The sequence below is a fragment of the Ornithorhynchus anatinus genome, chromosome 17 (genome assembly GCF_004115215.2).
Source record: "Ornithorhynchus anatinus isolate Pmale09 chromosome 17, mOrnAna1.pri.v4, whole genome shotgun sequence".
Lineage (NCBI taxonomy): Eukaryota > Metazoa > Chordata > Mammalia > Monotremata > Ornithorhynchidae > Ornithorhynchus > Ornithorhynchus anatinus.
In genome coordinates, this window is record NC_041744.1 from 40,928,265 (window position 1) to 41,000,353 (window position 72,089).

The window sequence follows — 72,089 nt, forward strand, 5'->3', positions numbered from 1 at the left end:
GAGGCACAGAGAAGTTAAGTGACTTGCCCACAGTCACACAGCTGAAATCTGGGCCCTGGGCTGGTTCATCTCATAGGAATTCCTAATACTATAAATTGTAGTATTTATTGAGCACTTACAATGCACCAGGCACTGTTCTAGGCACTAGGAGAGATAGAAAATAATCAAGTTAGATACAGTCCCTGTCCCACATGGGGCTGACAGTCTAATCCCCATTTTACAGATGAGGAAACTGAGGCCCAGAGTAATGAGTCACTTGACCAAGGTCACATAGCAGACAAGTGGTGGAGCCAGGATTAGAACCCATGTCCTCTGATTGCCAGCCCCTTACTCTTTCCACTAGGCTACGCTGTTTCCCCTTCTAAGTTACCTTTGATGATCTCATTTACAGGACCAAAAGCCAGAGTCAGAACAGACATGTAGGGGAACTTCAGCAACTCAGGCCAGGAGACCTTTTGTCTGAAGTGGAGGGGGCAGGGAGAGGGAGAAGGAAGAGGGGAGGGAATAGCAGTCAGAAGTGATGTTTTCTGCCTCTTGCTTTGACCTATTGCACTCTCTTCTGAAAGAGAAATTAGTGGGGGTTAGGGGGTGGGGGATGGGGGATGAGGGAGGATTAGAAGTGGCAGGAGTCCTCCCTCTTCCTCCCAGCCATAGTGACACCCTGCAGCGGGGAGGCACCCCATGAGTAAAGACACAACCACAAGCATGGCTCACCTCTGCTACCAGGAACTTCTGACTCATCTGATTCACAGCCTCTTAAACACCATAGCCACTTTCCCCTTCTCTATTCCCTCTCTATCAGTGACCTCCCCAACCTTAGAATTAACAACATTTTTACTGGAGGCACTGAGAAGAACTAGGAATGGAAACACTGGAGATTCACACCTATTTGTGTTAACCCCTCCCCACCACTGTGGGCTAACTGAGAAGAAGGCAGAGAAGGCTGAGGCAAGATTTTAAAGAAAAGCCCCAAGCTTGCTTGTTTTTTGTTTTTTTTATGTGTGTATGGGTGTTTTGTTTGGTTTTTAATATGGGATTTGTAAAACGCTTACTGTGAGACAGGCACTTCTCTAAGCACTGGGGTAGACACAAGTTAATCAGCTTGGACACAGTCCCTGTCCCATATAAGGCTCATGGTCTTAAGCCCTACTTTACAGACTTGAGGCATAGAAAAGTTAAGTGACTTGCCAAGGTCATACAGCAGCTAAATTATGGAGAAAGGATTAGAATCCAGGTCCTTCTGACTTCCAGGCCTATGCTCTCTCCACTAAGCCATGCTGCTTCTCCTGGGATGAAATCCAGGGCATATGGGCTCATCTTTCATGTTTCTCATTCTCTGTGATTTAAAGGGAAGAACCTTTAAGAACCAGATAGGGAAATATGGATTGCTTTGAGATAGCTTTTTAGGGAAGAATGCCATCTTCATAATGTGCTGAGAAGAGTCTATGTTGGTAAATTCAACAAGATGGGTTGGGATTTGGGCTATCAGTTGAGGACCTTCTTAAGCCAAGGGCCTGAGTTTAGGCCTGTGCATTGATAATAATAGTAATATTAATAATAATTATGGTATTTGTTAAGCCTTTACTATGTGCCTGGCACTGTTCTAAGTGCTGGGGTAGATACAGTGCGATCAGATTGGACACAGTCCCTGCCCCACATAGGGTTCACAGTCTTAATCCCTATATAAGGGAACTGAGGTACTGAGCAGTTAAGTGACCTGACAAAGGTCACACAGCAAAAAAGTGTCAAATCTGCGATTAGAACCCATGACCTTCTGATTCCCAGGCCCGTGCTCTATCTACTAGGCCAAGCTGCTTCTTTATGTTTATCCAGCTACAGCTCTTCTGGTTATTTAGATATTAATTTGAATAAATGCATTCCATTTTCCTTCCTCTAACCTCTTTCTGATGCACCCCCAACTGCAGCCCCATCTCTCACACTGCTTTGAATGTTGTTAAATTAGAAAAACATAAAATGCAGAGCTTCCTTTTCTTTCCCAGCACTTCACCAGACAAACAGCAAGGGGGGGCGGGGGGGCTCTCTTCCTCAAATAGAGAAATGTCACCTGGGCAAGAGCTTTCTTTAGTAATTTGCTATGTCCTGTCTTCCTTTTGTCTCCAGTAATTCCTCAATTTCTCAAGGTTATGGAAAAAAATGTCTAAAAGGGGGACACAACACAGTCAAGATTCAGATGAGTGATTTACAAAATTTCTGTCCAAGTTTCTCACCGCACTTAGTTCTTGGAAGCTCAAGTGAATAGGTATTAGTTTTTTTCCATTCTATGGCACACTCCAGAGTTATAACTTGTTGGATAATTATGTTGCTAACTTCCGTGGAAACAGATTTGCTTCTTCGCCATCCAATTCTCCATCCGTACCAGACTGTACCCCCCACTCCAACCATTTGTCTGCGGTTCCCTCAGGCTGAAGACTCCTGTCCCCACAATCCACCAGACCTCAGCCTCTCCACCTCCAAACATGTACTAAAAATCCCAGTTCTTCACACAGGCTTTCCTCAACTAATTATCAAGACCTCAATTCTGATCAACACTTCAGCTACCTTTGGCACTTATGTATGTATTTATTTATGTCCACCCTCAGCCCTTGTATATTTCTTTGTCTGCCTTTTTTGTTAAAATATATGCCCCTTATGGGATTTCTGTTCCACTTCTGAAGTGATTAATACTGTGTATTGTTCTCAGAAGACACTCAACAAATACCACTGTTATCACGGTATAGCCCCAAACTGTCATGGAGAAAGGCAGTAATGGTATTTATTAAGTCCTTGTTGTATGATCAATCAATTAATTAATCATATTTATTTTATGCAAGTGTCACCCACTGCCCAGAGATGGGTTCATTCTGGAATTGGTGCAGTGAGAGAGGGAGAGAGACCAGGGACCGAAAGGCTTGAGTTTTATACAGAATTTATTCCATAAGGCAAATTGAATAATTTAATTATTTTGGATGCGGAGAGTTGAACCTCCCTTTCGGGAGCAATGTGGTTATTTAATATTAGAGCTTCCCAGTCAGAGGAATATACTTATGTGTTACTTGCATATGACAAAACACACAGGTCCCCCCCAGGAGGAATTCTCTTATGCTTTGCTCACATGTGGTGAGGCAGCTAGCTCCCACCTATGAATGCTTCCCACTTGGGAGAAATCCATTTATGAATTATCCATCCATGGCAAAGTGCCCAATTTTCAGCTCCATGAGTGTTCAGCGGAACACTCTCCCATCCCACGGCTCATCCCATGCTCATCCCAGAGGTGACCAGCAGCCAGCTGCTGTGCGTCTTGATCTGCTGCACAGAAGTCAGAGGCCACAGGTATTTATTACTTGTGCACCTAGGCCATTCCAGCTTCTGGCCTCAGTTTATCCAATCTCTGCCCTTCCCCCTCCTCCATACCTAATTGGATAGGCACGGGGGTGAGGGACACCTTCTGTATTCCCGGCTTGGGCTGTCCATCTAGCGGTTTTGGTTGTGGGGGCGGTATCCCCACACTTCCCAGTTCTGTCTTGCTGGCTTGGGCAGTCATGAGATAGCATTTGACCTTGAGATGGCGGGTACCCAAGATTCACCTTGGGAAGCAGAGCTCTGCACTAACTGCTTGAGAGAGTACAATTTAACAGAAATGGTAGGCACGTTCCCCGTCCACAATGAGGTTACAGTCTACAGGGGGATACAGGCACTGATATAAATGATTAATTGCGACTATGCATTTAAGTGTTCTTGGGGCTGAGGGAGGGGTGAATAAAGGGTGTAAATTCAAGTGCAAGGGCAATACACAAGGGGTGGGAGAAGAGGAAATGACGGTTTATTCAGGAAAGATCTCTTGGGGATGTGGATGTGGTGTTAATGAGGTTTTGAAGGTGGGAAGAGTAATCATCTGGCAGTTATGGAAAGGGAGGATGTTCCAGGCAAGGGGGAGGACAAGTGTGAGATGTTAGCAATGAGCTAGATGAGACCGAGGTACAACAAATAGAATGGCACTTGAGGAGAGAAGTGTAGGGGGTTGAGTTGTAGAAGAAAATCAGGGAGGTAAGGCAGGAGGGGGTAATGGGATTGAGTGTTTTAAAATTTGTGCTAAGGAGTTTCTGTTTGAGACAGTCAGTCAATCATATTTATTGAGTGTTTACCATGTGCAAAGCACTGTACTAAGTGCTTGGGGGAGTACAATATAATGATAAGCAAAAACATTCCCTGCCCGCTATGAGCTTACAGTCTAGCAGGGAATGGACAACCACTGGAGGTTCTTGAGCAGTGGGGAAAGATGAACTGAATTTTTTTCGTAGAAAAATAAGGGCAGTAGAGTAAAGTAGGGACTCAGGTGGGGAGAGACAGAAAACTGATGCAGTAATCAAGGTGGGATGGCAGTGCTGGTGGGAATTGAAGTGAGCAGGAGAACTGGGGTAGGACCTAGGAGAGGGACTGGACACCAACCCCTTTGTAGTCCAGAAACATGTGGGAAGAAATGCCACAGTGAGAAGCCCCACGGTTTAGCACCCTGGTATATTAGTCAATCAATAGCATTTATTGAGCATCTGCTTTGTGCAAAGGCTCATGAGCCTGACAACCCAAACCCAAAGCCAAAGACTTCCACATCTGTCACTGGCTGTGAAAACCTTCATCATGTTATGAGTGTGAGTGTGGGTTGGTGTGAGCACGAGTGGGGAAGCAGTAGTAGTAGTAGTAGAGAAGCAGCGTGGCTTAGTGGAAAGAGTATGGGCTTGGGAGTCAGAGGTCATGGGTTCTAATCCCAGCTCAGCCACTTGGCAGCTGTGTGACTTTGGGTCAGTCACTTAATTTCTCTGTTCTTCAGTTACCTCATCTGTTAAATGGGATTTAAGACTGTGAGCCCCATGTGGGACAACCTGATTACCTTGTATCTACGCGCTTAGAACAGTGCGTGAAACATAGTAAGTGCTTAACAAATATCATCATCATCATCATCATCATCCTCATGAGTGGGGGGGTGGTTGTGAGTGAGTGTGAGTGTGTGTATGTGTGAATGGGTGTGTTCCTGTTCTGCAAGTTTAATGAGGTGGGTGGGTTCACCCATCTCTTTCCTGGGTAGATAAGAAGGCTGTCCACTGTGCTGTTTTGACATTTCCTCTCCAAAGGGCCAGGAGCGGTTGAAGATTCTACCTCTCAGTCTCACAACCTTCCTGAGGCCTGGGCTCAAAAAAAAGCCTTTCTCAATTCCTGAATGCTGAAGACCAGGCTGGCGTCTCCACCTCCGTTTTTTGTCCAAGGGGCCGCTTCTCTGAGCTGTCCATCCATCACCCTACCTGGTCTGGACAAGGAGAGAAGGGAAAGGCTTCACAGACACTGACACACACAGACCCTCAGCCACACATGAAATCAGTCACACATTATATACAAACATGCTTACCTGCAGATCCAGAGTGGGAAGTCTTGGTTGACATCCACTAGGACCAAGTCAGGGTGGCTCAGGTCCTAGCCCAGGTAAATTGAGGTGGTCTCAGAGAGTTCAGTCCCCTACCTCACTCTGGGCTGGCCTGGCTGACAAATGCTGGATGTGAAGAGAGATTCACATGAGTGCAGGTGTTTTGATCACTAATGGAAACTCAGTGCCCAGTACCCAAAACCCAGTTCTCAGCATCTAGCACCCAGCTCCCAGCTGTCCAGGCCTGCAGTACCAGCCAGCAATGCCACCCAGAAATGGAACCAGGATGAGTTCATTACATCCAGAAAAATTTCACACTTGAGTGAAATTCCTACCTTGATGTACGGCCTCATGCAAACCTGATGTGCAACTCTCTGACCTGGCTTTGGAACTAGAAACCCTTTCTTTCCTCATCCAACTCTGGCCTCCACCCAACCCCCACTTTCCCTCCCCTGCCCACCCCACAGATCTTTGAAACTGCAGTTTCCTGTGGCCTCTGGACACCCTCTGTGCCCCTTCAGGCTCGCACCCCTTTGCTGTTTCTGAGTAGGCCCTGCCCCATTAACTAGCCCCCATTAACGAGAAGCAGAGTGACTCAGGGAAAGAGCATGGTCTTGGGAGTCAGAGGACTTGGGTTCTAATCCCGGCTCTGCCACTTGTCTGCTGTGTGACCTTGGGCAAGCCACTTAACTTCTCTGTGCCTCAGTTACCTCATCTGTAAAATGGGAATTAAATTCTGAGCCTCACGTTGGACAAGCTGATTACCTTGTATCTACGCCATTGCTTAGAACAGTGCTTAGCACATAGTGAGCGCTTAACACATACCATAATAATAACTAGCCCCTCCTTGTCACAATCTTCTTTTTATTTACATGTTTCGTCGCCTCCACTTCCTGTAGCCCAATTCTCTTGGGACCTTGAAAGCACTCAGAGGAGACCAGGAGGGGATGGCTGCTATCCCACCCCTGCCTGGTCTGCTTCTGTCCTTGCAGGTTTGATCCCAGGAAATGCAGGCTGCAAGGTGGAGGAAGAGACCATGGTGAGTTGAGCAAAGAGCTGCTCTAGATAGGTTTGATTATTGACCTGAAACTGGCTCAACAGGGTTGGGGATGAGGTGAGAAAGCATATCAGGAGTAGGATAACAGTAGTAGTTAATACGAATGTTGGTATTTGTTAAGCGCTTACTATGTGCCAAGCACCTTTCCAAGTGCTGGGGTAGATACAAGGTCATCACGTTGTCCCATGTGGGGCTCACAATCTTCATCCCCATTTTACAGTTGAGAGAACTGAGGCACAGAGAAGTTAAATGACATTTCCAAGGTCACACAGCTGACAAGCAGAGGAGCCGGGCTTAGAACCCACGACCTCTGACTCCCAAACCCAGGCTCTTTCCATAGTAGTACTAGTAGTAGTAGTAATGATATATATTGAGCATCTACCGAATGCCACGTACTGTGCTAAGCACTTGGGCTGCACCACAAAAGAACAAAATGCATTCTCTGGCCTCAAGGAGCAAACAGAAGGTGGAGAAGGCAAGTGTGGAGATATTCACAAATAGTGGAATCAGAAGCCATTTGAGGATGGGTAGATACATTATTGCAAGAAATGTGGAAGATTTAATGACATTTGCTAGGTGGGCCCAGGAGCATCTTGATGGTGGAGGGGGACTCACATGGAGTGACTGGAAATGAAAGTTTAAAAAAACTCCCACACCCCAAATGCTTGCCAGCCCTGATCACTCCCCATAGCCCATCCAATTCCTCCTCTTCTGCACTTGTGCAGCTGAGTGCTCTTGGCAGAGATCCAAGCACTAGCCCCACTTCTGTTGCTTTGAATCCCCTCTGGTCTGATAAAGGTCTCCCCTCTGTTCTGCTCAGCAACACTTGCACTCTACCCTCAGAGAGCTCCGTGCCCAAAGTCCCCACCAACTATTCCAAACTTGACCAGTCTCTGGTAGCTCCAGTACCCTCTCATCTCCCTCCCAAACCTCTAATCACTCCCAAATTATTGTTTTGGTAAAATAGAAACCATCAGGCACCAACCTCCCAAAATCCCTCTATCACAGCCTCACTACTCTACAACCTTTCCTTATCTTTTTCCCCCCTTCCCAACCATCCCACTCTTGCTCTCAAATATACTCCTGCATGGGGCTTAAAATCATCCCCTCTCACTGCTAAAAACTTTCTTTCCCCTTCTTCTTTTCCCTTACTGCTGGCCTCAACCTCTCTCTCTCTGATGGCTCTCTCTGAGCTCCACTCAGCATTGGCCCAATTATTGTCCAAATTCCTCAAGTGGGTTGAGTTCACTCATGGCTTTCATTCCGCTCCACCAGCACTTTCCTTGGCCCACCTAAATTGTTTTTCACTTTCTTTATTCCCAGAGACAAAATTTCCCAAGGTGACTTGTGGCCTCATAGCTAGGTCCGATGGTCTCTTCTCCATCCTAATCTTCTTGGACCTCTCAGCTGATTTTGATATCAATGGCCACTTCCTTTCCCAGAAAATGATAGCACACCTTAATTTTGCTCTATCTCTCTGACTACTCTTCTCAGATTCTTTTAATGGTTTTGCTTCACTCAATAATTAATAATGACTGTGGTACTTGTTAATCTAATACAATGTGCCAAGCACATTGAAAGACCTCAGGTACATACAAGATTATCAGGTCAGACATAGTTCATTCATTCATTCAATAGTCTTTATTGAGCGCTTACTATGTGCAGAGCACTGTACTAAGCATTTGGAATGTACAAATCGGTAACAGATAGAGACAGTCCCTGCCCTTTGACAGGCTTACAGTCTAATCGGAGGAGACAGACAGACAAAAACAATAGCAATAAATAGAATCAAGGGGATGAACATCTCATTAAAACAATAGCAAATGAATAGAATCAAGATGATGTACATCTCATTAACAAAATAAATAAGGTAATGAAAATACATACAGTTGAGCTGATGAGTACAGTGCTGAGGGGAGGGGAAGGGAGAGGGGGAGGAGCAGAGGGAAAAGGGGGAGAAGAGGGCTTAGCTGAGGGAAGGTGAAGGGGGGAGTAGAGAGGGAGCAGAGGCAAAAGGGGGAGCTCAGTCTTGGAAGGCCTCTTGGAGGAGGTGAGCTCTAAGTAGGGTTTTGAAGAGGGGAAGAGAATTAGTTTGGCGGAGGTGAGGAGGGAGGGCATTCCAGGCCTGCTGGAGGATGTGGCCCAGGGGTCGACGGCGGGATAAGCGAGAATGAGGGACGGTGAGGAGGTGGGCAGCAGAGGAATGGAGCGTGCGGGGTGGGCAGTAGAAAGAGAGGAGGGAGGAGAGGTAGGAGGGGGCAAGGTGATGGAGAGCCTTGAAGTTCACATCCCACAGGGGTCTCCCAGTCTAAGTAAGAGGGACAACAGGTATTGAATCCCCATTTTACAGATGAGAAAACAGAGGCACAAAGTAGTTCAGTGACTTCCCCAATGTCACACAGCAGGCAAGTAGCAGAGCTGGTATTAGAACTCAGGTCCTCTGACTCCCAGGTCCATGCTCGATCCAGTAGTGCACACTCCTACTCTTGCAAGGTTTTTGAAAACAATATTTGTAATGACATACTTTGGAATATTCTGAATTTCATACATAAATATAATTAGCTGAGCTGGGACAGATTTTTAATTTAATTTTCCAGCTCAGCAAACGTGAAATTGTGTTTGATATTCAGAAATGTTGTTTCCTGTGTGATTTTGCTATATCCTGGTTATATAAACATGACTGCTCATGTCCCGTGAACTTTTAGTTTGTGACTTTTCGTTTGTGACTAGAGGCTAGTTTTTTCACTCCCTCTTTGCTCTTCAATAAAAAAAGTCAAACTGAGTTGTTTTTTCTTGTTCAGAATTGCAGAAGCTGTTTCTTCTTCCTTTTTTCTTTTTGTAATGATATTCTTTAAACACTAACTGTGTGTCAACCACTGTTCTAAGTGCTGGGGTAGATAGAAGTTAATCAGTTCGATCATAGTTCCTGTCCCACATGGGGCTCACAGCCTAAGTAGTGGGGGGAATGAGTATTAAATCCTCATTTTATGGTTGAAGAAACTGAGGCACAGAAAAGTTAAGTGACATAAGGGACTTGTAATTCTCCCACACTGAGGTTCCCCTCAGTGCACCAAATTAATATTGTTACTGCTGATCAATCCGTTCCCAGAATCTGGGAAATGAAGAGGTGCAGATACGGAAAGGAATGGAGAGAAAGGGAAGATGTGGGAGTTAGTCAAGAGGTGTCCAGAGGGGTGTTCAGAACTGGAGAGTTGTACCCTCCCCCTTGCTTGGGGATCTCTTCCCTCAGGCACAGACTCCCTGACTCTTCCTCTTGGGCTGCAAACCAGGTCTGCAGGCTGAAGTGATTGAAGAAGATGCTGGCTGTCCAGGTCCTCCAACTGACTGGTTTTCCAGCCCTTCATTGCTCTCCACAAGGAGTGGGGGGGGGTAACATTATGAAAGCAACCTTGGGAATAAGGGAGCCTGCTTTGGTGGAAGCAGGAAATTTCTGGGGAAATGAAGGCTCCAGGAAATGGTGGAAAAGAAGAAATTCTATGGTATTCACAAGTGTTTCAGAACTTATTAAAAGTGTAAGTTTTTGTTCCAAAATAGGAATGAAAGATGTAAATCTGCTCTTGAAAAAGTATATGAAGCACCAAAAAAAGTGCAAAAAATGATCAAAAGGCTACTTTTCCTCACAGCAAATCCTGCAGGAGCTAGGGTAGACACGATGAACAGAAATCTTTGTTCTATATTTGGGGCAAAGGTAAAGAGTTGGTGCCCAGTGAGGGGTGTAAACTGCCCAGGGGGACCTTGAATCCCAGCTCAGTGTGGGGAGCTCAGGAAAACTAGTCATTTGTCCAGATTACAGAGGCCTGGATGGAGCTCTTGGAGCTTACATTGGAGATCATTACTGTCTACAAGAAGTTTCCATTCGATAGGTATAATGAGGAGTGGGAAAGAAATAAATTCACAAACAACTGAAAATGGGAACTTTGCATCAAACAGAAATGCCTTACCATCATCTTTAAAGCACTCAATCTGCTTTTTTCCTTCTTCCTTACCTTGCTGTTTTCCTACTTACAACTTAGCTCACACACTTCACTCATTTAACATCAACTTACTCACTGTACCTCAACCTTGTCTATCTAGCCACTGACCTCTCATCCAAGTCCTCCCTCTTGCCTGGAACTTCCTCCCCCTTTATATATGACACACCACCACATTCCCCACTTTCATAGTTCTACTAAAACCACATTTCCTCCCAGATGCTTTCCCTAACCAAGTCCTCATTTCCCTAATTTGCCCTCCCTTTTGCACTCCTCTTGCACTTGGATCTGTAACCCTTAAGTACATGATATTCACCACACCACCAGTCCCAAGACCCTTATGTACATATCCTTATACTAACCCATTTCCCCTATCTTTAATCTATTGTAATGTCTGCCTCCCTATGTAGACAATAATTTCCTTGTGGACAGGGATCATGACTATCAACTCTATTATTTGATATTCTCCCAAATGCTTAGTACAGTGCTCTGCACACATTAAGTATAATTATGTTACTTTTTAAGTGCTATGTGCTAAGCACTGTACTAAGCTCTGAATTAGATAGAAGATTAATCAGCTGGGACAGTCTCCTCAGCCCACATGGAACTTCACAGTTTGAGTGGGTGGGGGGGCGGGGAGTGGCATGGTCACTGAGAGAAAAATTTCCAGTGTTTCACAGTGTATCACGATTCCAACCCTGCATCATCCAAAAAGACTAACAGAGTGTTGGGCATCATCAAGGAGGAGATAAAAAACAAAATCCAAGACCTACTTTTACCACAGTCTAAAATTATGACTTTCCACCCCTAGAATAGTGTATGTAGTTCTCATCAGGGCACCTGGAGAAGGCACCAGAGCAGGGCATTCCAGGCTGCAGGAAAACTTTCACATGACAGTTAACTGAATGAATCATTTTCTTAGGTGAGGCAAGGCCTGAGTGAGGGTTTGATTGAAACCATGAAGGTAGGTGGATAGGGTGAGCAGAGAATTGTCCTTCTCAAATCCTATAACATGAGAATAAGGGGCATCCAATGAAGACTTAAAATGGTTGAGTGGAAACAAATGAAAAAGAAACATGTTTTATCACTCAGTAAATAGGAAACATATTTAGTCCCATGGGAAATATTGCCAACTGAAAATGTGAATAGGCTTATTAGTTTTGGATTAATTTGTGGACAAAAGAGCAATAATTGGATTACTAGAAGGATGACCAGCTAAAAAGGTGAGTGACCAGAAGCCCCATCAGTGTGCTAAAGTCATCAGGAAACAATACTCCACAGATGGACTTTCTTCTGATTCCCCACTGACATCTTCCATCTCAGGGACACTACCTGAAATGAGGTACGGAAGTGATAATCAACTAGGTCTGAGCCTCTCTGAAAGGAACAGGCTCATAGTGGCTGGCCTTGACCCTGTTATAATTAGTCAAACTCAGTTACTTTATAAATAAATATTTTGGTAATAAATTGTGGTTTAGCTGATAATTAATCCTATCTAAGTTAGATGGTTCATGGTTCTGGCTCTAGACTGTTACTTCTCTAGTTGAATAGGTCCTCGTCAAAGAAACAACCAACAGTAGTTAGCAAGCATATATGAAATGGGCACAGGGGGCCCCTTTTCACCTTCATTGGAAACCACATGGAAGGGGCAGTGCAAATTTCTCATTATTTCTCAGCCACAAAGCCCTTCTGTGGGGAAGTGAGGAAATTCTCTTGCAAAGTACATACCCAAGTGACCAAATTTGGTAATGTGTTTTTAACCAAAGAGTCAAGTACCATGATTCTGAAATGGGTCTCCCAACACCTCGCACAGCACTGACTCTACCAAGAGAGGACAAAAGGTGAACTTCAAAGGAAATGGTGGAGCCAGCGGATGTCCTGTAGCTCATTTCAGCCTAAACAGGTGTCCCAGCCTTGATTAGTGAGCAGGCAGGACTGAGCAAGTGTGGGGGGGGTGAGGCGGTGAGAGTTAAAGAGAAGGTGGAGGAGCAACAGCCATGGAGAGAGAGGGCATTGCCATCATGGATAAAGAGATTTCATCTGAGGGAGCACAGAACCGGCCAACTCCAGGTAATGTCTCACTCTATTCATACTGCTCATTTTGTTCTGAACAGGACAAGATTTATTATGCTCCTATGGAAAAAAGCCTGGAAGATTTTTGTAAATTCAATCCTTGTGATTTTGAGGGATAAGTGTATATCTAGCTTCAAGCTTAGGTTGATTTTATTCAATATGAGAGGAGCGATGCCCTTCATATTGTTAAGATGCGTTTTGAAATATAACCTTAAAGTGTCATCACTTTTGTTCTTATTGACCAGTTTCAGGAGTGAGACAGGATTAATTTAATATCTAACACTTTGGAAAATATAGATTAGCTTAATTGTTCATAAGTAAGATGTAATGTTGGAAATTTCTGCAAACTATTGTGCATATTTCTTTCTAATATCTTCCTGTACATCTTCCATGATCAAAGTGAAGGTGAATGAAATGCGTCTTTTGGCTCACACCTAGAGTGTTTTACAGATTCATTTGAAAGACATGGAGTTACGTTTGATATATTTGTGAGAGATGTTCTTTTCCTCAAATCAGTGGTATTATTGAGCGCTTACTGTGTGCAAGAGCTTAGTAAAGTGCTTGGCACACAGTAAGTGCTCAATAAATAAGATTGAATGAATGAATGCAGAGCACTGTACTATGTCCTTGGAGAATAGGAGACAACAGAGTTAGTGGATACAGTTCCAGCCCACAGTGAACTCATAGTTTAAAGCTGTAGATAGACATTAATATAAGTAAATAATTTATAGCTATGTACATAAGTCCTATGGGACTGAGGGAGGGGTGAATAAAGAGTTCAGATATAAGTACAAGGGTGATGAGAAGTGAGAGGGAGCCAGGGAAAAGACGGTTAAATTGGGGAAGGCCTCTTGGGGAGATGTGACTTTGCTCAAGAATGGTATAATCAAAATAGCAATCTATGTGGGATACAATATTGGAAATTTTTAGTGGTTTGAAATTGCAGCTGAATGGGCTGGATTTGATAAAGGAAGGTAAATTCATCTTTAATAAGACAGGTATTCAAATTAAAATAATTAAGTGATTGGGCTTAGTAACTTGTAGCAGTGAGTAAAATGAGCTACATAAAATTGGTAAATACTTTAGCTAGTCTATGAACCTTCAGAAGGAGAACTGATCCTCGCCTGCTACAACTCTGCTTTCTCCTCTGCCCAGCAACAGTCCCAATTAATCAATGGTATTTTTTGAGCACTTACTAGGTGCAGGACACTGTACTAAGTGCTTGGGAAAGTACAATACAAAATAGTTGCTAGGCCCGATCCCTCCTCAAAATGAACTTACAGATTGACTCCCTTGTCATTGCTCACATTGGCTGTTTCAGACTTTTAACGCCCTCCTTAAACCCCTTGCCCCTGTCCCTCCTGTCCCTCACCCCTGGTGACCTTACTATCTATTTCATAAACAAAACTGGTACAGTGTGATCTCTGTAAAATCTCTCCTGCTTCGGCAACCATCTTTACATGCATGACTACCAAAGCTACCTCTCCTGTCCAAGCAGCGTGGCTCACTGGAAAGAGCCCGGGCTTGGGAGTCAGAGGTCGTGGGTTCTAATCCTGGCTCTGCCTCTTGCCAGCTGTGTGACTTTGGGCAAGTCACTTAACTTCTCTGTGCCTCAGTTACCTCATCTGTAAAATGGGGATTAAAGCTGTGAGCCCTACATGGGACAACCTGATCACCTTGTATCCCCCAGTGCTTAGAACAGTGCTTTGCACATAGTAAGTGCTTAACAAATACCATTTTTTTATTTCTCTCCTCTACAGTACTGTATTTTCCTCTGCCTTCAGAACATGTCTATTTGGATGTTCCGCTGACTCCTCAAACTTAATATGTCCTAAACAGAACTCAACTTCTCAGCTAAACCCTGGCTTTCCCATCACTGTTGACAACTCCACCATTCTCCCTGTCTCCCAAACCTGAAACTTTGGAATTATCTGCTACCAATCTATCTTCTTCAACCCAAACATTCCACCACCAAATCCTATTGTTCCTATCTTCAAAACATCTCTAGAATTCAACATTTCCCCTCCACCCAAACTTTTATTGTGCTGATCCAAGCACTTATCATATTCTACCTTGACTATTGACTCAGCCCTCCTCGCTGACCTCCCTACCTTCTGTCTCTCTCCATCCAATATGATTAGCTTTTATCTACTCCAGCACTTAGTACAGTGTTTGGCACATAGTGAGCTTCACTATGCTGCCTGGGTCATTTTTCCAAAACAAGTTCAGTGCAGATACCTCTTCTCTTCAATAACCTCTAAAGACTGCCCATCCACTACTCCAACAAACAGAAAATCCTTGCCTTCAGCTTCAAAGCATTGTCAGCTCACCCACTCCTACCTTACTTTGCTGATCTACTACAATCCAACCCACACATTATGCTCCTCTAACATTTTGCTCCTCAACTCTCTCATCATTTGCCCCTTGCTCATGACCTATAAACTCACATTTTTACCTCTTAAGTCCTTTTCATTCATTCATTCAGTCGTATTTATTGAGTGCTTACTGTGTGCACAGCACTGTTCTAAGCACTTGGAAAGTACAGTTCGGCAACAGATATAGACAATCCCTACCCAACTTGATATTCACCCTCAGGCTTACAGCATTTTTGTGCACATCCTCATGCTCTCCTATTTCCTGTTTCGATGTCCATACCACCCTCTAGACTGTAAGCTCCTTGTGGGCAGGGATTCTATTCTCCCAAACATTTAGCACAGTGCTCTACTTAGCAGCAATTGAGTGATTGATTCATTCAATCATATTTATATTGAACACTTACCTTGTGCAGAGCACAGTACTAAGTGCTTGGAAAAGTACAATACAATAATAAACAGTGACATTCCCTGCCCACAGTGAACTTAGAGAAGCAGCGTGGCTCAGTGGAATGAGCACGGGCTTGGGAGTCAGAGATCATGGGTTTGAATCCCGGCTCTGCTACTTGTCAGCTGTGTGACTGTGGGCAAGTCACTTAACTTCTCTGTGCCTCAGTTCCCTCATCTGTAAAATGGGGATTAAGACTGTGAGCCTCACATGGGACAATCTGATTACCCTGTAACTTCCCCAGCACTTAGAACAGTGCTCTGCACATAGTAAGTGCTTAACAAATACCAACATTATTAGTATTATTATTATTAGAGGATTGATTGTTTGAATCACTCTGCTTATCACCCAGATTATTTTTCTGAAGAATTGTTCCACACACATAACAGTCTTCCAAAACATCCAGTGGTTGTCAACCCATCTTTGCATCAAACAGAAACTCCTTTCCTTTGGTTTTTAAGGCAGTCAGATCTCTTCCCAATATTTCTCCTTGATCCTTTCCCACAATAACTCAACATTTTACTCCACTAACACATATTTACTTATTATTGTCTCTCATGCCATGGACTCTTGCTCATGCCTTCCTTCTCTCCTAGAACTTCTTCCCTCTTTGAATAAAACAGACGACCATTCTTCCCATCTTCAAAGCCCTACTAAAATCATATCTTGTCCAGAAAGCCTTCCTCTCACCTCCCCACTCCATTCAATCACCATTTTAGGTCATCTATACACTTAAGTCCGTACCTCCTAAATAAGCACTTTGGTATTTTTTATATGGTATCTAAGTGCTCACTGTGCTAGACAGTAGAAACAAGCTACTCAGGCTGGGCAAAGTCTGCATCCCCATATTACAGATGAGGGAACTGAGACACAGAGAAGTTAAGTGACTTGCCCAAGGTCACACAGCAAACAAGTGATGGATCTAGGATTAGAACCCAGGTCCTCTGACTCCCAGACCTGAGCTCTGTTCACTAGGCCACACTGTTTCTTGCTTCTCATTTACTCCTTCCCCCTCCCAGTGCTCATGTATATATCCTTATATTCTGTTGTTTCCCCAATCTGTAATTTATTTTAATGTCTGTCTTCCCCACTAGACTCTAAAGCCCTGGAGGGAAGGGATTGTGTCTATTAACTCTACTAGACTCTCTCAAACTCTGCACCCATTAAGCACTCGATTGATTGATTGATTGACATTACTCTGTCCATGACATCAAGGTGAAATGGCATTTTTAGGAGTAGGGAGTGATCAACAACATCCAAGGAGGCTCTTGAAACCAAGGAGGAGTAGGACAGGGTGGAGTTCATTTGATTTGGCTTTGAGGCGATCACTGGATTTTTTAGAGAGAACTGCCTTGGGGGAGTTAAGCGGGTGAAAGTGTGACTGCAGTGGGTCAAGAAGAAAGTTTGGGTGGAAATGGGAGCAGGGTAAGGGGGTGGAAAGCATTTGGGAATACAGATGGTTAAGTCTTCCTTCTCCCAAATCCTGCCCTGACATTATGTCACCAGCTGACCCCCTCCTGATTACTGGTCTGGACACACTGAAGCTTCTGGGACCTACTTTGTGCCTAGTCCTGTTAGTTGGCTGTGAGATTTCCATTTTTCTATCTTTCCATCCTCTCATGCCTGTCCTCTGGCATAAGAAAGGGTAAAGGAGAGGGGAGGAAGAACTGAGAAGAGAAAGGGAAAAACTTAACTTCTCAAGCCACTGAGAGAGAAGAACATTGTCAGGGAGGTTTTCAGTTCACCTCTCCCAGGGCATAATGAGTCTGGAGGGTTTTCTGCCCAGAAGAATTTGAAGAATTTCTGCCCCTGAACATGTTGCTTCTGTTCTTGGCTGGATCAGGACCTGTGACAGTCCCCTGGAACTTCTTGAGAAACAATGGACTAAGGATGAAGTGTGCAGCTGAGACTTTGTATTCCGAAGTGGAAAGGAGCAAGGAATCACTAAAAGTGTGTCAGCGACAAAAGGGGATTGAGAAATGCTATATCATTCCCAGTGCCGGTTAGTGATCAGGGTGAAGCTCTAGCATTTGCTCTGGTCAGACTGTCGATCAGCTGAATGTGGTTTTCTGGATATCTTCTGTCCGGATTGGTTCAGAAGATTTCTTGATTGACACTACCACTTTACTTCTCTGCCAGCCAGCCCCTGCCCTTTGGGACAAGATAGGTCCTTGTTGTGCTGATGTCTTTGCCCCATTTAGAGCCAGTTTCAGTTTTTGGGCTTATCATTTGATATCCCATTTTCTTGAAGCTTTTGCTAAAGAAGAGCAACCTTTCTTTTAATGGCAGCCCACTAGACTAGTTAGTTAGCTAATGAGTTATTGAATATCTCGCTCCTCAAAATCCTCCAATATTTGTTCATTCTTCAGCTCACCAAGCACCTGTAGTAAATCAGCTGTGGGCAGAGACAACTGCTACAATCTCTCTTTTGGGGTTGTTCAGAGCAATCACCCATGCCTCATTCTGACTTCCAGTCTCCCTGGTTCTACACAGTCCCATCCCCAGGCTCTACCATTGCACTCTATCACACAGGAAGAGGAGAGGATACTAAAGTAGGAATGAAAGATGGTTCCCGTGCAGGTGCAACATTTGAAACTGCTGGGGAAGGGGATGGTGGCACTCTGATTACAGATCAGGTCTAGCAACCCTCAGTATCCTCTGACCGTGTCCTTGTGGGCCAGGCACTTGATAAGGTATGTCAAGGGTGCCATCTTAGAATGTGCCAAGGGGTGGCCATCTTGGAAAGGTCAGGAGGTTCATGACCATCCCTGCTGCATGCCACCATGAGGTAATGGTAGAGTAGCAGCATGGCTCAGTGGAAAGAGCATGGGCTTGGGAGTCAGAGGTCATGGGTTCAAATCCCAGCTCAGCCACTTGTTAGCTGTGTGACTTTGGGCAAGTCACTTAACTTCTCTGTGCCTCAGTTACCTCATCTGGAAAATGGGAATTAAGACTGTGAGGCGCTTGTGGGACAACCTGATCACCTTGTAGCCTCCCCAGCACTTAGAACAGTGCTTTGCACATAGTAAGCCCTTAACAAATGCCATCATTATTATAATTATTATTATTATTAATGGGTTATCACAATACTGCCTGGGTCTCCCTTTTCTTTTCAGGTTATCCTGGCATAGACAGAACTCTACATACAAACTCCCAAAATATTTTGTCCTGACTAAACTTAAAATGGTGGTGGGGCTTTTCTCCAGTTAGCTTCACTCCCTCCTTTTTCCCAAGCCTCCCCTGGGGTTAGCTGTGCCCTAGATGTTGCTGACAGACCACTAGTTGGCACTTAGGCAATTTAGCCCACCTTTTAGGAGGATATACCTAAGAAGTAGGTAATTACCTATTCCAGAATCTCTGGAGATTTTTCCTCCCATTTCTATGTATGGGTTAACCCTAGTTTGGCCACCACTGCAGTGTTGAACAGACCTGGGTCCACCATTACACATCCCTGCTCTGCTCCTTTGGAGATGAGGAATGGACTGGACAGGGCAGCCCGGGCCATGACTCAAACAGCCTTACCTCCATGAGGCTTTCTCAGAATTTTAATAAATTTTTCAAGACACTCACCTTTGGTAAGTAATTTCCAGAGTCCAGAACTACTGAGGCTATCGAATTCTGTCATAAGGTCTAGGAAAACCAGAAAGAGGACTTGGTGCTGTCCCATGCACTTTTCATGCATCTGTCGTGCTGTAGAGATCATACCTTCTGAGTCATGCTGTGATCTGAAACTATGTTGTTATTTCATGAGGGATATTCTTCTGGTGACCTAGGAGGACTCTCACTAGGATTTTACCAGCAATGGAAAGCAATGAGTTGCCTTGGTAATTATTACCATCTGATCTTTCACCTTTCTTCTTGAGGATTAACATGATGATGACATCATTTCCTCAATGTTCCATTTGTTGCAAAAGAGCTTAAACTAGTGTTTAAACAGCGTGTTCCTTCCATTCTTGCAGAGTTCAGGAGGTACGTTATTGGATCCAGGTGCTTTTGACATTTTTTCCATGGCTCTTCTATGGCTTTCTCAGTAGTTGGAACAAGTGTCAGTTTTTCATATGCTGATATGATGATGAAAATAATAACAAAAATAATAATAACAATGTTAAGCACTTACCATATGCCAAACATTGTACTAAATGCAGAGGTAGTTACAGCTTAATCTGGTTGGACACTGGCCCTATCCCACATGGGCCTCACAGTTTAAGTAGAGGGAGAGTAGGATTTAATCCTCATGAGGAAACTGGGGCACAGAGTTGTTAAGTGACTTGCCCAGGTCCTCTGACTCTCAGGTCCATGGTCTTTCTACTAGGTCACATTGCTTCAGTGATAAATTTTGTATGTTGGATCAATCATAATTTACTGTCTCCTGTGAGTAGAGCACTGTGCTAAGGACTTAGGGGAGTATAGCAGAATCGAAAGACATGACCAGTCCAGTAGGGGAGACAGACACTAAAATAAATTACAAGTAGTTACATTGAGGAGGAAATTGAAATGGTCTTGCCATCTAAGCAAGACTGCTTTCTTGTTTGTGATGAGGCCCGAGTCACTTTCATTCTTCAGATGTACCATGATGGCATGTTGTGGTGGTTTGTTGGTCTCTGCAGCCTCGGTCCTAGCCACAGTAACCCACAGGAACACTTTTAAGACACCAGTCCCCAAGAAATGTCCCAGGATCCTAGTGCCAGCAAAAGTTCCCAGTTGAGGAAGGGGCTATTTTAAGTGTGGACATAAATGTACTCTCATTAATTCAACGTCTTCTCTTAAATTGCTGCCACCACTACATGCCTTTCAGGATTGTTCCCCAGACAGCTTGGGATGCATCTGAAGTCCAGCTAATCACACCTCTGTCTGTGAGATCTGGTTGCTGAGAATGGAAGAAGTTTCTCTCCCTCCCCGACTCCGCTCTGAGGGGACATTTTCCTAGCCGGCATGAGTCTCATCCATCTACCCCTGAAACAGGCACTAGGGGTTATGGATCAAAGCTGGCTTGTTGTTAGTTAGACTTAACAATAAATGGACAGGTGTGGCAGTTTAGTTTCTGTAAATTATCGATTGAGGGCTTAAACTGTCAATCAATCGATCATATTTATCAAGCACTTACTGTGTGCAGAGTACTGTATTAATCACTTGGGAGAGTACAATATAAACTGTCTTTACCATTCAGGGTAAAAGGCAGAAATTAGCAGGATATTTGGGCAATAGCTCTTTAATATAAATTCAGGTTCAAAAAACTCTTTCCTTAAAGTGAGACCCCCTTCCACAGACCCTTGACTTCCACTGCAAGTGGTCCCAGGGAGTCTTCTGGACCATACATACTCAGGCCCTGTCCCTGTTGGTGAAAACAGCTCTTCTCATTGTGCCTAGCCTACTCTGCCAGAGAGAACCCACCCCTGGGCACCTGGGTCTCTGGACCTAGAATGGAGGATATGAGAGTTCTCATGGCTCATGGAGTCTACCCAAGGCCAGTCCCTTCTCCTTTCCCCTAATCATTCCTTGTGATTGGCTGTGCTCACGGCAGTGCCATCAGATAGTGATTAACTCTTTAGGTAGATGAGCTTTCCCTTTGGGAGGGGCTATTTAAAGGTAAGCAATTCCCGTGTCCGAAATCTGAAAACCTCTCTCTCCTATCTGAGGCCTGAGATGCAGCAGGAGGCTGCTGGTGTAGTAAACGTTTCCCCGGTGGTAGGCCTTTTTTACCAACTGCCCAGAAACTGTCTTGGCGACTGATGGCCTGGACAAGGTGGTTCAGGCCAGACCTGACCTCACCCCTCCATAGTGGTTTGGAAGGTTTTGGGTGGGGACTGACTACGCTAGTGGAATGAAAAGCTCCACCGGCTCAGAGGCAGAGCTGAGCTCTATTGGAAAGCTGTACCGGGGAAGTTTTGGAGCTTGGAATTGGCTGAGACTGGGTTGCAAGCCTGACTCATATCTCTGAGATCCCTCCTGGGATAAAAAAGGGTTTGTGTGAGTTAATTTTGTCATGACCATAATTTGTCAATGATTAAAGCCAAAGCCAGATTTATCAGCATTTCCCAAGCAGCCAAACCAGGCTCAACTGCACGAACTGATAATCAAGCTGACCTCTAAGTGGACTGTTGATGATTATCTAGCAAATCTCTCCTTCAGGATTCTGTGTCACGATCTTTCCATTTGGGTGATTCACTAAATCCTGTTATTAATCTTGCCTAGTTTGGGGATGTGAGCTCATTGTGGATAGGGAATGAATCTGTTTACTGATGTACTATACTCTCCCAAGTACCTAGTATATTGCTTTGCACACTGTAAGAGCTCAATAAATAATAATGATGGCATTTGTAAAGTGCTTACTATGTGCTAGGCACTGTTCTAAGCATGATTGAATGAATGAATGAATGGATGTAGTTCACTCATGGCCTCTGGGGCCTATACAGCCTGATCCATTGGTGCTGGTGGGAATTCTTATTTCCACATCTGCCTTGGCTGAAGTTGAATTTAGAAAAGTTACTAACTTCAGCTCTAGTTCCGTGATATTAAGCAATGTGATTAAAAATTTTAATTCAGAGACAGAATTTCCCCTGGGTTCTAACAGTGACTTCACTTGGCCACCTTGCCTAAAGACTTGATGCCTAATGACTTGACAGGTACCTGGAAAAAGGATCAAAGAGAATTTCCCACTTACTGTTATATTTATATAAATGTTTACCTCCCTCTCTAGATTGTAAACTTGTTAGTGGCAGAAAACGTGTCCACTAATTCTGTTGTATTGTTCTCTCCTGAGCACTTAGTACGATGCTCTGCATATAGTAAGTGCTTAATTAATACTATAGATTGAACTGAGTTTTCTGAATTCAGCAGGGTTATTGTGATATTGGTCTGAGCTCCTAGCAGATGTCTTGGTTCTCCAGGAGCTTCATGTTCGATTAATTGGTTGGTTTGATGAAATGGTTCCATAGAGGTTGGCGCATATGAGATGGATGTCTGCCCCACATGGCTGCTGTAGAAATAAGAAATATGAACTGATTCAACATATTTTGATTTATTTCTGTTTTGACTCCTTTGTTTTCTACAATTGGCTTCTCTGTGACCTTATAATGCCCAAACTTTGGAGATCAGCAATGAGAACTGCACTCAGAAAAAACATAACAATCAGTTCCAGCCCACAAAAAAACAGTGAGCAAGGTGAGCTATTTCCTTTTTATTGGGTCCTTTGTGTTCTTCCATAAGCCTCCAATGGTTGCCTATTAACCTTCCTATGAAGCAAACACTCCTCACTATTGGCTTCAAAGCTCTCCATCACCTTGCCCCTTCCTACCTCTCCTCCCTTCTTTCTACAGCCCAGCCCGAACACTCCATTCCTCTGCTGCTAAGCACCTCATTGTGCCTCGTTCTCACCTGTCCCGCCGTCAACCCCTGGCCCACATCCTACCTAAGGAAAGCAGCGTGGCTCAGTGGAAAGAGCCTGGGCTTTGGAGTCAGAGGTCATGGGTTCGACTCCCAGCTCTGCCACTTGTCAGCTGTGTGACTGTGGGCAAGTCACTTCACTTCTCTGTGCCTCAGTTACCTCATCTGTAAAATGGAGTTGTCATATGGGACAACCTGATTACCCTGTATCTCCCCCAGCGCTTAGAACAGTGCTCGGCACATAGTAAGCTCTTAACAAATACCAACATTATTATTATTATTATTATTACCTCTGGCCTGGAATGCCCTCAATCCTCACATCTGCCAAACTAGCTCTCTTTCCCCCTTCAAAACCTTACTGAAAACTCACCTCCTCCAGGAGGTCTTCCCAGACTGAACCCCCCTTTTCCTCTGCTCCTCCTCCCCTCTCCATCGCCCCTATTCCCTCCTTCTGCTCTACCCCATCCATGCCCCACAACAATTGTACATATTTATTATTCTATTTATTTGATTAATGATGTGTATATATCTATAATTCTATTTATCTATTTTAATGCTACTGATGCCGGTCTACTTGTTCTGTTTTATTGTCTGTCTCCCCCTTCTAGACTGTGAGCCCATTTTTGGGTAGGGATTGTCTCTGTCTATTGCTGAATTGTACTTAGCACACAGTAAGCACTCAATAAATATGATTGAATGAATGAATAAGCCTGACCCTTATGGAAGCTCCTGGGAAAGAAGTGGTTCCTTTGCTCCTGGATTCCCTTTCTCCCTTGTCCTTCTGCCAATTCCATATAACCTGGCTCAAATCCATGGTGCACTTCCTCTGCTCTTGTGTGCTTGTTGTTGGGCATTGCTGGACCCCAACCATCTCGAAGTCATCCTCATTTGCTTTAATTCTTCCCTTTTCTCTGCTTGGCACAATATTTCCCTTTTCTTGTTGATTCCCATGACCATTGTCCATGGGAGCTGTTTCAAACTTTGACTCTCTCCTTATGACCCCTGTCCCTCTGACCACCCATCTAGTATCCTTAATAACCTTGCCATGCACTTCATCTTCTCCAGGTCTTCCTACTCATGCACCCGCTTTGACTTTCTCAGCCTTCCTAGCAGTATCTCTATTGGAGATCTCCCGCTTCCTTTCAAATTCTACCCTCTCCACTAGTGCTTCTAACCTATCCTTTCTCACCTTATCATTATTATTATTATTATTATTGTTTATCACATTTATTGCTAGAGAAGCAGTGTCGCTCAGTGGAAAGAGCCTGGGCTTGGGAGTCAGAGGTCATGGGTTCAAATTCCAGCTCTGCCACTTAGCTGTGTGGCTGTGGGCAAGTCACTTTACTTCTATGTGCCTCAGTTACCTCATCTGTAAAATGGGGATTAACCGTAAGCCTCATGTGGGACAACCTGATTACCCTGTATCTACCCCAGCACTTAGAACGGTGCTCTGAACATAGTAAACACTTAACAAATACCAACATTATGATTATTATTACTAAGTGCTTAGTGTGTGCAAAGCACTACACTAAGCACTTGGGAGGGTATAATATAACATCAGACACATTCCCGCCCACAATGAGCTCACAGTTCAGAAGGGGAGATAGACATTAATAAAAATAAATTTAAAAAAATTACAGATATATACATATATATATATATATATATATATATATATGCCATGGGGAAGGGAAAGAGGATGATTGTAGGAGCAAGTACGAGTGGCTCAGAAGGGAGTGGGAGAATTGGAGAGGCGGGCTCAGTCAGGGAAGTCTTCCTGGAGGAGATGCACCTTCAATAAGGCTTTGAAATGGGGGAGAGGAATTATCTGTCTGATATGAGGAGGGAGGGCATTCCAGGCCAGAGGTAGGATGTGGACGAGAGGTTGGCAACAAGGTAGACGAGATTTAAGTATAGTGAGAAGGTTAGCACCAGAGGAACCTTGAGTGCTGGCTGGGTGTAGTAGGAGAGCAGCGAGGTGAGACAGGAGGGGCCAAGATGGTTAAGTGCTTTAAAGTCAATGGTGAGGAGTTTTTGCTTGATGCAGAGGTGGATGGACAACCACTGGAGCTTCTTGAGGAGTGGGGAAACATGGTCTGAATGTTTTTTGAAGGAAAATGATTGGGGCAGCAGGATGGAATGTAGACTGGAGTGGAAAGAGACAGCAGGCAGTGAGGTCAGCAAAGAAGCTGATACAATAATCAAGGTGGGATAAAATAAGTGCTTGCATTAATGTGGTAGTAACTGCCCCCTCCTTTCGCGCCCCTCCCACCCCCCCGCCACCCAGTCGCCATCTTCAACTGCTCACTTTCTAATGGCTCCTTTCCTATTGTTTTCAAACATACCCATGTAACCTCTGTCCTAAAAAAAAGCTCTCTTGGACCCATGGCTCCCTTAGTTGTCACCCCATCTCTCACCTACCATTTTTATCCTCCAACTCTCTTCTTAACCCACTGAAATCTGACTTTAGCCCCCTTCACTCCTGAGAGCTTCATGCCAAATCCAATGGCTTCTACTTGATCCAATTCTTTATCGACCTTTTTTTTTAATAGTACCAGTTAAGTGCTCACTCTGTGCCAGGCACTTTACTAAGCTCTGGGATAGATAAAAGGTAATCAGGTTGGACACAGTCCCTGTACCACAGAGGGCTCACAATCTAAGGTCACACAAGAATTCACATCACAGGTAAGTGGCTGATCCAGAATAAGAATCCATGTCCTCCGACTCCCAGCCCTGTATTATTTCCCTCAGGCCATGTTGCTTCTCTATTCACTGCCTTAGACACTGTGGACCACCTCCTTCTTCTGGAAAGGCTATCTGACTTTGGTTTCACTGACACTACCTACTGGTTCTCTTGCTATCATTCCAATTGCTCTTTCTCAGTCTTTTGCGGGCTCCTCTCCTCTAACGCTGAGGGTCTCAGGGCTCAGTTCTGGGTCCCCTTCTATTCTCCATCTATACCCACTCCCTTGGAGAACTCATTTACTCCTATGGCTTCAACCACCATTTTTAAGAGGATGAATCTCAATTCTACCTCTGCAGCCCTGCTCTTTCTCTTTTAAGAATAATAATAATGATAATAATAATAATTGTGGTATTTGTTAAGTATCTACTATATGCCAGGCACCGTACTAAGTGCTGAGGTGGATACAAGGTAATTGGGATGGACACAGTCCCTGTCCCACACTGGGCTCACAGTCTTAATCCCCATTTTAAAAATGAGGTAACTGAGGCATAAAGAAGTAAAATGACTTGTCCAAGGTCACATAGCAGACATGTGGAAGCTTTGGTATTAGACCTCCTGGCTTCAGAACAGCTCTATTTGGTGTTCCACCAGTACTCTGAACTTAACGTTCCCTAAACAGAACTCCTCATCCTCCCAACCAAAGCCTCTCCTTTTCCAAACTTTCCCTTCAGTATGGACAACACCAACATCCTCTCTGTCTTAGTCCACAATGTCAAAGTCCACAACTTTGGCATTATCCTTGACTCTTCTTTCTCTTTCAACTAACATATTCAGTCAGCCACCAAATTCTGCCAGTTCTACCTTCACATCTCTAGAATCTGTCCTTTTTTTCTCCATCCCAACTGCTACTTTGATGGTCCAAGCACTTATCATCTCCCATTTTAACTACTGCATCGGCCTCCTCTCTGACATTTCTGCCTCTCCAATCCATACTTCACCCTCCTGCTCAGATCATTTTTCTGAAGAATCATTCAGTTCACATCTTCCCCACACCTCAGAAATCTCCAGTAATAGCCCATCCACCTCCATATCCTTACCATTGGCTTTAAACACTCAGTCATCTTGCCCCCTCCTATCTTTCTTCACTGATTTCCTACTACAACCCACCTTGCTCACTTCACTAGCACCTCTAACACCAACCTACTCAATGTACCTCAGTCTCGTCTATCTTGCCACCAACCCCTCGCCCACATCCTGTTTCTGTCCTGGAACTCCCTCCCCCTTCACACCCTACAGACCACCACTCTCCTCACCTTCCAAGCCTTATTAAAATCATATCTCTTTCCAGAAGCCTTCCTTGACTAATCCCTCATTTCTCCTACTCCTTCTTCCATCTTCATCACCTTAGTACTTGAATTTTACTCTTTAAGCACTTGATGATTACCCCAGTAGTCATAGCCCCACAGCACTTATGTACATATCTGTAATGTATTTCCATGTCTGTCACCCTCTAGACTGTAAGCTCTTTTTTTTAATAGTATTTGTTAAGCGCTTACTGAGTGTCATACACTGTTCTAAGCACTGGGATAGATACAAATTATTCAGGTCAGACACAGTCCCTGTCCCACATGGGGCTCACAGTCTTATGGGTAGGGAGCATGTCTATTAACTCCATTATTTTGTACTCTCCCAAATCCCTAATACAAGTGATTTTCAAGTGCTCAATAAATACAATTGATTGATTGGTCACGTGCAAATACACACTCACACACATAGACATTGTACTCACTTAGTCAAAAATGCAGGAACAGAGATGCACACACAGGATTAAACCCCTAAGGACGACGCTGCTGCTGCTGCTGCGGCGGCGGCTGCTGCTACTGCTGCTGTTGCTGCTGGTGGTAGTTCCGTGCTGTAGAAGCTTCTGCGGAAATAACTCTGGGCAGTAAGTGGTGGTGAGCTGTGGCTGTGCTAAGCGGATGCCTTTATTCTTACACTGATGGTCTCCTTGTTCTGCTCTTGCCATGATTGCCACAGGTGAAAGCAGAGTTTTTCAGGTTCCACCTGTTACTTCTGGATGGCAGGACCGTGAAAGACTTTGTGTCCATTCTATCCTGTGATAGTTGGTCAAGCCTAGGATAATAATAATAATAATGGTATTTGTTGAGTGCTATGTGCCAAGCACTGTTCTAAATGCTGGGATAGATAAAAGGTAATCAGGTTGTTCCACACAGGGCTCATTTTGCAGATTAGGTAACTGAGGCACAGAGAAGTTAAGTGGCTTGCCCAAAGTATCACAGCAGACAAGTGGTAGAGCTGGAATTAAAACCCACTTCCTCTGACTCCCAAGTTCAAGCTCTTTCCACTAAGTCATGCTGCTTCTCCTGGATGGAGTCCATATGACTAAGGGAGCCAGTCTTGTCCTTTCTCTATTTTAGGTCACAGGTCTCGGTGTTCCTGCTGTTACATAGTCACCATCATCCTTCTGGGGATTGCTGTGCTCGCTCTGCTGGGTACAGTTCTCTATTTGATCCTGAAACGTGAGTGCTTTGACCTGTCCTAGTGCTGAATTTGAACACAGTTTACCCTGTTACATATCAGAGTCAGGAAATTTTGTGGAATCCTTCCCAACCTGGAATGTGAGTATGGAGGTCCTTCACGTTTTCAGAATGAATAATACCAGGCTCCTTTCGGGATGAAATGGGTTGGAAGTGAGAAGGGAAAACCCAGGGAAACACTGTCACTTACCAATTGGCTTTACCACACCCCCCGATCTGGAATGGAACTTGATTCTCTGTTCAATTTTGTGAGCTGCAGACAAAAGGTCAGTGATTTTTTTTCTAAGTCATCTCTCAAATTCCAAGAAGAATTTCATGTTCCACTAGATAAAACCTGAGGCAATGTCATAAGTTTGATTGATTCTAAATGCACAGATTTTCTTCTGGGCTTTATGTTGATTAGGTTTGGATTGTGCCATTTTTTTCTGGCTGTCTCTACTTCATCCAGAGCACTCCTTTTTTCTCTTCCCTTTAGGATCGTAAAATTCCCCCAGTTCTCATGTGGATCAAGCAGCTCACAAAACCCTAACCTTAGCTACTCGTCCCTCTAGATTAAAAATTACCTTGGAAGTTTTTTGGGGGGGACATGCTCATTCTAGGAAAGGAGGGATAGGATAGGACAGGAAATATGTCAGATTATGGGGCCCTCTCCAAATACACTTCCCTGGGCCCACTAGGGCCTTACTATGTTCCTGTCTCTGCCCCTGGGAAACGGGCATGCTAGTTTCATCTCTACCTCAACTTCCCAATGCTTGAAACATGCTCCATCCTCTCCCCTCCCTTCAGTATCAGGGCACTCATTCTCCCATTCCAGCAGCCCTACACTGAAAGCCTCCATATATACCAAGAACTATGCTTGACACATAGTAAACCCTTAACAAATAATAATAATAATAGTAATAATAATAGAAGATTCCTGCATGACAGCTTCCCCACCACTATTGTAGGGGTCTTGTTGAGTCACCTGCGCTACTCTGTTCTTTCCCCAATCCCTGATCTATTTTAAAGTCTGTCTCCCCTTGTAGACTGTAAATTTCTAGAGGGTAGGGATTGTACATTCTGACTCGATTGTATTGTATTTTCCCAAACTCTTAGTACAGTACTCTTTACACATTAAGCACTCAATAAATCCCACTGATTGATCCCCATGACTCACTTTTCTCATTCTTTAAAAATGGTGACTCCAGGCTGGACCTATGACATTAAAAGTTGTCCATCCATCTGGCGTAGAGAAGAGCAAGAACTGAGCTAGCAGTTGCTGTGAATGGAGTTAGTAGGACAATGAAGGATGGAAGTTATATGCTGTTCTGCCCTTCTCTCCCTTCTCCCAGGCTGTTCCCCTTGTTCAAGAGATTCCAGTGCAGAAGTTCTTCCTCTGTCTGGAGGAGAAGCCCATAAGTCATGTCTAGATTGTGTTTGTGCATGTCCATCCTGAACCAGACTTATGAGTCCATGGAGCCATGAATTGGATGCCCTTCATGAGCCATTATGTCCAAGGATCTGGTCCAGGGACAGAGGGTTCGGACAGCTTAGAGGAGCCCTGAGGCAGTTGGGATCAAAACCTCCCATTCATTACCAACTGGGAAACCCTCCTCCCCAATATCTCCATGGTCCATATCCTACTAAATACATACTCAGAGGGCACAACCCAAGTGAGGGAAATGACACTTTTCCATCTTTCTATTCATTCTCTTCCCTTCTAGCCTGGAAACTCCTTCTGGGCAGAGAACATGTCTACCAACTCTGTTATTTTGTATTCCCCAAAGCACTTATTGCAGTGCTCTGTACACAGTCATCACTCAATTAATACCACTGACTGATTGATTTTACATTTCTCTCCTGTTTAATTTTTTTAGGACATGAGTCAAGTTGTGAGGAAAATATGGTCTTAAAGGTGGAGAACTCAACAAGACTTGTGACTCTGAAGGAGGACTTGTGCCCTGAGCAAAATGGTGAGGAGAGATGGTGAAATGTTGTGAAGTGTTGTCCAGAAACCAAATGGATGGTCCTGACCATGATGGAGATAGCCAGGAAGGGAGTAGCTCCATGAGATCTTCCTTGAAGCAGAAGAGATCTTTTCATCCTGATCCTTCTTCAGAAAAGATTTGCATTGGGAAATCTCGACCCCACCTCGGCGAGGATGAGTGGATTGTAGAGGATGGGAGAGGGGCACAGATCAGGGCAAACAAAGATCTGCTACTCAAGCATATAGTACAGCCCCACTGCTCAAGGACTCCTCTAACTTCCCATATGCAGAGAAGCAACATGGCTTAGTGGAAAGAGCACAGTTGGGAGTCAGAGCACGTTGGTTCTAATCCCAGTTCCACCACTTATCTGCTGTGTGACCCTGGGCAAGCCACTTATCACTTGTCTTCTCTGTGCCTTAATTACCTCATCTATAAAATGGGGATTAAGATTGTGAGCCTCATTTGGGATAACCTAATTACCTTGTATCAACCCCAGTGCTTAGCACGTTGCATGGCACATAGTAAGTACTTAAGAAATAACATAATTATTATTAATTATTATGTTATATGCTGTGCATACTCTCCATAGGCTTTGTTCAATACCCATGGGGTCTTCTGCCTCCCCATGGGCACTGCTCCTCCCTATGGACTCTGCTCACTGGGGAAGAGGCAAGGAGTGTAGAGAAGAAGTTCAGGAAGCATGGAGATCACTCCTCTCTCTGAGTCTGGTGGAAGTGTCCCAGTCTTATTCCTAGTTCTGAGTTTCTCAGCCTGCCACATGCCACTTTCTGGCTCCTTTCTTGATGACTCTATTGGATTCCAGCCATGCTCCCTCCATGGAGGGCTGACAAAGTGAGTCCTTGGTGTCAATGAAAACTTTATTGTAGGTATAACTGAGATGGGGGTAGGGAGAGGGCAGCTTCCCCATGCCTTTAAAATTAGGACATTTAGCCTGATATTTACATGATAGAAAAATCCTCACTATAACAAATTCCTGGACACTAGAGGTTCAATTTTTTTGTTTCGCAGTGTAGAAGCCAAAGACATGGAAATTTCTACCATCCCAACTATCTGTCCTTCCCCCAGGTACTGTGTGTGAGCTTTGTCCTCCGGGGTGGCGGCTGAGCAACAGCAAGTGTTACTACTTCTCAGGAGAGAAGCAGAGCTGGGAGGCCAGTGCCAGAAACTGTGCCAACAGGAAATCCCGGCTCCTGGTCCTGGAGGATGAGGCTGAAGCGGTGAGAACTTTGGGAGAACCCAGGGTCCCACACATTTGAAAAAATCTCCCATTGAACCCAGAATCAACTGGGGTCCCCATGTTGGCCGACAACCCAGAGGGACTTCATCCTTCCAGAGGGCAAGCTTGGAAAGAAGTTTGGCCTGATCTCCTTCCTGGAGAGCTAAGAGCTGGTTGGTGACAAACCCAGGCTGTGTGTGAGGGGGAGGGAGTGATGGCTGAGGGACTGTCAGGACTCAGCTTATTTCCATTGATTCCACAGGTCAGGGTCCAGGAGATGAGGCCAAGAGATGAGTATTTCTGGATCGGGTACAAGTATAACACGACCCAGGGTCAGTGGATGTGGCTGGATGACCCTGGATTCTCCAGATACAGGTGGGCTCCATTACCGGTCCAGGAAATTCCACTGACTCAGTCAATGCAGAAGAACATGCACAGTGAGCATTACAGTAATGAAATATCCAATTTCCATTTACACATTCAAGTCCCAGTTCAACTGGACCCAGACCTTCCCACTTCTGCCTGCTCTTTGGGTTGCCTCTGGATTGAGGGCAGGGCTAGAAAGGACCAGCAAGAGGCTTCCTGGGCCTAAGCATGGGCAAGAAAAGGTGGGAACAAATTCTAGGCCACAGGGTGATTGGGATGTGTTCTATGAGGAAAAGAGGCTTTCAACCTCATTCCCTCCTCCATGATAATTTAGGGAAGCAATGCCACTTCCCTGACTCCTTCCCAGAAGTTACTGATGAAAGCAAGCAGAGCGCCAGGGAGGAACATGGTCTACAGGAGTTGGCCAGCAAACAAATCTGAGACCACCACGGTCAAACCTCCATCTGCTCAGGGCACTGGGCCCACTGTTGCTGACCCTAGTCAAAATTTTCCCGGGATGGTCCACTGCTTTTCCTCTTCACCTCCCAGTTGAGACCACCATTTCCTACTCTCCACTGTGTATCTGTCACTTAAAGTAAAGCAGTTCTCTCTGTCCCCCTCCTTCAGTACCCCTTCATTTTCCATTCTCCTTTTCTCTATTCTTGCCTCCTTTCTCCTCTACTCTCTCCCTCCTATCCTACTCCATCAGGTTTCTCCTTCTTATTCTTCTCCTTATCTTCCTCTTCAGTCTGTGTAATATAGGTCAACTTTATGTAGCTTCTCATAGAAACTCTATTAAATCTTGACTTCATTGACACTGTCCTCTCGTATTTCTCCTAGCTCTCTTACTGCTCCTTCTCGGCCTCTTTTTCAGACTTCTTCTCTGCCTCTCACCCTCTGGCAATGGGGGTCCCTCAGTGTCCAGTCCTCTTCTATTTTCCATCTAAACTCACTCCTTTGGAGAACTCATTCATTCCCATGGCTTCCTCACTCATCTCTGTGGGGGTCTTTACCAAATCTACCTCTCCAGTCCCGATATCTCTCCTTCACAGCAGTCTTGCATTTTCTCCCACCTTCATAACATCTCTCTTCGGCTGTCTTGTCTACACCGCAAACTCAGCATGCCCAAAACAGATCTCCTCATCTTCACACCTACACCCTGTCCTCCACAAGATTTTCCCATCACTGTGGACACCACCACCATCTTCCCTTTCTCACAAATCCATAACCTTGGCATTATCCTCAACTCACCTCTCTGATTTAACCTGCATATTCAGTCTCTCACCAAATCTGGGTGATTCTACCTTCACAACATCTCTAGAATTCACCTGTTCCTATCCATCCAAATGGCTACCACACTGATCCAAGCACTTCTCGTCTCACGCTTTGATGACTCCATCAGCCTCCTTACTGACCACCTGCCTCCTCTTTCTTCCCACTCCAGTCCACATTTCTCCCTGCTCCCTGGATCATTTTTCTGAAAAAAAAAAGTTCAATCTAATACTCTACACTCCTCAGAAACCTCCAATAGTTGCCCATCCACTTCCTCATCCATCCGAAACTCTTTGTAATTAGCTTTAAGGCCTTTAATCAGCTCTTCCCCTCTTACTGTACCTCATTCATTCCTACTACTACTTACATACTTTGATCCTCTAATTCCAATTTATTAAATGTATCTTGTTCCTTTTTGTCTTGCTGTCTACCCCTTACCTGCATCCTCCTCCTGGCCTAAGAATCCTTTCCCCTTCATATCTGACAGATCACCACTCTTCCCACTTTCAAAGCCCTCCTAAAATAATATCTCCCCCAAGAGGCCTTCCTTAAGCCCTCATTCCCCTTAATCACCCTCTTTCCTCTAACTTCTCCCTTCCTCATCATCTGTGCATTTGCATCTCTATCACTTGATATTCACCTCTCCCCTAACCCCACAACACTTACATACAAATTCTTGTACTCTGAAATTTCCCCTAGTTGTAGTTTATTTTAGCACCTGTCTCCCCTTTTAGACTGTAAGCTCTGGTGACCAGGGACCATACCTACCAACTTTATTATATGGTTCTTTCCCAGAATTTAGTACAGTGATCTATACACAGTAAGAAGTCAATAACAACTACTCATTGATTAATTGATTGATTGATAGGAACAGCATCTAGGGAAGCTGCAAAGCCTGAAAATATCAGCATGTTCGTAAGAGGCTGGGATAAATTCATGGATGAGACATTCTTATTTCAACTTGCATAGTTTGTTCCTCTAATGCCAACTTACTCACTGTACCTCTATCTGAGAAAACCTAGAGGTATTAGATGTTCCATGTGCAATCATAAGATTAGAGGTCAAGGAGGACAACCATCACAATCTTTCCAGAATCCTGCTGCTACTGTTGGAGGAAGACTACTGGGCTGTATGAACCACTGCTCTGATACAATAATGATATTTCTTGTATTCTTTACCTTGCAGACCCATAATCTAAATTATACTGTGTGACTGAACAATGGGAAAAATGAGGTTACACTCAGTGAAAAGATGTATGAGCATATGAGGTTGTGGTCAGGTTAGGTAGTACTGAGACTCATATTTGCAGACACCAATAACAATGAAACTCACTCCTCAGAGCATGTGTGGTTGAAAACACCAGAGTGGTATCCACAATCCCAGCCACACTGTTCACACAAAAAGGTTGCCCTTTGTTGTATTATCATATTTAATTTTAGTAGCCCCTGACACTGTTTTCTTCCTGTCCCTTGTTCCTTACAAAAGTTTTGTTCAAAAGACCCACTTCTTTCTTGGTAGTGATACACCATGCCATATCCACTTTGATTATTATTATTATTAAAAATCATGATCATGATCATCATCATCATCATCCTTAGAAACTGACATAATGTTTTCAGCTGGGAACAGCCTTGTCTGAGGTTTTGTTTAACTGTGTCCTAAAAATGCTTCTCTGTCCTCCTTGCTTTTGGTTTCCCAATTCCAGCTCACCATCCAACAGTTGCTTGAGTATCCTGCTCTCCCTCATTCTCCTTTCATGTTGCACCCAGTGTAGCTGTGTTAAAGTGAGCAGAGCTCTTCAGTGCTAGAAGACTGTCTACATTCCAGAATTTCACTGCTTGTTGTCTTGCCACTTGATATGGAGTATAGTTCATAATGACACTGATGGAGGTGCTCAATCGAATGTGGTGCCTGTGTGGCATCCAGATCTCACAGTCATAGAGAAGGTTGAACAACATTACAGATTTATAGACTTTTAGTCTGGTCTGGAGCCTATTACCATCCTGTTACAACAGTCTGACAATTCCCCAGAGGATGGGCTGTCTTTTTGATTTGGTTCTCTCATTTATCATTGCATCATTGGCCATTGGGCTATCTAAGAAACAGAATTCTGTGACAGTGTTTAGCTGTTTGTTGGCTAGTTGATTATATGCATGGCTTCCCTGCTTTAAAATGATACACCAGCTCAGTGTTTTTTTGACCTAGGTTCATCCCATAACACTTGAGTGATTCATTGAAGTAGTTTACAATCATTTGAATGCCTTCTTGGATGTGGGCCTTTAGGGCTCAGTCATATGTGTACAAGAATTCTCAAATGAGTGTTTTTAGGAGTTTGGATGACATGCAGACTGGAGAGTTGGAAGAGTTTCCCAGAGGTGTGGGAGTGTATTCCAACACCTGGATCCAGGTCTCTTGGTGCATCCTCCAGCAGGGTTGTAAAGAATAAATTGAACAGGATCAGAGGCTCACTACACATCCTTGATTTTCTGCATGGCAATGGGAAATGGATCAAACAGGGCATCCTTGGCTCTGACCTGACTAGCCATGCCATCATGAGATAGTATCAAAGCCATGATGAACTTTTCAGAGCTGCCACATTTGCTATGGGAATTCCAGAGCACAGATAAACTGATAGTATCAAATGCTTTCCTAAAATTTAGGTTTCTGAGTGCCAAGATCCTTCAGGGGCAATCAGTCTTTCACAGGAAGTAGATCTTTCATTTGCATCAAAGCAGGCAGTTTGGAGGCCAGGTTTAACACAATAATTCTAAGGAGAATTTGAGTTTGAAGTGTATGAGACCACAGTCCATCCAGCATTCTGCTCCTTGCTCGGTGGCTGTGATTTATTCATTCATTCAATGATATTTATTGAGTGCTTACTGTGTGTAGACCACTGTGCTAAATTCTTGGAAAGTGCAATTCAGCAACAAAGAGAGACAATCCCTGCCCACAACAGGCTCACAGTCTAGAAGAGGGGAGACAAACATCAAAACAAGTAAACAGGCATCAATAGCATCAATATAAATAAATAGAATTATAGAAATATATTCATCAAAACAAGTAAACAGGCATTAATTATAAGTAAATACAATAATAGATATGTACATATATATATTAGTGCTCTTGGGTGAGGTGGTAGAGAAAAGAGAGAAAGTCCGGGCAATTTGGAGGGGAGGGGGAGCTGAGGAAAAAAGAGGGGCTTAGTCTGGGAAGGTCTCCTGGAACTGGTGAGCCTTCAGTAGGGCTTTGAAGAGGGGGAAGTGTGACAGGCGAATTTGGGGAGGGAGAGCATTCCAGGCCAGAGGTAGGATGTGGGCCAGGGGTTGACAGTGGGACAGGTGAGAATAAGGCACAGTGAGAAGGTTAGCATCAGAGGAGCATAGTGTGTGGGCTGGGATGTAGAAGGAAAGAAAGGAGGTGGCATAAGAGGTGGCAAGATGATAGAGAGCTTTCAAGTCAATAGTGAGGAGTTTTTGCTTGATATGGAGGTTGATAGGCAACCACTGGAGATTTTTGAGGAAGGGGTTGACATGTCCAGAATGTTTCTGTAGAAAGATAATCTGGGCAACAGAGTGAAGTATAGACTGAAGTGGGGAGAGACAGGAGTTTGGGAGATCAGAAAGGTTATTGACGCAATAATCCAATCGAGATAGAATGAGTGATTGTACTAATGTGGTAGCAGTATGGATGGAGGGGAAAGGGCAAATTTTGGTGATGTTGTGAAGATGAGACTGGCAGTTTTGGTGATGGATTGGATGTGTTGGGTGAAAGAGAGAGCGGAGTCAAGGATGACATTGTTTGCGGGCTTGTGAGACGGGAAGAATGGTAGTGCCTTCCACAGGGACAGGAAAGTCAGGGAGAAGACAGGGTTTGGGAAGAAAGATAAGGAGTTCAGTCCTAAACATGCCGAGTATTAGGTGGAGGGAGAACATCCATGTGGAGATGTCCTGAAGGCAGGAGGAGATGAGAGCCTGGAGGGAAGGAGAGAGAACAGTGGAGGAGATATAGATTTGAGTTTTATCCGTGTAGAGATGATATTTGAAGCTGTGGGAGTGAATGAGTTCCCCAAGGGAGTGAGTATAGATGAAGAACAGAAGGGGACCAAGAACTGATCCTTTTGGAACCCCTACAGTTAGGAGATGAGAGGAGGGGAGTGGGGGTGGGGGAATCCCAAGAAGGAGACTGAAAATGAACAACCAGAGAGATAAGAGGAGAACCAGGAGAGGACAGAGTCAATGAAGCCAAGGATGGATAACGTTTTGAGGAGAAGGGGATGGTCGACGGTGTCAAAAGCAGTTGAGAGGTCGAGGAGGATTAGGATGGAGTAGGAGCTGTGGGATTTGGCAAGAAGGATGTCATGGGTGAAATTTGAGAGGGTGGTTTCAGTGGAGTGGATGGGATGGAAGCCAGACTGGAGGGGGTTCAGGAGAGAGTTGGAGGAGAGGAGTTTGAGGCTGCAAGTGTAGACAACTCGCTCCAGGAGTTTGGAAAGGAAGGGTAGGAGGGAGATGGGATGATAACTGGAAGGGGCTGTGGGGTCAAGGAAGGGTTTTTTTAGGAAGGGGGGATTGTGGGAATGTTTGAAGGCAGAGGGGAAGAAGCCATTGGAGAGTGAGAGGTTGAAGAGGGAAGTTAAGGAGAGGAGGAGGGAAGGGGCAAGAGTTTTTATGAGGTGGGAGGGAATGGGGTCTGAAGCACATGTGGAGGCATGACACCTCAGAAGAGGGAGAAAATCTCTGAAGGTACTGCTGGGAAGGATGGGAAAGTAGAAGAGGGGGTCAAGAGGAGCTGGGGTGGGGGAGTAATTTGGGGGAGCTTAAACCTGATGGTGTTCATTTTCTTAGAGAAGTAGATGGCCAGATTGTTAGGGGTGAGGGATGGGGGAGGGGGAGGAACAGGGGCCTTGAGGAGGGAGTTAAATGTCCAGAACAGCTGATAAGGAAGATGGGCATCGGTGTCAATAAGGTAAGAGAAATAGTTTTGCCGGGCAGAGGAGAGGGCAGAGTAAAGGCAAGAAAGGACAAACTTAAACTGGATGAACTTGTCCTGGGGTTTAGATTTCTGCCAGCAGTGTTCAGCGACTCAAGCATAAGAGCGAAGAAGATGGTCAGTGAAGATGATCCAGGGCTATGGGTTGGAGGTGCGAGAGCGACGAAGGGACAGGGGAGTGAGTGAGTTGAGTTGAGTAGAGAGGGTGGAGTTGAGAGCATCTATTTGGTCATCAAATAGATGCTCTGATCTGCACATCTATCAATCACTGGTATTTATTGACCACTTACTTTATGCAGAGCATAATACTAAGTGCTTAGTGGAGCACTGTGCAACAGAGTTAGCAGACACATTTCCTGTCCACAAAAATCTTACAGCCTGGAGGGGGAGACAGACATTAATATAAATCTCTACCTCATTGTGATGGAATCAGTAATGTTTAGCTCATGGAGGCATCCAGGAAGTTTCCTTTTATTTGGCTGCTGAAAGATATTTATAATTGTGAAGTGGTGTTTGCCAGAAGTAATCCATTGCTACTGAATATACTTTTCCTATGTCTTTATGTTCTGTGCCCAAAGAATAGAACATGCTGAATCCTGATCCTGCACACATTCTAGCTAAGGTGTGCAAGGACTTCTTACCCAACTAAATAGTCCCTTCCTCCTTGTCCCTAATCTTCTCTTGCCATTGGCTGAATTCCAGATGATGCTAGCAGGTAAGTGATTGACACTACAGGGAGTACTCAGGAGCAATTGAGTAACTCCCTTTCCTAATGCTTCTGACTCTTTTCCTTATCTCCAGGTGTGAGACTAGCCTAGCTTGATCACCACAGGGTCTCCGTAGGAGAAAGAGCAGGGTCTTCCAGGTCCCATCTCTCTCTTTTCCTCAAACCAATTCAGTGGAAGGCCTGGCCCTACCCCACACACAGATCCTCCAAAGTCAGAACAGGTCTTTCCTAGTTCACAATCCACTGAAAGATGAAATGTCATTTATTCTCTCCCCTTTGCAGGGTATCGGCTAAGTACCTGTCACAATTGGAGTGTGTCTCTTTCAAGGGAAAGAATTCATTTGCTCCTGAAAAATGTTCCCAATTGCACTACTGTGTTTGCAAGAAAAATGTGACTGTTCTGGAGCCTTGAGTCTCTGCAGGAATTCTCTGGTGAGATCCTTTCTCCAGTGGAGGATGACATTCATTCTCTTCATTTTGCATGCTGGGGACATGGAGTAAAATACAGTGCAATTAAGATGTGCCTGGGGCTGTGTGTGAATAGGAACAAAAAATAATAAAAATGTTTTTTAAATGGAACTTGGAGATCTGAACTTCTCTGTACCTGGAGAAAGGGAATTGGGTATAGTAGAACCATTCTAAGGACTCATTGGGAACTGGCTCATAGGAACTAAGAGAGAAATGTTGGAGGAGTAAGTGGGACCATGGCACAGAGATAATTCATTAAGGTTGGCCCTGCCGGGTGACACTGAAGGACCACTGTGTTTGGACGTTGCTAGAAAACAGCCTGTTGGAGAGTACTTGGGAGGCCAGACAATTACTCTCTCTGCCTGCTAAGCCTTACTGAAGGTACGTCTCCTCCAAGATGCCTTCCCAGGCTAATCCCCACTTTTCCACATCTCCCATTTCCTTCCATGACACCTTGACTTGTTCCCTTTTCTTTCTCCCCTGCGGCCCCCACCACCCCCAGTGCTTATGTATTTATCTGTAATGTTATTTTTTATATTAATGTCTGTTTATCTTGTATTGATGTCTGTCTCCCCCTACTAGACTGTGAACTCATTGTGAGCAGGGATTGTCTCTCTTTATTGCAGTATTGTTCTTTCCCAAGGGCTTATTACAGTGCTCTGCACACAGTAAGTACTCAATCAATATGATTGAATGAATGCAAAGATGGGAGGGCTCAGGACTGGGGATTAGTGCGAGGTTCAGGGAAATTGGAGAACCTCACAGCATAATGTTGTGGGCTAGACAGAACAGTGATGATAATGAGCTCAGTTCTCCCCTTTACTGAAGGGAGAGTGTGTTTAGCTCTTTGCATTTGTTTGAAATGGACATTTTCCTCTCTCAAATGAGAATTAATGCTTAATTCATGCTGCCCTCACTCCTCTAGGACTACGTCTCGCCTCTCTCCCAGCCCAGCTTGTCATACTGTGACAGAGGGGAATGGGGCAGCAGGAGACGTGCTGACAATAATGACATCACCAGCTTGTCAGGCCTCAGTCGTCTCCTGGGCTCACCCACATGTGCGTCCATGGACCGACAAACACAACTCCTCACATATCATTCTGCTGCCAATTGCACAGAGGCAGTTCACCTTGAGGGAACTGGTGTGTGAGGGAGTCAGAGGGGATGAGATGATATGGATGGATGCTCATTTATGCTTCCTCTAGGACAGTTTGATGATCAATCAATCTATGAGGATCTCGGGCTAGTCATTGCAGTGGACAGAGCCATAAGATTAGGGGCAATGCCCCTGGGAAGCTGCATGGCCTGGTGGAAAGAGCAAGAATTGGGAGTCAGAGGACTTGGATTCTTATCCCAGCTCTGCCAAATGTCTGAAGTCAGCAGGCAACAGGCCCAGGAAGAAGGATTTGGTCAGAGGAGGGAGGGTAGGGATGCCAAAGGCATGAGCCTGGGAGTCAGAAGGTCTTGGGTTCTGCTCCCTGCTCCACCACTTGTCTGCTGTGTGATCTTGGGCAAATCACTGCACTTCTCTGAGCCTCAGTTACCACATTGGTGAAATGGGGTTTGAGACTGTGAGCCCTGCATGAGACAGGGACTGTGTCCAACCCGATTTGCCTGTATCCACCCCAGCATCCCAGGGCCTGGCCCAAAGTAAGCATTTAACAAATACTACCATTATCCAGTGCTTAGAACAGTGCCCGGAGCTTAGAACAATGCCTGGCACATAGTAAGTGCTTAACAAATACCATTATTACTAATATTATTATTAAGAGGCAATGAGGAAGGACTTCTAAACAGAGCTCCTTATCTTCCCACCCAAACCCTGCCTTTCCCATCACCACAGACAGCACCACCATCCTTTCCATCTCACAAGCTTGAAACCTTAGTGCTATCCTTGACTCCTCTCTCTCATTCAACCCACATATTCAATCTGTCACCAAATCTTGTCAGTCCCACCTTCACAATATCGCTAAAATCCACCCTTTTCTCTCTAACCAAACTGCTACCACATTTTTACAATCACTCATCCTATCCCACCTTGATTACTGCATCAGCCTCCTTGCTGGCCTCTCAACCTCCTGTCTCTACCTACTCCAGTCCCTATTTCACTCTACTGCCCAGATCAGCTTTCTACAAAAACATTCAATACACATCACCCCCTTCCTCAAAAATCTCCAGTCATTGCCTACTTAACCTCCAGATCAAACAAAAACTCTTCATCATATCTTTAAAGCACTCTATCACCTTACCCTTTCCTTCCTCTCTTCACTTCTCTCCTTCTACAACCCAATCCACATACTTGGCTCCTCTAGTACTCACCTACTCAATGTGACTCCTGTCACTCAATGTGACTCAATGTGACTCATTGTGACTCCTGTCTGGCTGCTAACCACTTCCTGCCTCTGTCCTGGAACACCCTCCCTCCTCAAATCCAACAAACAATGACTCTTCCCACCCTTCAAAGCCTTTTTGAAGGTATATCTCCTCCAAGAGGTCTCCCCAGACTAAAGCCTCACTTTTCCTCATCTCCCACTCCCTTCCATGTTGCCCTTACTTGCTCCCTTTGCTCTTCCCCAACCTTCAACCCCATAGCACTTATGTAGATATCTGTAATTTTTTATATTTGTATTGATGTCTGTCTCTCCTCCTCTAGACTGTGAGCTCTCTATGGGCAGGAATTGTCACTGTTTATTACTGTCTGGAAGCAGTGTGGCTTAGTGGAAAGAGCATGGGCTTGGGAGTCAGAAGACATGGGTTCTAATCCTGGCTCCACCACTTGTCTGCTGTGTGACCGTGGACAAGCCACTTAACTTCTCTGTGACTCAGTTACTTCATCTGTAAAATGGGGATTAAGACTGTGAGCCCCACGTGGGACAATCTGATTACCTTATATCTACCCCAATGCTTAGAACAGTGCTTGGCACATAGAAAGTGCTTAATAAATACCGTTATTATTATTATCATTATTGTTGTATTTTCCCAATGACATGCTCTGCACACAGGAAATGCTTAATAAATACAAATGAATGAATGAATGAATGAATATTACAAGCTATAGGCTGCTAGGAAATCCAGTTGAGTTGTTGCGTCCTGGGCTTGCTAGTCCCCAGATATATCATCATCCTTCATATACCAAGAAGACATCACTGGCAGTGAAATTCATCTTTGAGTACATCTGAAGCTGGAAAGGCCAATGTGGAATTGACAGTCCTGGCCACAGTGAGCACTTAAAAAGATTGTACCTTGTTGTGCTGTCTTGCTTAAGGTTGGCAATACCTGATGCTGTTTTCCCTTTTGGCACCTTGTCTCTTGTTCCCTACAAAAGCTTTGCTCAAAGTCAGCCACTCTTTCTTCAATGACACTGCACCATACTGGTCTGTCCTCAGCAGTCGATTCTCAGGTTTCAGCTGGGATGCAACACTGAGGCTTTCCTGCTTTCCTTGCTTTAATTTTTCCAATTTCAGCTCTCTATACAGTGGTTGTTTGGGTATCCTTCTGTCACTCATTTTCCTTGGTTCCATGCAACTTAGATATGTTAAGGTGACCATAAGAGACTGACCAAGTTCCAAATCTTCATGTTCATGATCTTTTCTTACCATTGGAAATTTGTCAATGGCTCATAAGTGACACTGTGAAACTGCTCAAGGAGTTGGGTGTGGCACCTGTGAGGTATTCAGGTCTCACAGGCACAGAGAAGGTTAAATAAGTAGAGCTCTGTATACTTGAGAAGTAACATGGCTTAATGGAAAGAGGACAACCTCGGAGTCAGAGGACCTGAGCCCAGCCGCTCTACATGTCTGGTATGTGACCTTGGGTAAGTCACTTCACTTCTCTGGGCCTTAATTCCCTCATCTGCAAAATAGGGATTCAATCCTTATTCTCCCTCCTATTTATACTATAAGAGAGTACAGTGTGACTTGATTATCTTGTTCATTCATTCAATAGTATTTATTGAGCGCTTACTATGTGCAGAGCACTGTACTAAGCGCTTGGGATGAACAGGTCGGCAACAGATAGAGACAGTCCCTGCCGTTTGACGGGCTTACAGTCTAATCGGGGGAGACGGACAGACAAGAACAATGGCACTAAACAGCGTCAAGGGGAAGAACATCTCGTAAAAACAATGGCAACTACCCCATTGTTTAGTAAGTGCTAGGCACTTAGTAAGTGATTAACAAATACCATAATTATTATAATTATTATAATTTAGTTTGATCTGAATCCTGTTGGCACGTTCCTTCTACACTCTATTAGACAATCACCCAAAGAATGGGCAGGACATTTTGGTTTGGTTATCTATTTTATCACTGGACAGATGTTGCATTATCGACCAGAAATTTGGTGAGTGGAAAGGCCTCTGGACATTGATGCACTCCACTGGACTGGCGGTGAGGCCAGCTGATCCAGTATAGGGTTGGTCTTTACCCAGAAAGGACACCTGGGTGAGATTAGGGGTGCAACTGGCTAGTGAGCTCTGCCACTTATCAGCTGTGTGACTTTGAGCAAGTCACTTCACTTCTCGGTGTCTCAGTTACCTCACCTGTAAAAAGGGGATTAAGACTGTGAGTCCCACGTGGGACAACCTGCTTACCTTGTATCTACCCCAGGGCTTAGAACAGTGTTTGGCACATAGTAAGCGCTTAACAAATACCATCATCATCATAAGGACCACATGACAAGCTCTGGATTTCAAGTACACTGTACTTTGGATTGCAAAACACTGTACTAGGCGCTTGAGAGAGTACAATATGACAACAAACAGTCACATTCCCTGCCCACAGTAAGCTCACAGCCTAGAGGGGGAGACAGATATTAATAAATAATTAATAAATAAATTACTGATATATACAGCTATATACATAAGTGATGTGGGGCTGGGGGCAGGGGAGAGATTAGAGGGAGCAAGTCGGGGTGACGCAGAAGGGAATGGGAGGTGAGGAAAAGTGAGGCTTAGTCAGGGAAGGCTTTTTGGAGGAGATGTGCCTTCAATAAGGCTTTGAAGTAGGGTAGAACAATTATCTGTCTGATATGAGGTGAGAGAGCATTCCACTCTGGAGGTAGGATGTAGGCAAGAGGTTGGTGGTGAGATAGATGAGATCGAGACACAATCAGAAGGTTGGCATTAGAGGAACGAAGTGTGTGGGCTGGTTTGCAGTAGGAAAGCAGTGAGGTATGGTAGGAGAGAGAAAGGTGATTGAGCACTTTAAAGACAATAGAAAAGAGTTTTTGTTTGATGCAGAGGTGGATGGGCAACCACTGGAGTTTCTTGAGGAGGGGTGAAACATGGTCTGAACATTTTTGAAGGGAAATGATCTGGGCAGCAGAATGGAGTATGGACTGGAGTGGGAAGAGACAGGAGTCAGGGAGGTCAGCAAGGAGACATACAATAATCAAGGCAGGATAGAACATGTGCATTAATGTGGTAGCAATTTAAATGGAGAAGAAGGAGTGGATTTGGGCGATGTTGTGAAGGTAGAACTAATAGGATTTAGTGATGGCTTGAATATGTGGGTTGAATGAGAGAGAGGAGTCAAGGATAATGCAAGGTTATGGGCTTGTGAGACAGGAAGGATAGTGATGCCTCTACCATTGATGGGAAAGTGAGCAGGAGGAAAAGGTTTGGATGGTAAGATAAGAAGTTCAATTTTAGCTATATTAAATTTGACATGATGGGAGGACATCTAAGTAGAGATGTCTTGAAGACAACTCCAGTCTTGCTTTTCCCTGCTCTATTTTTTTTACCCTATCACTACCCATTCCGTTTTTTTTAATTATTTCTTCAAATACTGTTTTTCCCCTCTATCCCCATTCCTCAAAACTCAATGACGGTTGTCCACATCCTCTCCTCATCAGGTGGAATTGTGACCATTGCTTTGAAGTCTCTCAATCAGCTCCCTTCCCACTACTTGGCCTTACTACTCTCCCACTCCAGCCCAGTCCACACAGGCTTCATCTCCCTCAAGTCAGTCTAATCCCTGTGCCTCATTCCTGCCTCTACTATAGTCAACCTTTTGGTAATGACTCCCCTTCTGCCTGGAACTCCCTCTCCTTTTCACATCTTCAGAGCCCTTTTGAAGTCATGTCTTCTTCAGGAGGCTTTCCCTGAAAAAAAACCATCTCAACACTCCACCCAATTCCCCTGCATCACCTAACCACTTAATAATAAAAATAATGACTGGGCAAGCCACTTCACTTCTCTGACCCTTGGCTCCCTCATCTGTAAAATGGGGATTAAGACTGGGAGCCCCATGTGGGACAGGGACTGTGTCCAACCTAATTAACTTGTACCTACCCCAGTGCTTAGAACAGTGTTTGACACATAGTAAGCACTTAAACAAGTGTGAGCCCCATGTGGGGCATGGACTGTGTTCAACCTGATTAGCTTGTACCTACCCCAGTGCTTAGTACAGTGCCTAGTACATAGTAAGCCATTAAATACCATAAAAAAAATCCATGGCAGTTGCTACATGATTATTGTGTGCAGAAGACCTACTGAGCATTTGGAGAGTACAATCCCCACCCACATGGAACTGTAAACTCATTATGGGCAGGGAATGTGCTTGATAATTCTAATGTACTATATTCTCCCTAATACTTAATGTAATGCTCTGCCCACAGTAAGCATTCACCCACAAGTAGTGTAGTGAGTAGAGCAGAGGCCTGGGAGTCAGAAGGTCATGGGTTCATTCATTCATTCAATAGTATTTATTGAGCGCTTATTATGTGCAGAGCACTGTACTAAGTGCTTGGAATGTACAAATCGGTAACAGACAGAGACAGTCCCTGCCCTTTGATGGGCTTAGAGTCTAATCAAGGGAGAGACAAAAACAGTAGCAATGAATAGAATCTAGGGGATGAACATCTCATTAAAACAACAGCAAATGAATAGAATCAAGGTGATGTACATCTCTTTAACAAAATAAATAGGGTAATGAAAATATATACAGTTGAGCGGACAAGTACAGTGCTGAGGGAAGGGGAAGGGAGAGGGGGAAGAGCAGAGGGCAAGGGGGGAAAAGAGGGCTTAGCTGAGGAGAGGTGAAGGGGGGGTAAAAGAGAGGCAGAGGGAGCAGAGGGAAAAGGGGGAGCTCAGTCTGGGAAGGCCTCTTGGAGGAGGTGAGCTCTAAGTAGGGGTTTGAAGAGGGTAAGAGAATTAATTTGGCGGAGGTGAGGAGGGAAGGAATTTCAGGACCGCGGGAGGACGTGGCCCGGGGTTGATGGCAGGATAGGCGAGAACGGGGGATGGTGAGGAGGTGGGTGGCAGAGGAGCGGAGCGTGCAAGATGGGCAGTAAACAGAGAGAAGGGAGGAGAGGTAGGAGGGGACAAGGTGATGGAGAGCCTTGAAGCCTAGAGTGAGAAGTTTTTGTTTCATGTGCAGATTGACAGGCAACCACTGGAGGTTTTTAAGAAGGGGAGTGACATGCCCAGAGCGTTTCTGCAGGAAGATGAGCCGGGCAGCAGAGTGAAGAATAGACTGGAGGGGGAGAGACAGGAGGAAGGGAGATCAGAGAGAAGGCTGACACAATAATCCAGCCGGGATATTATGAGAGCCTGTAACGTAAGATAGCCATTTGGGTGGAGAGGAAAGGGCGGATCTCGGTGATATTATAAAGGTGAGACTGGCAGGTTTTGGTGACGGATTGGATGTGTGGGGTGAACGAGAGAGACGAGTCAAAGATGACACCGAGGTTGCGGGTCTGAGAGACGGGAAGGATGGTCATACCATCCACAGTGATGGGGAAGTCAGGAAGAGGCCAGGGCTTGGGAGGGAAGATAAGGAGCTCAGTTTTGGCCATGTTGAGTTTTAGGTGACGGGCAGACATCCAGGTAGAGACGTCTTGGAGGCAGGAGGAGATACAAGCCTGAAGGGAGGGGGAGAGGACAGGGGCAGAGATGTAGATCTGTGTGTCATCTGCACAGAGATGATAGTTGAAGCTGTGAGAGTGAATGAGTTCACTGAGGGAGTGAGTATATATGGAGAAGAGAAGAGGGCCAAGAACTGACCCTTGAGGAATCCCAACAGTTAGAGGATGGGAGGGGGAGGAGGAGCCCACGAAGGAGACGGAGAATGAATGGCCAGAGAGATAAGAGGAGAACCAGGAGAGGGCGGAGTCCATGAATCCAAGATGAGATAAGGTGTGGAGGAGAAGGGGATGGTCAACAGTGTCAAAGGCAGCTGAGAGGTCAAGAAGGATTAGGATAGAGTAGGAGCCATTGGATTTGGCAAGGAGGAGGTCGTGGGTGACCTTAGAGAGAGCTGTCTCGGTAGAGTGGAGGGGACGGAAGCCAGATTGGAGGGGGTCCAGGAGAGAACGGGAGTTAAGGAATTCTAGGCAGAGAGTGTAGATGAGTTCTAGGAGCTTGGAAAGGAAGGGTAGTAGGGAAATAGGGCGATAACTGGAAGGGGAGGTGGGGTCGATTAAGGGTTTTTTTAGGATGGGGGAGACATGGGCATGTTTGAAGGCAGAGGGGAAGAAGCCATTGGAGAGTGAGTGGCTACAGATAGAAGTTAAAGAAGGGAGGAGGGCAGGGGCGATGGTTTTTATAAGGTGAGTGGGAATGGGGTCCGAGGCGCAGGTGGAGGGGGTGGCACTTGCGAGGAGGGAGGAGATCTCCTCTGAGGATACTGCAGGGAAGGATGGGAAAGTAGGGGAGAGGGTTGGGGGTGGGGAGGCAGGAGGGAGAGGGGCAACTTTGGGGAGCTCAGACCTGATTGGGTTAATTTTCGTGATGAAGTAGGTGGCCAGATAGTCGGGGGTGAGGGATGGGGGAGGGGGAGGAACAGGGGGCCTGAGGAGAGAATTAAAGGTCCGGAACAATTGGCGGGGGTGACGGGCATGGGTGTCAATGAGGGAAGAAAAGAAGTTTTGCCTGGTGGAGGAAAAGGCAGAGTTAAGGCAGGAAAGGATAAACTTCAAATGGACAAGGTCGGCTTGGTGCTTGGACCTTCGCCAGCAGCGCTCGGCAGCTCGAGCATAGGAGCGTAGGAGGCAGACAGCGGCAGTGACTCAGGGCTGTGGATTAGTGGAGCAAGAGCGGCGAAGGGAAATGGGGGGCGAGAGAGTTGAGATGAGTAGAGAGGGTGGAGTTGAGAGCGGTGACCTGACCATCGAGAGTGGGAAGAGAGGACAGGGGGCAAGGTGGGGAGAGATGCTTTTGGAGGGATGGATGGGATCAAGAGAGCGGAGGTCACTGTGGGGGAGTAGTATAGATTTGCAGGGGGAGAGAGTGTGAGAGATGAGGCAGGTGAGAAGGTTATGGTCTGAGAGAGGGATTCAGAGTTGGTGAGGGAGGAGATAGTGCAGCGGTAGGAGATGACGAGATCGAGAGTGTAACTGAGTCGGTGAGTGGTTGAGGTATGGTGGAGCAGGAGGTCGGCAGAGTTGAGGAGCGATAGCAGGCGGGCGCAGAGGAGTCACCCGGTACATCCATGTGGATGTTGAAGTCTCCGAGGATCAGAGTGGGCAGAGAGAAGGAGAGAAGGAAGGTGAGAAAGGGGTCTAGGTGGTTGAAGAAGTCGGTGGTGGGGCCAGGAGGGCGGTAGATGATGGCTACAAGTATCTGGAGGGGGTGGTAGAGGCGAATGATATGGGCTTCAAAGGAGGGGAAGGAGAGGGAAGGGGGAGGAGGGATAGTGCAGAAGAGGCAACGGGGTGAGAGAAGGAAGCCGACGCCTCCTCCCTTTCCGATGAGTCTGGGGGAAAGGAAGAAGGAGACGCCTCCGCTGGAGAGAGCAGTGTTGGAGACCGGGTCTTCAGGAGTGAGCCAGGTTTCCGTAAGGGCGAGGAGGAGGAGAGAGCAGGAAAGAAAAAGGTCAAGAATGAAAGGTAGTTTACCTGTAATGGAGCGGGGGTTCCAGAGGCCACACTTGAAAGTAGCTGTGGGTGCAAGAGGGGAGGAGGGGTGGCAGTGGGACAGGAGGAGTGGGATGGGGCGTGGGTGGGGAAGAGGGAAGGGGGGGTGGGAAGACGGGGTTTGGTGGAGAGGAGCGTAGGGGGAGGAGGAAGATGGGTGACACTGGTAAAGTGGGGTTCTAGGCCGGGGGAGGGAAGGAGGGGAGGAGGCAGAGGAGGGAGCGGGAAAGAGCTGGTCGAGAGAGGGGAAGGGGAAGGAGAGGATTGGGAGGAGCAGATGGGAGGAGGGGGATGGAAGGACATGGTGAGGCCAGAGTGGTAGGTGGCAGCACTGAGAACAATTAACGATAACATGAGAAACCGGTAATATAGTAACATGATACAATATGATACAATAAAATAGTATTAATAAGCGGGTGATGACCAGGGTCAGGGGTTGACTTGACTAAGGGTCGACCTGATCAAAATCAAAGTCAAAAGGCCAGCGGCAAGGAGAATCCCAGGGCTCATGTCAAAATGTCTCTGAGGCGATGGTGGGGGCCCTGAGGATGTTCGGGATGGGTTGCAGACGTAGGCGGTGGCTAAGGTAAGGTAACACAGTGAGAACAAGGACATGGTCTCCCCAGGCAGGGGAGATCAATCACCTCACGGGGGAAGAGGGAGTGAGGGCTTCCTAAAATGGCCGCTTCGGGCGGAGTGCGGGGAGGGCAGTTGGGGAGCACAATGTCCCCGGGCCCGAGCGGGGGAGCACAATGGGAGCCGGTGGCTGGGGTGTCTGCGGGGGGTTGAGGGGAGGGGGGGAGATCCTTAGTGGCAGAGTCCTTGAGTGGAGGTGCAGAGGTCCGGGTTGCAAAAGGTTCAGCCGGGAGTGGGTCTGGGCGGTCCAAGGCGCAGCTCCCGGGAAAGGCGGTGGCGGCGCGGATGAGTCAGCGATCGGCAGCCAGAGAGTTTGGAGGTAATAGGGGCCGGGCGCTCCAAGGCTCCGCTGCAAGGGAGAGGAGCTCCCGAGTCCATGTGGCGGTCGATTCAGTCGGGAATAAAGGGACTGGCGGTCCGATCCTGGCTCCACCGCTTGTCTGCTATGCGACCTTGGGCAAATCACTTCCTTCTTTGTGCCTCAGTTACCTCTTCTGAAAAATGGGGATTGAGATTGTGAGCCCCACCTGGGACAGGACTGTGTTTAACTCGATTTGCTTGTATCTGCCTCAGTGCCCAGCAAAGCATCTGGCATAAAGGAAATGCTTAACAAATAGCGTCATTTTCTCTAGACTGTAAGCTCGCTGTGGGCAGGGAGGAGCTTACTACAGGAATGCAGAACAGTGACAGCATGCAGGCAGTCATCTCAGGTCTCTGGACAGGCTATGGTGCATCTTTGATGTAGAACCTTCAATAATAGTGGATTTCAGGGTCTTAAGAGATGAGTGCATATCCAATTCTTAGAAAACTGCAGGATTTGCCCATTCACCTCCACATCAAACAAAAAATCCTCATCATTGGCTTTAAAGCACTCCACTTGTCCCCTCCTATCCCACTTCACTTCTCTCCTGCAACACTCGGCTCCTGTAGTGCTAACCTTCTAACTGTGCCTCAATCTCACCTATCTCAGCACCTACCCCTAGCCCACGTCCTGCCTCCTTTATCCCAGCTAGATTATTGTGTCAGCCTGCTCTCTGATCTCCCTTCCTCCTCTCTCTCCCCACTCCAGTCTGTTCTTCACTCCGCTGCCTGGCTCATCTTCCTCCAGAAATGCTCTGGGCATGTCACTCCCCTTCTTAAAAACCTCCAGTGATTGCCTATCAACCTCCGTGCAAAACAAAATCTTCTCACTCTAGGCTTCAAGGCTCTCCATCACCTTGCCCCCTTCTACCTCTCCTCCCTTCTCTCTTTCCAGTGCCCACTCCACACGCTCCGCTCCTCTGCCGCCCATCTCCTCACCGTCCCCCGTTCTCGCCTATCCCGCCGTCGACCCCTGGGCCACGTCCTCCTGCGGTCCTGGAATGCCCTCCCTCCTTTCCTCCGCCAAACTCATTCTCTTCCCCTCTTCAAAACCCTACTTACAGCTCACCTCCTCCAAGAGGCCTTCCCAGACTGAGTTCCCCTTCTCCCTCTACTCCCTCTACTCCCTCTACCGCCCCCCTTCACCTCTCTGCAGGTAAACCCTCTTTTCCCCTCATTTCCCTCTGCTCCTCCTCATCTCCCTTCCCATCCCCTCAGCACTGTACTAGTCTGCTCAACTGTATGTATTTTCATTACCCTATTTATTTTGTTAATGAGATGTACATCGCCTTAATTCTATTTATTTGCTATTGTTTTAAGGAGATGTTCATCCCCTAGATTCTCTTTATTGCTACTGTTCTTGTCTGTCCGTCTCCCCCGATTAGACTGTAAGCCCGTCAAAGGTCAGGGACTGTCTCTATGTGTTACCGATTTGTACATTCCAAGTGCTTAGTACAGTGCTCTGCACATAGTAAGTGCTCTGCACATAGTAAGCGCTCAATAAATACTATTGAATGAATGAATGCAATCCCACAGACAATTACTCTCCCCAACTTGAGTGCAATTTGCACCTTGTCTTAAGAACTTGTTAAACTTAATGCCTTTGGGCATATCACTTCCTGTGATCCCAACCAGCCAGGCAGATAGGCCCTTTGTGAAGACAAAAATGCACTAAGAACTGAACACAAAGGAACTGTAATTGACAGATTAGGATAATTAGGTGGAAGAAGCTCAATGCAAGGGTCTACAGGTATAGTTTAGAGTATCCACTAGTCGAGGAGTAGTGGTTAGAGGATAGGCCCAGGAGTCAGAAGGTCTTGGGTTCTAATCCCTGCTCCGCCACTTGTCTGCTGTGTGACCTTGGACAAATCACTTCACTTCTCTGTGACTCAATTATCTCATCTGTAAAATGGGGATTGAGACTGTGAGCTCCACGTGGGACAGGGACTGTGTCCAACCTGATTTGTTCATATCCACCCCAGTGCTCAGTAGAGTTCCTGGCACATAGTAAGCACTTAGCAAATACCATCATTATTATAAAAGGCTGGAGGAAATGCCTGTCACTGCTGCCAGCTGTTATCTGAAAGGACATCTGAGTCAGCCTGGAAGGAAGAGCCTTTTTCTAGGATCGTACTTGGCTTTTCTTGGACCGTACTTGGCAGCTGCTCACTGTCCTCCAAAGGGAAGGCAAGGACAGCCGGAGCCCGAGGGACCCCTTGGTCAGGAGGCACCCATGCCAGTCTGGCACATTAAGGATATGAACACCGTAAGGGATTGATCATCGCACCATATGATATTTGCAATGCTCCTAGGTTAGAAGGCTTAAATAGTGCCAGAGATCTCATCATCTTGGGTTTTGGGCTTAACAAAAGCAGGATCTGTTGCATTTGTTGTTTTTCTGTAGGTTATCCATTGTGCTTGATGTTTTTCTGTATGTTAATAAATGTAATCTTTCTGTGATACTCAATATAGTGGTTTATTCCATTGGAAAAGCTGAATCACAAACATCCACCCCATCCCTTATTGACTCTATTGGAAAATAATGCTCTCTTTCAAAGCTTTATTAAAGGCATCCCCTCCAAGAAACCTTCCCAGACTAAGCTCCCCCTTTCCCTTCAATTTCCACTGCCTTCTACTTGGCCCTGACTTGCTCCGGTAGGGAATGTGTCTGCTTAGTGTAGTGTTGTACTCCTCTAAACACTTAGTACAGTGCTATACACACAGTAAGCGCTAAATAAATATGATTGAATGAATGAATTAATGAAAAATACAGCTGGCAAAGATGGGCTGACTTATGACAACTGAAAAGTGAGAGTGGAGAGTCATGCTGAACAATCTTGCCCTCAGGGCTTTTCAGATATCCAGGTCTACCAGGGGTACACTGGTTCTTCAGCCAAGATATATTTCCTCAGCAGGCAGGGGTACAGTCAGTAGACAGCCACTAGGCCATAGTGAGGGTTAGTCTTTGCTGCTGTAAGCCTCATGAGACCCAGCAGTGATAATGGTAAAGTAACACACTGAACACGTCATTCATTCATTCAATTGTACTTATCATTCAATCGTATTTATTCATTCAGTTGTATTTATTGAGCACTTACTGTGTGCATAGCACAGTACTAAGTGCTTGGAAAGTACAAGTCAGCAATACAAAGAGAAAATCCCTGCCCACACCAGATTTACAGTTGTAGAAAGGGGGAGACAGACATCAAAACAAATAAACAGGCATCAATATAAATAAATAGAATTATAGATATCTACCTGGGTCTTCTAAACATCCCCAGGAATGGTTATTTAGCTGATGCTCTGTGGGCTAGAGGGGATCCTCGGGGTCGTTAAGGTCAGGTGGGTCATCCTGCATCATTTCAGCCGGTAGTTCTCTTGGTACAGGGGAACAGTATTTAGCTTAGAGCAATTTCAGTGGGCATCCTGTTTGGCTGGAGTGCTGTTCCCTGATTCTGGGAGACTGGGAAATGTTTAGCAGTTTCATTAATATAGAACTACAATATTCTTTTTAACCCTGCCTATTCCAGAACAACCATTTCATTTCTTATCTCCACAACAGTCATTTGCTCCTGGATAGCAGAATGCTATAACAGCTTTTAGATCTATTACCAATACACACTTTGGATTGTACAAGCAGATACATAACTTCAGTTTTCAATAAATTTATTTTCAGCTCAAAATGCCTGGATAGTTCAGTGAAATGGTTTATTATAATTTGCATATATTTCTGGGTTCGGACCTCTAGGGTGCAGCCATCTACATATAGTCATTCTTGAGTGACTGTTTCTGTGACTTCCCAGATTGATCAGTCTGTTGAACTGGATGAATTTCCCAAGACATGAAAGCGTATTTTCTACACACTTGCATTAGGTCTCCCTCCAGCAAAATCCCTGCTAAGCACCATTAGCAATGGGAAATGGCTCAGACGAGAAGTCCTCAGTTCTGACTCAACCAGTGAGGCCAACATGAAGAAGTTTTAGAATGCTGATGAGCTTTTAAAGAGAGCCAAAATTGCTTACTATGTTCCACAGGCCAGATCTACTGATGGTATCAAATGCTTTGGTGAAGTCTATGAAAACCATGTGGAGTTCCTGGTGCTGTTCCCAGCACCTGTGCTGTATCTGACATGCAGCAAAGTCTGTGTTTGCTATACTATTCTGTAGTCTGAAGCCACACTGTGTTTCTGGAAGATTTTCAATATTCTCTAGTAGCTGGCCCAGGAAGACTCTGGCTAGGATCTTGCCAGCAATGGAAAGTAATCATATGCCTCAATATATGATGCTTGATAAATGTGGTCATTTGATCTTTTGTCTTTCTTCTTGAAGAAAGTGATAATGGTGACATATTTTCCTCTTGCTGCTGATTTTTGCCAGTGGTACATATGTTAAGGAAGAGTTTGTGCAAGTGTTTGTAGATTTCATCAGGCAAGCAATCAAGTCCAGGAGCTTTTAGATTTTTCATGCCTCTGGCAGCTCTGGCAACCCTATCAGTTGGTACAAGTGCCATGTCTTCATAGATTCATGCCTTGAGAGTCTCAGAATCTGTTATGGGTCACATCTTGGAAGAGGTGTAATTTTCATGGGACTTTGAAGGTGGATAGTCTGTCATATATGGAGGAGGAGGGAATTCCTGGCCAGGAGGAAGATATGGAAAAAGGGTCAGTGGCTAGATAGATGAGATTGAGGCACAGTGAGCAAGCTGGTACTACTGGAGTGAAGTGTATAGGCTGGATTGTAGTAGGATATCAGCGAGATTGAAGGGTTCTTGCTGATTGACTGCTATAAAGCTGATGATAAACAGTTCCTATTTGATGAGGAGGTGTATGGATAACCAGTAGAGGTTCTTTGAGGAGTAGCGAAATGTGGACTCAGTGTTGTTTTTAGAAAAATGATCCAGGCATCAGACTGTTGTATGGACTGGAGTCAGGAAAGACAAGAGGCAAGGAAGGTCATCAAGAAAGTTGAAACAATAGTTAAGCTTGGTTATAAATGCTAACTGCTAACATAGTAGCAGTTTAGGTGGAGAAGAAAGAGCAGATTTTAGTGAAGCTTTAAACACAGAACGGACAGATTTGGTGACAGAACTAGGTGTGTTGAATGAGATAGATGAGTTGAGGATAATGCTAATATTACAGACTTGAGAGACAGAGAATAGTGGTATTGTCTACTGTGATGGGAAGGATAAGGGGAGGAAAGGAGGAGGAAGGGAACTTTTCACATAAAGAAATTGGGAAGCAATATGGCCTAGTAGAAAGAGCACTGGCCTGTGAGTCAGAGGACCCGGATTCTAATTCTGGTTCCACCGCTTGCCTGTTGTGTGACAGCTTCGTCATCTGTAAAATGGGGATTCAATCTTCCTCTCTCCAATTTAGACTATGAACCCCATGGGGATAAGGACTATTTCCAAATTTATTACTTTGTATTACCCCAGTGCTCAGTAAAATGTTTGGAATTTAGGAATAACTGAAGTACCATAGTGAAGAGGGGAGTTGAGTCCATGAGAACATTTATTGAGTTCCTAGAGTGTGTTGAACATTGTACTATCTGTTTGGGAAAGTACAGTAGGTAGTGAACATAATCTCTGCCCTCAAGTAGTTTACAACTTACTAGAGAAGATAGACACTAAAACAAATTTTGGGTGGAAGAAGCAATGGAGCGTAAAGGTAGGCAGATAAAAGCAAAAGAGTGGTGAGAATTTCCAAGTGCTTAGGTGATATGTTAGTGCTGAAATGTCAGTAGGGGGGTAAATAAGGTGGCGAGATGAGAAAGATCAATCAGTTGTATTTATTGAGCACTTACTGAATGTAGGGCACTGTACTAAGTGCTTGGGAAAGTACAGCACAGCAATGTAACAGACATATTTTCTGCCCACAGTGAGCTTACAGTCTAAAGGGGGAGAAAGACATTAAAATTAATAAATTGTGCATATGTACATAAGTGCTTAGGGGTTGGGTGGCACAGAAGGGAGTGGGAAAAGAGGAAATTAGGGCTTAGTGGGCAAGGGCTCTTGGAGGAGATGCACCTTCGATAAGACTTGGAAGATGAGGAGAGTAGTTGTCTGATGGATATGAAAAGGGAGGGCACTGCAGGCCAGAGGCAGCATGTGGGTGAGAGGTCAGTGGTGAGACAGATGAGATTGAGTTACATTTGCAGTGAGTACGTTTGCATTAAAGGAAGGAAGTATGCCATCTGGGTTGAGGTAGGAGAGTAATGAGGTGAGGTAGGAGAGGACAAGGTGATTGAGTGCTTTAAAACAGATGGTAAGGAGTTTCTGTTTGATGTGGAGGTGGATGGGCAACCACTGGAGGTTCTTGAAGAGTGGGGAAATATGGACTGAACGTTTTTGTAGACAAATGATCTGGGAAGCAGAATGAAGTAAGATCTGGAGTGGGAAGAGATAGGAGGCAGGGAGGCCAACAAGGAGGCTGATGTAGTAATAAAGGTGGGATAGGATAGGTGCTTGCATTGCCATGGTAGTAGTTTGGATGGAGAGGAAAAGATAGATTTTAGTGATTTTGTGAAGGTTGAACTAACTAGATTTATTGATAGATGGAATATGTGTGTTGAAAGAGAGCTGAGTCAAGTATAACACCAAGGAAACGTGCTTGTGAGACCAAAAGGATGGTGGTGCCATCGATAGTGATGGGAAAGTCATGGGGAGGACAGGGTTTGGGTGGGAAGATGCAGAGTTCTGTTTTCGACATGTTAAGTTTGAGGTGACAGGAGGACAACCAAGTAGAGATGTCTTGAAGGTAGAAGGAAATGCAAGACTGCAGAGAAAGAAAGAGATAAGGGCTGGAGTCATAGATTTGGGAATCATCTACATAAGGTGGTAGTTGAAGTCGCCATGTGAGTGAATTAAGTGCTTACTACAGTGCAAGGCACACAGTAAGCACTCAGTAAATATGATTGAATGAAGTAAAGAATGAGTTCTCCAAGGGAGTGGGTATAGATGGAGAATAGAAGGGGACCCAGAACTGAACCCTGAAGGACTTCCACAGTTAGCAGGTGGGAGGCAGAGGAGGACCCCACAAAAGAGACTATTAATTAGTGACCAGAGAGATAGGAGAAGGACCGTTTCAGTGAAACTGAGTTTGGATAATGTTTCCAGGAGAAGGTGGTGGTCAGTGGTGTCGAAGACAGCTGAGAGTTTGAGGAGGATTGAGATAGAGTAGAGGCCATTGGATTTGGCAAGAAGTGAACTTTGTGGTCTTTGAGAGGGAGGTTTCTATTCATTAATTCATTCATTAGTATTTATTGAGTGCTTACTATGTGCAGAGCACTGTACTAAGCGCTTGGAATGTACAAATCGGCAACAGATAGAGACAGTCCCTGCCCTTTGATGGGCTTACAGTCTAATTGGGGGAGACAGGCAGACAAGAACAATGGCAATAAATAGAGTCAAGGGGAAGAACATCTCATAAAAACAATGGCAAATAAATAGAATCAGGGTGGTGAACATCTCATTAAACTTATTAACTCATTAACTGTTGGAGTTCCTCAAGGGTCAGTTCTTGGCCCTCTTCTGTTCTCCATTTACACTCACTCCCTTGGTGAATTCATTAGCTCTCACAGCTTTGACTACCATCTCTACGCAGATGACACGCAAATCTACATCTCTGCCCCGTCCTCTCCCCCTCCCTTCAGGCTCGCATCTCCTCCTGCCTCCAGGATGTCTCCACCTGGATGTCGACCCGCCACCTAAAACTCAACATGAGCAAGACTGAGCTCCTCATCTTCCCTCCCAAGCCCGGTCCTCTCCCAGACTTCCCTATCACCGTGGATGGTACGACCATCCTTCCCATCTCTCAGGCCCGCAACCTCGGGGTCATCTTTGACTCGTCTCTCTCGTTCACCCCACACATCCAATCCGTTGCCAAGACCTGCCGGTCTCACCTTTACACCTTTACAATATCGCCAAGATCTGCCCTTTCCTCTCCACCCAAATGGCTACCTTACTGCTACAGGCTCTTGTTTTATCCCAGCTAGACTACTGTGTCAGCCTTCTCTCTGATCTCCCTTCCTCCTCTCTTGCCCCGCTCCAGTCTATTCTTCACTCTGCTGCCCGGCTCATCTTCCTGCAGAAACGATCTGGACATGTCACTCCCCTTCTTAAGCACCTCCAGTGGTTGCCTATCAACCTCCGCACCAAACACAAACTCTTCACTCTAGGCTTCAAGGCTCTCCATCACCTTGCCCCTTCCTACCTCTCCTCCCTTCTCTCTTTCTACTGCCCACCCCGCACGCTCTGCTCCTCTGCCGCCCACCTCCTCACCGTCCCTCGGTCTCGCCTATCCTGCCGTCGACCCCTGGGCCACGTCCTCCCGCAGTCCTGGACTCAGACAATCTAATTCTCTTCCCCTCTTCAAATCCCTACTTAAAACTCACCTCCTCCAAGAGGCCTTCCCAGACTGAGCTCCCCCCTTTTTCCCTCTGCTCCCTCTACCCCCCCTTCACCTCTCCTCAGCTAAACCCTCTTCTCTCCCCTTTCCCTCTCCTCCTCCCCTTCTCCCATCCCACCCCCTCAGCACTGTACTCGTTCGCTCGACTGTATATATCTTTCTCACCTTATTTATATTGTTTATTTTGTTTAATGAGCTGCACATCACCCTGATTCTATTTAGTTGCCATTGTTTTTACGAGATGTTCTTCCCCTTGACTCTATTTATTGCCAATGTTCCTGTCTGCCTGTCTCCCCCCATTAGACTGTAAGCCCATCAAAGGGCAGGGACGGTTTCTATCTGTTGCCGACTTGTACATTCCAAGTGCTTAGTCCAGTGTTCTGCACATAGAAAGCGCTCAATAAATACTATTGAATGAATGAATTTTGTTAATGAGATGTACATCACCCTGATTCTATTTATTTGCTATTGCTTTAATGAGATGTTCTTCCCCTTGATTCTATTTATTGCCATTGTTCTTGTCTGTCTGTCTTCCCCGATTAGACTGTAAGCCCATCAAAGGGCAGGGACTGTCTCTGTTACCGATCTGTACATTCCAAGCGCTTATTACAGTGCTCTGCACATAGTAAGAGCTCAATAAATACTATTGAATGAATTAAACAAAATAAATAGGGTGATGAAGATATATATAGTTGAGCAGACGAGTACAGTGCTGAGGGGGTGGGAAGGGAGAGGGGAAGGAGGAGAGAGAAAGTGGGGAGAAGAGGGTTTAGCTGCGGAGAGGTGAAGGGGGGACGTAGAGGGAGCAGAGGGAAAAGAACGGGGGAGCTCAGTTTGGGAAGGCCTCTTGGAGGAGGTGAGCTTTAATTAGGGATTTGAAGAGGGGAAGAGAATTAGATTGTCAGAGGTGAGGAGGGAGGACATTCCAGGACTGCGGGAGGACGTGGCCCAGGAGTTGACGGCGGGATAGGCGAGACCGAGGGATGGTGAGGAAGTGGGCGGCAGAGGAGCGGAGCATGCGGGGTGGGCAGTAGAAATAGAGAAAGGAGGAGAGGTAGGAAGGGGCAAGGTGATGGAGAGCTTTGAAGCCTAGAGTGAGGAGTTTTTGTTTGGAGCGGAGGTTGATAGGCAACCACTGGAGGTGTTTAAGAAGGGGAATGACATGCCCAGATCGTTTCTGCAGGAAGATGAGCCAGGCAGCGGAGTGAAGAATAGACTGGAGCGGGGCAAGAGAGGAGGAAGGGAGATCAGAGAGCAGGCTGACACAGTAGTCTAGCCGGGGTATTACGAGAGCCTGTAGCAGTAAGCTAGCCGTTTGGGTGGAGAGGAAAGGGTAGATCTTGGCGATATTGTAAAGGTGAGACCGGCAGGTCTTGGTAATGGATTGGATGTGTGGGGTGAACGAGAGAGACGAGTCAAAGATGACCCCGAGGTTGTGGGCCTGAGAGACGGGAAGGATGGTCGTACCATCCACGGTGATAGGGAAGTCTGGGAGAGGACCAGGGTTGAAAGCCAGATAGGAGGGCATCAAGGGGAGAATTGGAGGAGAGGAACTTGTGACAGTGGGTGTAAACAACTGACTTGAGGAGTTTTGAGAGGGAGAGGGAATAGGAGGGAGATGGGGCGATAACTGGAGGAAGCGTAGGGTCAAGGGAGGGACGTTTGGGGAAGCAGCGTGGCTCAGTGGAAAGAGCCTGGGCTTCGGAATCAGAGGTCACGGGATCGACTCCTGGCTCTGCCACTTGTCAGCTATGTGACTGTGGGCAAGTCACTTCACTTCTCTGTGCCTCAGTTACCTCATCTGTAAAATGGGGATTAACTGTGAGCCTCATTGGGACAACCTGATTACCCTGTATCTACCCCAGCGCTTAGAACAGTGCTCTGCACATAGTAAGCACTTAACAAATACCAACATTATTATTATTATTATTAATGATGTGTATATATGTAAAATTCTGTTTATTTTTATGCTATTGATGCCTGTCTACTTGTTTTGTTTTGTTGTCTGTCTCCCCCCTTCTAGACAGTGAGCCCATTGTTGGTTAGGGATTGTCTCTATCTGTTGCCAAATTGTACTTTCCAAGCACTTAGTACAGTTATCTGCACACAGTAAGTACTCAATAAATATGATTGAATGAATTAATATATACCAAGCACTGGCAGGTTGTACACAGTCCCTGTCCAACCTGGAACTCATACTTTTAATCCCCATTTAACAGATATGGTAACTGAGACCCAGAGATGTGAAGTAATAATAATAATGTTGGTATTTGTTAAGAGCTTACTATGTGCAGAGCACTGTTCTAAGCACTGGGGTAGATACAGGGTAATCAGGTTGTCCCACGTGAAGCTCACAGTTAATCCCCATTTTCCAGATGAGGGAGCTGAGGCACAGAGAAGTGAAGTGACTTGCCCACGATCACACAGCTGACAATAGGCAGAACCAGGATTTGAACCCATGACCTCTGACTCCCAAGCCCTGACTCTTTCCACTGAGCCACGCTGCTTCAAGTGACTTGCCCAAGGTCACACAGCAATCAAGTGATGGAGCCAGGATTAGAACCTGTGACCTTGTAAGTCCCAGGCCTGTGCTCTGTCCCTCTGCCATGCTGTTTCTAGTTATACTACTAGAGAAGCAGTGTGACCAAGTGGAAAGAGCATGGCCTAGGAGCCAGAGAACCTGGGTTCTAATCCTAGCTCTGCCACCTGTCTGCTGTGACCTTGGGTAAGTCACTTACCTCCTCTATGCTTCAGTTTCCTCATCTGTACAATAGGGATTAATTCCTATCACCATCTACCTAGACTGAGAACCTCATGTGTGACAGGTACTGTACCCAACCTGATAACTTTGTATCTGTCCCAAAGCTTAGAACTGTCTTTGGTACATAATAAGCACTTAACAAATGGCATAATAGCAATTTTACTTGATTTTACTATTACTGCTGTACTCCTCCTCCTACTACTATTAAAACTGCATTTACTTCTAATACTTCTACTACAACTATTACTATCAATCTGCCATTTAGTCAATTAATGGCATTTATTGAGTCCCCAGTGTTTGCAGAGCACCGTACTAAGTGCTTGGAGCACTACAGTGCACTTGATAGGCAAAATTTCCATCTACAAAAGCTCACAGTCTTATGGGGAAATCAGACAACAAAATAAAATTACAGATAGGGGAAGTAACAGAGTATAAGGATAGGTACATAAGCTCACCTCCTAAAGGAAGCTTTCCTAGGCTGAACCCCCCTTTTCCTCTGCTCCTCCTTCCCTCCCTATTACCCCTATTTCTTCCCTCTGCTCTATCCCCCTCCCCACCCTACAGCACTTGTGTATATATGTACATATTCATTCTATTTATTTTATTAATTATGTGTATACATCTATAATACTATTTATTCATTTTTATGCTATTGATGCCTGTCTACTTGCTTTGTTGTCTGTCTCCCCCATTCTAGACGGTTGTCTCCCCCATTGTTGATTAGGGATTGTCTCTATCTGGAGGGAGGGAGAATAGGATGAGGAGATGAGATCTCAGTCAGGAAAGACTTACTGGACAAAATGTGATTTTAGTAAAGCTTTGAAGATGGGTAGAGGGGTGGTCTGGCTGATATGAAGGAGAGAGTTCCAGGCAGAAGGGAAGGTGTGAGTAAAGGGGTCAATAGTTAGAAAGACAAGATTACAGTACAGTGAGTAGGTTGGTTGTCCCAGTAGTGAAGAGCACAGTTGTAGTTGGAGAGGAGTGAGGGTAAGCAGGAGTGAGTGAATTGTTTGAGTGCCTTAAACCTTCTGAAGAGGAGTTTCTGCTTGATATGGAAACCATACATATGAGAAGAAGGGCATTGCGTGCTGAATGATTTTTGAGAAAAAAATTGCCTAGTCAGCAAGGTGAAACATTGACTGGAGAAGCAGCGTGGCTCAGTGGAAAGAACATGGGCTTTGGAGTCAGGGCTCATGAGTTCGAATCCCAGGTCTGCCACTTGTTGGCTGTGTGACTGTGGGCAAGTCACTTAACTTCTCGGTGCCTCAGTTCCCTCATCTGTAAAACGGGGATTAAGACTGTGAGCCCCACATGGGACAACCTGATTCCCCTATGTCTACCCCAGCGCTTAGAACAGTGCTCGGCACATAGTAAGCGCTTAACAAATACCAACATTATTGGAGAGGGGAAAGTCTGGAGACAAAGAGGTCAGTGAGGAAGATGATGCAGCAGTTGAAACAGGGTAAGGCAGTGCTTGGATCAATGTGATGGAAGTCCTACAACTCTACTGCTACTAATACTATGACTAGTATTGAAGCAACAGGGCTCAGTGGAAAGAGCTTGGGCTTGGAAGTCAGAGTTCATGGGTTCTAATCCCGGCTCCACAGCTTGTCAGCTGTGTGACCTTGGGCAAGTCACTTAACTTCTCGGTGCCTCAGTTACCTCATCTGTAAAATGGGGGTGAAGACTGTGAGCCCTACATGGAACAACCTGATGACCTTGTATCTACCCCAGCGCTTAAAACAGTGCTTGACTCATAGTAAGTGCTTAACAAATACCAACAATATTATTACCACTACTTATAGGAACATTTTCAATCTACAAGAAGCTTATAGTCTGGTGGGAAAAACACAATGAAAAAGCTTACACGTAGGGGAAGCAAGTAGTACTACTATTTCTATTACTACTACTACTAGTATTTCTACTAGTATTAGAAATATTACTAGTACTAGTATTTCCCCTCCCCTCCCCCCTCCCACTTCTCCTCTTCCCCCTTCCCCTCCCCTCAGCACTGTGCTCATCTGTGTATATTATTTATTACCCTATTTATTTTGTTAATGAGGTGTATATCTCCTTGATTCTATTTATCTTGATGATGTTGTCTTGTTTTTATTTTGTTCTGTTTTGTTTTGCTGTCTGTATCCCCTTTTAGACTGTAAGCCCATCACTGGGCAGGGATGGTCTCTATGTGTTGCCCAATTGTACATTCCAAGTGCTTAGTACTGTGTTCTGCACATAGTAAGTACTCAATAAATACTATTGAATGAAGGAATACTGCTACTACTACATCTGCTACTACTGCTATTATTTCTAAAGCTACTACTATTATTACTCTTACTTATATTACTCCTACTAATATTATCACTACTATTAATAATAATGATGGTATTCATTAAGCGCTTACTATGTGCCAAGCACTGTTCTAAGCACTGGAGTAGATACAAGTTAATCAAATTGTCCCACGTGGGGCTCACAGTCTTTATTCCCATTTTTACAGATGAGGTAACTGAGGCACAGAGAATAATAATATTTGTTAAGTGCTTACTATGTGCCAAGCACTGTTCTAAGCACTGGGGTAGATACAAGTTAATCAGATTGTCCCACGTGAGGCTCACAGTCTTAATCCCCATTTTACAGATGAGGTAACTGAGGTACCGAGAAGTTAAGTGACTTGTCCAAGTCACACAGTTGACAGATGGCAGAGCCAGGATTAGAACCCATGACCTCTGACTCCTAAGCCTGTGCTCTTTCCACTGAGCCACACTGCATCTCTACTACTATTATTACTTATACTACTACTTCTTTTACCACTACAACTTTTTCTTTTGGAAGTAAGGAAACATGTAGGGAAGCAGCGTGGCTCACTGGAAAGAGCCTGGGCTTTGGAGTCAGAGGTCATGGGTTCGAATCCCGGCTCTGCCACTTGTCAGCTGTGTGACTGTGGGCAAGTCACTTAACTTCTCTGTGCCTCAGTTACCTCATCTGTAAAATGGAGATGAAGACTGTGAGCCTCACGTGGGACAACCTGATTCTCCTGTGTCTACCCCAGCACTTAGAACAGTGCTCTGCACATAGTAAGTGCTTAACAAATACCAACATTATTATTATTATTATGTGGACAGAACTTGCAGCCCCACTGTATCCAGTGAAGGAGGTGTATAGGAAGAACCAGAAACCGAAGCAGAGTGGCTCAACCACTTACCCCAAATCAGAATGCACAGTGACTCCCATACACATATGCCCCATTCCAGGGACAGTCGAGAGTCGGAGGAGTCACTCCTGATTAAGACGGACAACCCTATTTATTCATTTAAGGGGCATCACTGTTTCTTGACCCTCTCTGCCAGAAAGGTACTGCTCTGAAATTGAGGCGCTGGTTTGTGGTGGGAATCCTCAATGGGAGCACTGAGTCGCAAAAATAAAAGAAAGTTGAGTTAGTGGACTTTGGTTGGATCTCCAAGGTGTCCATGTCAGTTTCTCGAAGAGCCTTTCAGAACATACAACGCAATCCCCATTTCCTTATTCAACCAGTGTGCAGTGACAACAATCTCTTATAGTGGGTGCTCGTTCAAAGTTGCAGTGTCAGACCTTTTCCAGCAGGTGGGGCTGTCCCCAGGGCCAAAAGCCAATCCCTTGGGTATTACTCTTCCCCAGGACTAGAGTGACCCTCTAGGTGGGCAGGGTCTTGCTCCTTTCACAGACTCTCTGTCAGTGTCTGCGTTTATTTCGAAAGGGGAGTGAGAGAAAGACAATTTATTATTTGAACCTTTTATTTGCTGACTCTACTTACTTGTTTGTGAGCTCCATGAGGGACAGGGCCTGGGTTTAATTCCCACCTGTGTGTTCTCTCCTGATGCTTAATAGAGTGCCCTGAACACATTGAGAGCTTAAACACTATGGCTACTTTATATTCTAAAATGTATGTTTTCCATCAACCTCGTTAAGCAAAAAACATCTGAATAGTCAGCATTTTTGAGCACCTATTGAGTCCAGTGGAAGTGAGTAAATAATGATATAAGAGATATTCACTAGATGCCTTCCCAGACTAAGCACCACTTTTCCTCATCTCCCACTTCCTTCTTTGTCACCCTGACTTGTCCCTTTTGCTCTTGCCTCCTCTCCCACTGCCCCACAGCACTTATGTGTATATCTGTAATTTTTTTTTTTTTATACTGATGCCTGTTTATTTGTACTGATGTCTGTCTCTGCCCCTTTAGACTGTGAGCTCATTGTGTGCAGGGATTTTCACTCTTTACTGTTGCATTGTACTTTCCCAAGCACTTAGTATAGTGCTCCAAAACCTCCAGTGGTTGTCTGTTAACCTTCGCATGAAGCAAAAGCTCCTCATTCTTGACTTCAAAGCTCTCCATCACCTGGCGCCCCTACTACCTCATCTCCCTTCTCTCCTTCTACAACCCACCCCACACACTCTGTTCCTCTGCCGCTAACCTCCTCACTGCGCTTCACTCATGCCTGTTCCGTCGTCGATCTCTGGCCCACGTCCTACCACTGACCTGGAATGCCCTCCCTCCTCACATACGCCAAACTAACTTTCTTCCCCTCTGCAAAGCCCTATTGAGAGCTCACCTCCTCCAGGAGGCCTTCCCAGACTGAGCCCTCCCTTTCCTCTGCCCCTCCTCCCCTCCCCATTCCCCCTTCTCCCTCCCTCTGCTCTACCCTCTTCCCCTCCCCTCAGCACTTGTGTATATTTGTATATATTATTTATTACTCTATTTTATTAATGATGTGTATGTATCTGTGATTCTATTTGTCTCTTTTGATGGTTTTGATGCCTATCTACTTGTTTTGTTTTGCTGTCTGTCTCACCCTTTTAGACTGTGAGCCCGCTGTTGGGCAGGGATTGTCTCTGTTGCCAAATTGTACATTCCAAACGCTTAGTACAGTAAGCACTCAATAAATATGATTGATTGAATGAATGAATGAATGAATGAATGAATGCTCCGCACACAATAAGCGCTTAGTAAATGCTATCAAATGAACGAAGAACCATGCTAAATGCTGGGGTAGGTGATCAGAGCAGACACAATTCTTGTCCCACTCAGGTTCATAATCTTAGAGACTGGCCCTCTAGGATCAATCTATCTTTGGCACTTATTGAATGCTTACTGTGTGCAGGGCGGTGTACTAAGTACTTGGGAGAGAATAATACAATAGTGTTGGTAGACATGATCCCTGTTCTCAAGGAATTTTCAGCCTAGAGGATGTTGGGAAAATGAGGAGAAGTAGAATCCATGGGACTGTAGGGAAAAAAATTTCTGGAGTTATTTAAAGATTAATAAAAATGCCAGGCCTGGAGCATAGACCACGATCCAGGGGAAAATCATCCCATTCCTGAAAGACCAGTCTCCTTAAACCGATCTCCTGCAAAGTTCCTGGCTCCCTGAGAGTTAACTCAGTTTGTGATAAAACAAACCCGAAATACAAATTCAATTGCCAGGTTGCAAAATTCTTTACATAAATATCTTCTTTTTTTTCTAATGTATGGCACTTAATGTGTGAAGTGGACTTTTAATGGAACTGAGGGCTAATATAATGACAACAAAAAAAGCAGATGATCTGAAATGAAAAAAATAATTTCTATTTCCAAGTTCTTCAGCTATGTGTTGATTCTTAGATAAATAGTTTCAGCAGAATGTCTATAACCCCTGGTCTCTCGAGCCCAGAAGCCTCCTAGAATGTTCCTTCTCAACCATGGGATGTTGGGAAGCAGCACTCCACAGCACCAGGGCCTGGAAACAGCACTCCCTCAGGACCAAGATCTGGAAGCAGCACTCACTCAGGACCAGAACCTGGAAGCAACATTGCTACAGGAACAAGGCCTAGAAAGCAGCATTCCCACATCATCAGGGCTCCACAGGGCTCCACAGGGCACCAGGGCTCCGCGGGACCAGAATCTGGAAGCAGTATTTCCTCAGCACCAGGCCCTGGAAGCAGCTCTCCCGTAGGAGCAAGATCTGGAAGCAGCGCTCTCTCAGGAACTTGGAAGGAACATTCCTACAGGAGCAAGGCCTGAAAACATCATTCCCACAAGACTAGGGTCTGGAAGCAGCATTCCCAAAGGACCAAGGCCTGGACACTCCCTAAAGACCAAGGTCCGGAAGCAGCACTCTCAGACCAAGTTCCAGAAGCAGTATTCTCTTAGGACCAGTGTCTGGAAGCAGAACTCCATTTAGGACGAGGGTCTGCAGTTATCCTTCCTATCTCAGAGGCCCATAACCTTAGCATTTTCCTTTTTTTTAATGATATTTGTTAAGTGCTTGCTATGTACCAAGCACTGTTCTAAGAGCTGGGGTAGATACAAGGTAATCAGGTTGCACCATGGAGTTCAGCCTTAATTCCCATTTTACAGATGAGGTAACTGAGGCACAGAGAGGTTAAGTTAAGTTGCCCACGGTCACACAACAGACAAGTGGCAGACTCAGGATTAGAATTCACAATGTAGCTCGTGCTCTTTCTACTGAGCCAAGCTGCTTCTCTCATTCAACCTGCATATTCAATCCATCACTAAGGTCTGTTAGTTCGACCTTCACAACTTCACTAAAATTTACCCTTTCCTCTCCATCCAAACTGCTACCACGCTAATCACTTATCTTATCCTATTTGTATTACTTGTCAGTCTCCTTGCTGACCTCCCCGCCTCCTGTCTCTCCCTGCTTCTGTCCATATTTCAGTCTGCTCCCAGGATCATTTTTCAACAAAAATGTTCAGGCCACATTTCCCTATTCCTCAAAAAGCTCCAGTTGTTTCCCATCCACCTCCACATAAAACAGGAACTCCTCACCATTTGCTTTAAAGCTCTCAATCACCTTTCTCCCTCCTACCTCCCCTTGCTACTTTCCTAACATAACCCCAGAAGCAAACTTCAGTCCTCTACTGCTGACCTTCTTACTCTACCTCGATCTCATCTATCTCGCCACCAGTTTCTCTCCCATTTGCTTTAAAGCTCTCAATCACCTTTCTCCCTCCTACCTCCCCTTGCTACTTTCCTAACATAACCCCAGAAGCAAACTTCAGTCCTCTACTGCTGACCTTCTTACTCTACCTCGATCTCATCTATCTCGCCACCAGTTTCTCTCCCATTTGCTTTAAAGCTCTCAATCACCTTTCTCCCTCCTACCTCCCCTTGCTACTTTCTTAACATAACCCAGAAGCAAACTTCGGCCCTCTACTGCTGACCTTCTTACTCTACCTCGATCTCATCTATCTCACCACCAGTTTCTCTCCCATGTCCTGCCTCTGGCCTGGAATGTCTTCTCTACTTATTACAATTACTCTTCTCCTCTTCAGAGCCTTATTGAAGGCATATGTCCTCCAAGAGGCCTTTCCTGAATAAGTCTTCTTTTTCTTTTCTTCACCCTGACTTACTCCCTTTATTCATCCCCGCCCCCAGCCCCACAACATTTGCATATGTATATTTAATTACTTTTTTTAATATAGATGGCCAACCCCGCCTCTAGACTGCAAGCTAATTTTGGTTAGGGAATGTGTCTGTTATATTGTTATAATGTGCTATCCCAAGGGCTTAGTACAGTGCTCTGCACATAGTAAGTGCTCTCAAACTCCTGCCCTCCCTCAGTGCTCCACCCACCACTCTCTGATGGATGATCCTATGCTCACCCAAGGCATGAAGCCTCCACAGCCCCCAGAAGACTGGTGGCTTGCAGGTGTACCCTGAACTCTGAGCCACATGAAGCTGAAATTCTGCTCCTCTAGCTACATTCCTTACTGATTTTGCTTTTATTTTGTGTTTTTGTTTGGATTGGGTTTTAATGTTCAATTAGTGTTTCATGCACTTAATCCAGTTCTCTGCCCCATGAAGCATTTTATAAATACTATTACTACTTACCGTCTGCTGGCAAATCACCCTTCAACTAATAAAACCCACTTTCAATTTCATGGACCCTCCAGTGCTAGCCCCATCTCCTTCCTCTAATTCTGTCAAGAACTATTGGCATGAGACCTATACCCTGACTGCCTCTCCACCAGCTCTCCTCTTGATGTACTAAATTCAGTCTTCTGACCACTTAACTCCATCAAGTCTGAATGGTCTTAGGTTCCCAATACCTCTCCATCGTTAAATCCAAGGAGCTGAACTCCCTTAATTCTTCTTGATCTCTCAGGATCTCTTTCTCCTTAAAATCCCATCTGGCTTTGGCTTTGCTAACATGGTTCTTTACCTCTCTTACCACTCTGCCTCATTTTTGGTCTCTGGTTCCTCTTCTGTTGCTCATTCTTATTGCAGACATTCTGTAAGGCCCTGTTCTGGGTCCCCAACTCTTTTTGCTCTACACCCCTCTGAAATATGTAATGTAAAAGAAACTGTAAAGACTGCAGGTGTCCTGTTGCTGATTTTAGTCTGAACAAATGTCTCTAAGATACAGAACAATGAACAAGGAAGAGTCTGAAATGGGTTAGAGAGAGTGAGGGGGTGAGAGGTAAGAAGAGGGCCAAGGGGAACAGAATAACCATCAGCCATGTAGAGAGACATCACTTTGGATCTGAAATGTTGTTGTTCGCAAATCATCCATCCTCCAAGTAAATAAATCTTAATATTTACTCTTTATTTAGTTTTAAATGAGATGGTATTTTAATTCACCTGTGAAAACAGCGCCAAGTTTTTCCTGACAATTTAATGCCCTATACATTGGCATGTGAATTTTGCACTTATTAGTTATAAACATGTTAAGGTTTCTTTTATTCTAAAATGGCTGATTAGACATAAATTCTTCTGAGACTTTTGTACACTCCAGAACAATTAGCATGATACTTGGATCAAAACAGGCACTCAATACATATTATTGATTAATTGAAGTCATAATCATGATGTGCTTTGTAAAGCTCCTATGCTTTCAGTGTTGTAGTACCTGAACTGGTTATGAATTTCATTGTCACTGGTGACCTATAGCAGTTAAACAGAGTTGCATACATTTCTACTATCTAAGAAAATTGACTCTATCAGGATATTCACAAGTAAAATATACTGATAGCTATGCTTTTCTGCATGCATTTTGTATCTCTATGCTACACTTTCCTCCACAACTCCTGGCACTCAGATTAATTGAAGCATCACACTAAGACCCATTTTGTGTGTACAAACAAATTGTTCTGTGGATTCTGGAGAAAGATATGAAATTATTTCTAGCAAACATAATTTTTCTTTCACAAAACACTTGCTTGGAGACTGCTTTAAGCAGAATCCAGAGATTCGAAAACTTTTGGAAACATTCTGTGTTTTCCATTTTCTATAAAAGTGAGCTGAAGTACATGTGTGCCTTCTGATATAGGAAGATTATTATGATATTCCTAAGATGGGTTTCAGATCTAAAATAGTTCAATAATTTGTTTTATATACTGTAGCATTGGAGGAATAATGAATCAGAGAGAGGGCATATTTTCTAATAAATGCCTAGGCTGGTTCAATCCATTTAGGGGGACATGCCTTCCCATTCTTAATTATCTTTCCCATTGATATTTCTTTAATTGAGTCTTCACACCTTTCCAAACAAAGTCTGCTGCCTCAACTCCTGCTCCATCTACTTTCTGCATTCTCTGTTCCGACCAGTTGATGGAGAAGTCAAAGCTCGGGAATGGAGGTGGACTATGGAAATAATAATATTAGTAATAGTAGCAAGAGTAGTGATGGCATGTATTAAGCCCTCACAGTATGAAGAGCACTGTACTAAACACTGGAAAAAATACCTACCTGAAAATTAGACATGCTCTCTGGCCCTAGGGGGACTTAGACTCTGAGAAGGAGGGAACAGAGAAGGGATGGGTAACTGACACATAAGGACAAATAAAACAGAAAACAATGTAAAGTAAAAGGACAGCCGGATACCTAAGAGAGATGAGGTATAGTGACTAAGGAACAGAGTTCTCAGCTCCTTGTGGCTCCTTGTGGCTTAGAGTCAAACAGTCAGACTCACGACCATAGTGAATCATGGTGGAGGCCACAGTCTTCCCAGAGTTCTGAAAGGGGTGGTGGCTTCACTGTACTGCTTCTTCTCTATCTTCTGGGTGGAGAAAGAAGGGATGATCAGAGCCCCAGTGTGTGTGTGAGTGGAGAGGAGGAATAGCTTTCAGGTGACAGGCTCACCAACCCAGTAGAAAACCACTGGAAAAAGGGGATGATGAGAGTTTTGGTGTGTGTGTTTTGGGAGTATGAGGGAGAGGGCTCTTTCCCATGTGGCAAACCCACTAGTCCAGTGGAAGAGGACTGGCTATAGGCTGCTCCCTGCCTCCTCATCCTCCAGTCTGCAGAATTAAGGAGCCAATCTAATATTGATTCCACAAGGAGACGGACCAATCTTTTGCTTTTCTGACTTAATAAGAAAAATCCTCACTGTAGAGGAACACATTAAAAACTGATGAAGCTTAATCCAAATGTGCTTATGAGGAAGGATAAGCATGATTTTTGGGAGGCAGACTCCTTAACTCTTTCATTTCACTTCAGGCCCTGGAAATTGTCATTTAGAAATTGTCTCTGACAGACTGAAAGAGAATGTTTCTTCCTTCTTAGAGTGGCATTTCTCATGGTTCCTAACTGGTTCACTCAAACCTGCTCTTGTCTTTGAACCTCTGAATCTCTTCTCTGGTCCCAAGGCATAATCCTACTTTTCCTATCTCACAAACTTCTTTCAAAAATGAGGTGTTCTGTTTTTCCTCCCTAACTTCTTGAAATCTGCAGGGAACTTTAAGTCCAAGTACTCATGCCTGTGTAGCTTCTGGACCAGATCTTCTGGTCATTTTTGCCACCTTGTGTTGGCAATGGTCATTCCAGATTATATCAGCAGGAAACTGCACAGCACCTAGGCTCAATGGGATTCAGCTTGATTGAGCTGAAGTCAATCATTTATTCATTCATTCAATCATATGTCATATGTCAGTCATATTTATTAAGAGCTTACTGTGTGTACAGCACTGTTCTAAGTGCTTGGGAAAGTACAAAACAGCAATAATGAGTGAAAATCCCAGCCCACAACAAACTCACAGTCTGGGCGGGGGGGAGACAGATATCAATACAAATAAATAGACACTAATATAA

At 45.0% G+C, this 72,089-nt stretch overlaps 1 protein-coding gene across 2 annotated transcripts; it reads left to right on the forward strand.

Moving 5' to 3' along the window:
- Positions 1–12,299: 12,299 nt before the first annotated feature.
- LOC103167621 (killer cell lectin-like receptor subfamily F member 1) lies at positions 12,300–39,119 on the forward strand. Of its 2 annotated transcripts, XM_029082869.2 has the most exons (7): positions 12,300–12,532; positions 22,451–22,516; positions 27,863–27,964; positions 29,839–29,934; positions 31,036–31,187; positions 31,449–31,561; positions 38,823–39,119. In XM_029082869.2, the coding sequence occupies exons 1-7, from the start codon at positions 12,460–12,462 to the stop codon at positions 38,950–38,952; spliced, it is 732 nt and encodes a 243-aa protein (XP_028938702.1). In that variant the 5' UTR covers positions 12,300–12,459; the 3' UTR covers positions 38,953–39,119. The 2 variants fall into 2 exon arrangements, with proteins under 2 accessions (XP_028938702.1, XP_028938705.1); XM_029082872.2 differs by lacking the exon at positions 27,863–27,964.
- Positions 39,120–72,089: the final 32,970 nt, after the last annotated feature.

Coding starts and splice junctions, on each gene's coding strand:
- LOC103167621 (XM_029082869.2), top strand. CDS start 12,460: ATGGAGAGAGAGGGCATTGCCATCATGGATAAAGAGATTTCATCTGAG. Junction 29,935..31,035: donor CTTGTGCCCTGAGCAAAATG/GTGAGGAGAGAT, acceptor TCCTTCCCCCAG/GTACTGTGTGTGAGCTTTGT. Junction 31,562..38,822: donor CCTGGATTCTCCAGATACAG/GTGGGCTCCATT, acceptor TCCCCTTTGCAG/GGTATCGGCTAAGTACCTGT.